The sequence below is a fragment of the Vicia villosa genome, linkage group LG2 (genome assembly GCF_029867415.1).
Source record: "Vicia villosa cultivar HV-30 ecotype Madison, WI linkage group LG2, Vvil1.0, whole genome shotgun sequence".
Classification (NCBI taxonomy): Eukaryota; Viridiplantae; Streptophyta; class Magnoliopsida; order Fabales; family Fabaceae; genus Vicia; species Vicia villosa.
The window spans coordinates 58,642,710-58,714,798 of NC_081181.1; the positions used below are offsets into that span (position 1 = coordinate 58,642,710).

At 35.8% G+C, this 72,089-nt stretch overlaps 1 protein-coding gene across 2 annotated transcripts; it reads left to right on the forward strand.

Moving 5' to 3' along the window:
* The first annotated feature begins 23,202 nt into the window (after window positions 1-23,202).
* Window positions 23,203-26,419, forward strand: LOC131650807 (uncharacterized). 2 transcript variants are annotated; one of them, XM_058920520.1, is made up of 6 exons: window positions 23,203-23,910; window positions 23,998-24,035; window positions 24,307-24,360; window positions 24,523-24,591; window positions 24,817-24,874; window positions 26,135-26,419. In XM_058920520.1, exons 1-6 carry the CDS (start codon window positions 23,457-23,459, stop codon window positions 26,149-26,151), a joined length of 690 nt encoding a protein of 229 aa, XP_058776503.1. In that variant the 5' UTR covers window positions 23,203-23,456; the 3' UTR covers window positions 26,152-26,419. The 2 variants fall into 2 exon arrangements, with proteins under 2 accessions (XP_058776503.1, XP_058776502.1); XM_058920519.1 differs by having other exon boundaries at window positions 23,205-23,910; window positions 26,194-26,419.
* Window positions 26,420-72,089: the final 45,670 nt, after the last annotated feature.

Here is a 72,089-nt window from a genome sequence, read left to right on the forward strand (position 1 = left end):
ATTTTATATGAGTTTAATATGTTTGTTTTTCCGATTGGCTTAATTACCTCTTTTGACATATTACAAAACCCTTCCGAATGGGATGAAAGAATTCATAAAACCCTTGCCCTATTCCCTAAACAAAACATAACAATGCCCTATTCCCTAAACAAAACATACCAAGATTGAAGCATTCCTAAGAGGTTATGCAAAAAATTCCATCGATCAACTACTCTTGTCTCAACTTGGCAAAAATTTTAATCCAAATCCCATTTTTCTTATGAATTTGACTTTAGATAAAATCATAGTTGCGTTCAAAATATTGGTGGTAATTTGATACTAAATCCCTATTTTTTTATGAATTTGATTTTTGATAAAAATGTTGGGGTAATTTGAATGTGAATCACTATTTTCTTATGAATTTGATTTTTGAAAACTGCGATCGAAAATTTGTCAGATGGAAACTTTCAAAACAAATTTTCTGAATTATCACTGACACACATAGATTTTGCAATGGATGCATACACAAGTGGGAAATCTATTTTATGTTAAAACTTATATCAACTTTTTTCCTATTCAATTGATGTTACTTAATGTTAAGTTTTCCAAATTTTTCTATAGATAACATGGTCCAAGGATGGTGGTTTAAGGACTTCTTTGCTACCAAAGTAATAGGAAGAAGCTCTCTCGAGATACTTCCAAAGCCTGATTTTGAAGGAGCTTACAAAGTAATTCATATTACACACTGCAAAATAATATATATACTTATAAAAAAATATCAAATTTTATATGAGTTTAAGATGTTTGTTTTTCCAATTGGCTTAATTACCTCTTTTGGCATATTACAAAACCCTTCTGAATGGGATTAAAGAATTCATAAAACCCTTCCCTATTCCCTAAACAAAACATAACAATTCCATATTCCCTAAACAAAACATAACAAGATGGAAGCATTCCTAAGAGGTTATGCAAAAAAAAAATCGTCGACCGTAATTTGAATCCAAATCCCATTTTTCTTATGAATTTGATTTTAGATAAAGTCATGGTTGCGTTCAAAATGTTGGTGGTAATTTGAAACTAAATCTGTATTTTCTTAGGAATTTGATTTTTGAAAATTGCGATCGAAGATATGTCAGATGGAAACTATCAAAACAAATTTTCTGAATTATCATTGACACACATAGAATTTGCAATGGATGCATACACAGGTGGGAATTCTATTTTGTGTTAAAACTTATATCAACTTTCTTTTCTATTCATTTGATGTTACTTAATGTTAAGTTTTCAAAAATTTTCTATAGATAACATGGTCCAAGGATGGTGGTTTAAGGACTTCTTTGCTACCAAAGTACTAGGAAGAAGCCCTCTCGAGATACTTCCAAAGCCTGATTTTGAAGGAGCTTACAAAGTAGTTCATATTAGTGTAAAGTGATTTTGAAGGATCAATCAGCCCAAAAAACCTAATGTAATAATTAGATTGGCTTTAAAAATATGATTTTAATTGTATTTAGTAAATAGTTAGACTGACTTTAGAAAGGTGACTTAAGTATTTAATGAATTAAACAAATGTGCAGGATCAAGTAAAAATAACTTTGGATAAAATAAATCCAAAATTTGAAATGACTTTTGACAAGGAAAGCACTTTACAATCTTTAGCATTTCAATATCCGAATGATGTTAGCAGATGGGGAGCGATAAATGGCTACTACAATAAGATGTTAGCAGAGGACAACAAAAACATGGAGTTAAAATACCATTGCATCATTTCTAAGCTTGAATGTGATCTTTTGTCTATTTCTCTCATTACACACAGTAAAATAATACAAAATACAAATTTAAATAAATTTTGAACCATGTATGACTGCATACTTGTTTAAGTTCTTTGGTATTCAAACTTATATGCTTAAAGATGTTTACATGAGCATATGTTTATTTTTACCATGTTTATATACTTGATACTTATTGATGTGATCCCTTTGATGAATCATTGTTCATATTTGTTTGTTTGATCATAAATGGTTAGATTACTTGTGTATATACTTTCTTGATCCCCATGTCCTTATATAGACTCTTTTGTCTTGATAACCATGGTTAATGATTAAGATAAAGTTTTTTTAAATAAGTTTTGAATAAAGTCTAACTATTTTTTATTTTTATTTTAAATTTTTTTATCAAAACGACGCTGTTTTGTTCGAGAAAAAAAAACACGCATTAAATCGTCGATTTTTTCTAAACGTTGGTTCATTGATTTTAAACTGTTTTGGCTGGTTTAATGGCAGATTTTATCTAGTAATCGAACCAGATTATGACTCGTCTGATTCTCAGTTCGAGTAGTCCCACCGATCAATTTGGTTCGATTTTTAAAACTCTACTCTATTGTATAATGTTGGTTTTCCGTTTTATAATATATATATATATATATATATATATATATATATATATATATATATATATATAAAACTATCAAATTTATATGAGTTTAATATGTTTGTTTTTTCCATTGGCTTAATTACCTCTTTTAACATATTAAAAAACCCTTCCGAATGGGATTAAAGAATTCATAAAACCCTTGCCCTATTCCATAATTAAAACATAACAATGCTCTATTCCCTAAACAAAACATAACAAGATGGAAGCATTCCTAAGAGGTTATGCAAAAAATTCTGTCGATCAACTATTCTTGTCTCAACTTAGTGGTAGTTTGGATCCAAATCCCATTTTTCTTATGAAATTGATTTTAGATAAATCATAGTTGCGTTCAAAATGTTGGTGGTAATTTGCAACTAAATCCCTATTTTCTTATGAATTTGATTTTTGATCAAAATGTTGGAGGTAATTTGAATGTGAATCACTATTTTCTTATAAATTTGATTTTTGAAAATTGCGATCGAAAATCTGTCTGATGGAAACTTTCAAAACAAATTTTCTGAATTATCATTGACACACATAGAATCATAGATTTTGCAATGGATGCATACACAGGTGGGAATTCTATTTTATGTTAAAACTCATATCAAAGTACTAGGAAGAAGCCCTCTCCAGATACTTCCAAAGCCTGATTTTTAAGGAGCTTACGAAGGAGTCCATATTCAATGGATCAATCAGCCCAAAAAACCTAACGTAATAGTTAGATTGGCTTTAGAAATATCATTTTAATTGTATTTAATAAATAGTTAGACTGGCTTTAGAAAGGTGACTTTAGTATTTATTGAATTAAAAAAATGTGTAGGATCAAGTGAAAATAACTTTGGATAAAATAAATCCAAAATTTGAAATGACTTTTGACAAGGAAAACACTATACAATCTTTAGCATTTCAATATCTGAATGATGTTAGCAGATCGGGAGCGATAAGTGGCTACTACAATAAGATGTTAGCAGAGGACAACAAAAACATGGGGTTAAAATACCATTGCAACATTGCTAAGATTGAATGTGATGCTTTTGTCCACTTCTCTCATGACACACAGTAAAATAATACAAAATACAAATTTAAATAAATTTTGAACCATGTATGATTGCATACTTGTTCAAGTTCTTTGGTATTCAAACTTATATGCTTAAAGATGTTTACATGAGCATATGTTTTACTTTACCATGTTTATATACTTGATACTTATTGATGTGATCCCTTTGTGGAATTATTGTCCATATTAGTCTGTTTGATCATAAATTGTTAGATTATTTGTGGATATACTTTCTTGATCCCCATGTCCTTATATAGACTTTTTTGTCTTGATAACCAAGGTTAATGATTAAGATAAAGTTTTTTTAAATAAGTTTTGAATAAAGTCTAATTATATTATATTTTTATTTTAAAATATGTATCAAAACGGCGATGTTTTGTTCCTGAAAAAAACACGCATTAAACCGTCGATTTTTTTCTAAATCGTTGGTTCATTGATTTTAAACGGTTTTGGCTGGTTCAATGGCATATGCAATCCAATAATCGGACCAGATTATGACTTGTCTGATTCTCGGTTCGAGTAGTCCCTCCGATCAATTTGGTCCAATTTTTAAAACTTTGCTCTATTGTATAATGTTGGTTTTTCGTTTTATAATATATATATTTACTTATAAAAAACAATCAAATTTTTATGAGTTTAATATGTTTGTTTTTCCGATTGGCATAATTACCTCTTTTGACATATTACAAAACCCTTCCGAATGGGATGAAAGAATTCATAAAACCCTAGCCCTATTCCTTAAACAAAACACAACAATGCCCTATTCTCTAAACAAAACGTAACACGATGGAAGCATTCCTAAGAGGTTATGCAAATAATTCCGTCGATCAACTACTCTTGTCTCAACTTGGCGGTAATTTCAATCCAAATCCCATTTTTCTTATGAATTTGATTTTAGATAAAATCATAGTTGCGTTCAAAATATTGGTGGTAATTTGAAACTAAATCCCTATTTTCTATGAGTTTGATTTTTGATCAAAATGTTGAGGTAATTTGAATGTGAATCACTATTTTCTTATGAATTTGATTTTTGAAAATTGCAATCAAAAATTTGTCAGATGGAAACTTTCAAAACAAATTTTCTGAATTATCATTGACACACATAGATTTTGCAATGGATGTATACACAGGTGGGAATTCTATTTTGTGTTAAAACTTATATCAGCTTTTTTTCTATTCATTTAGTGTTACTTAAGGTTAAGTTTTCCAAATTTTTCTATAGATAACATGGTCCAAGGATGGTTGTTTAAGGACTTCTTTGCTACCAAAGTACTAGGAAGAAGCCCTCTACAGATACTTCCAAAGCCTGATTTTGAAGGAGCTTACAAAGGAGTTCATATTCAATGGATAAATCAGCCCAAAACACCTAATGTAATAGTTAAATTGGCTTTAGAAATATGATTTTAATTGTATTTAGTAAATAGTTAGATTGACTTTAGAAATGTGACTTTAGTACTTAATGAATTAAACAAATGTGCAGGATCATGTGAAAATAACTTTGGATAAAGTAAATCCAAAATTTGAAATGACTTTTGACAAGAGAAACACTTTACAATCTTTATCATTTCAATATCCAAATGATGTTAGCAGATGGGGAGCAGTTAGTGGCTACTACAATAAGATGTTAGCAGAGGACAACAAAAACATGGGATTCAAATACCCTTACGACATTTCTAAGCTTGAATGTGATGCTTTTGCCCACTTCACTCATTACACACTATAAAATAATACAAAATACAAATTTAAATAAATTTTGAACCATGTATGATTGCATACTTGTTTAATTTCTTTGGTATTCAAACTTATATGCTTAAAGATGTTTACATGAGCATATGTTTTACTTTACCATGTTTATATACTTCATACTTATTGATGTGATCCCTTTGTGGAATTATTGTCCATATTTGTTTGTTTGATCATAAATTGTTAGATTACTTGTGTATATACTTTCTTGATCCCAATGTCCTTATATAAACTTTTTTGTCTTGATAACCATGGTTAATGATTAAGATAAAGTTTTTTTAAATAAGTTTTGAATAAAGTCTAATTATATTATATTTTTATTTTAAAATAATTTATCAAAACAACAATGTTTTGTTCCAGAAAAAAACACGCATTAAAGCGTCGACTTTTTCAAAATTGTTGGTTCATTAATTTTAAACGGTTTTAGCCGGTTCAATGGCATATGCAATCCAGTAATCGGACCAGATTATGACTCGTCCGATTATCGGTTCGAGCAGTCCCTCCAACCAATTTGGTCCTATTTTTAAAACTCTACTATATTGTATAATGTTGGTTTTCCGTTTTATAATATATATATTTACTTATAAAAACAATCAAATTTATATGAGTTTAGTATGTTTGTTTTTCCGATTGGCTTAATTACCTCTTTTGACATATTACAAAACCCTTCCGAATGGGATGAAAGAATTCATAAAACCCTTGCCCTATTCCCTAAACAAAACACAACAATGCCCTATTCGCTACACAAAACATAACACGATGGAAGCATTCCTAAAAGGTTACGCAAAAAATTTCGTCGATCAACTACTCTTGTCTCAACTTGGCGGTAATTTGAATCCAAATCCCATTTTTCTTATGAATTTGGTTTCAGATAAAATCATAGTTGCGTTCAAAATATTGGTGGTAATTTGAAACTAAATCCCTATTTTCTTATGAATTTGATTTTTGATCAAAATGTTGAGGTGATTTGAATGTGAATCACTATCTTCTCATGAATTTGATTTTTGAAAATTGCAATCGAAAATCTGTCGGATGGAAACTTTCAAAACAAATTTTCTGAATTATCATTGACACACATAGATTTTGCAATGGATGTATACACAGGTGGGAATTCTATTTTGTGTTAAAACTTATATCAACTTTTTTTCTATAGATAACATGGTCTAAGGATGGTGGTTTAAGGACTTCTTTGTTACCAAAGTACTAGGAAGAAGCCCTCTACAGATACTTGCAAAGTCTGATTTTGAAGGAGCTTACAAAGGAGTTCATATTCAATGGATCAATCAGCCCAAAAAACCTAATGTAATAGTTAAATTGGCTTTAGAAATATGATTTTAATTGTATTTAGTAAATAGTTATACTGGCTTTAGAAAAGTGACTTGAGTATTTAATGGATTAAACAAATGTGCAGGATCAAGTGAAAATTACTTTGGATAAAATAAATCCAAAATTTGAAATGACTTTTGACAAGGAAAACACTTTACAATCTTTAACATTTCAATATCCAAATGATGTTAGCAGATGGGGAGCAGTAAGTGGCTACTACAATAAGATGTTAGCAGAGGACAACAAAAACATGGGGTTAAAATACCCTTACGACATTTCTAAGCTTGAATGTGATGCTTTTGCCCACTTCTCTCATTACACACTATAAAATAATACAAAATACAAATTTAAATAAATTTTGAACCATGTATGATTGCATACTTGTTTAATTTCGTTGGTATTCAAACTTATATGCTTAAAGATGTTTACATGAGCATATGTTTTACTTAACCATGTTTACATACTTGATACTTATTGATGTGATCTCTTTGATGAATTATTATCCATATTTGTTTGTTTGATCATAAATTGTTAGATTACTTGTTTATATACTTTCTTGATCCCCATGTCCTTATATAGACTTTTTTGTCTTGATAACCATGGTTAAGGATTTAGATAAAAAAATTAAAATAAGTTTTGAATAAAGTCTAATTATATTATATTTTTATTTTAAAATAATGTATCAAAACGGCAATGTTTTGTTCCAGAAAAAAACATGCATTAAACCATCGATTTTTTCTAAATCGTTGGTTCATTGATTATAAACGGTTTTGGCTAGTTCAATGACATATTCAATCCAGTAATCGGACCAGACTATGACTCGTCTGTTTCTCAGTTCGAGCAGTCCCTCCGATCACTTTGGTCGGATTTTTGAAACTTTGCTCTATTGTTAATGTAGGTTTTCCGTTTTATAATATATATATATATTTACTTATAAAAAACAATCAAATTTATATGAGTTTAATATGTTTGTTTTTCCGATTGGCTTGATTACCTCTTTTGACATATTACAAAACCCTTCCGAATGGGATGAAAGAATTCATAAAACCCTTGCCCTATTCCCTAAACAAAACATAACAATGCCCTATTCCCTAAACAAAACATACCAATATGGAAGCATTCCTAATAAGTTATGCTAAAAATTCCATCCATCAACTACTCTTGTCTCAACTTGGCGAAAATTTTAATCCAAATCCCATTTTTCTTATGAATTTGACTTTCGATAAAATCATAGTTGCATTCAAAATATTGGTGGTAATTTGATACTAAATCCCTATTTTCTTATGAATTTGATTTTTGATAAAAATGTTGGAGGTAATTTGAATGTGAATCACTATTTTCTTATGAATTTGTTTTTTGAAAACTGCGATCGAAAATTTGTCAGATGGAAAATTTCAAAACAAATTTTCTGAATTATCATTGACACACATAGATTTTGTTAGAACAATATTTGTTCTGATCAATATTCTTAGTTTTGATGATAACAAGCATATGAATTTTGTATGAGATAATGTGGTACTCTAATACTATGCAATTTCCATTTCAGGAATTACATAAAGAGTATGCACAAAATCAGCGCAAGAAGCACTGACTCAGAAGGTTCATCATGCAACATCAGAACATGGTCTGGCAAGACATCAGAAGATGGTCAAGCAAAATCAGAACATGGGTCTATGAAAGCATCAGAAGAACTTGAGATCAGAAGCAGAAGCACTGAAGTTCTCATGGTATCACGCTCAGAAGCACTTCAAGGTCAGAAGACAAGAAGATGCTCTGCACCAAGTTGTTTGACTCTGATGACATTCAAACGTTGTTTACACAAACATCAGATCAGAAGCAAGTACTAGACTGGCAGGCTACGCTGACTGACAAAAGGAACGTTAGAAGCTATTAACGGCAACGTCAGTAGACACGGCGAAAACAAGGCTCGAGGTAGTTGACAAAAGAGTGAAACATTAAATGCAATGCTGTACGGATTACGCAAAGCATTAAATGCTCCCAACGGTAATCTTCTCAAGCGCCTATAAATATGAAGTTCTGATGAGAAGCTCGATACAACACTTGCGCATTATACAGAAATGCTGTCAAATTCAAAAGCTCTCAAACTTCATCATCAAACTCACTACATTGTTGTTGTAATTTCTTAGTGAGATTTAAGCTTAAACTTAAGAGAAAATAATAATTGTGATAATAGCTTTATAAGAAGCATTGTAACTCTTAAAATAATTTGTTTACATTAATTTGTAAGAACTAGAGTGATCAGGTTGTTGATCAGTATACTCTAGCAAGTCTTAGAAGGTGTCTAAGCAGTTTGCTCCTAGAGTGATCAAGTTGTGATCAGTATACTCTAGAAGACTTAGCAGTTGTCTAAGTGGAAAACCATTGTAATCTCGTGTGATTAGTGGATTAAATCCTCAGGTGAGGTAAATCACTCCAAGGGGTGGACTGGAGTAGTTTAGTTAACAACAAACCAAGATAAAAATCATTGTGCAAATAGTTTTTATCTTACAAGTTTTAAAACTACACTTATTCAAACCCCCCCCCCTTTCTAAGTGTTTTTTCTATCCTTCAATTGGTATCAGAGCGCCGGTTCTAAGGTGCAAGCACTTAACCGTGTTTAGAAAAGATTCAGGAAGAGAAAAACGCTTCAGTAAAAGATGGCTGGTGAAGATCCAATAAACACATCTACATCTACATCTGGCTCTGCTGAGCAATACAATGGAAATGGTAACAATGGTTATACTAGACCACCAGTATTTGATGATGAAAACTTTGAATACTAGAAAGATAAACTTGAAAGTTACTTCCTTGGTCTAGATGGTGAATTATGGGATCTTCTGATGGATGGTTACAAACATCCAGTAAAAGCTACTGGCGTAAGGCTTACTAGACAAGAAATGGATGATGATCAAAAGAAGCTTTTCAAGAATCATCATAAGTGTAGGACTGTTTTGCTGAATGCTATCTCTCATGCTGAGTATGAGAAGATATCTAACAGGGAAACTACCTATGATATATATGAGTCATTGAAAATGACCCATGAGGGAAATGCTCAAGTCAAGGAGACTAAAGCTCTAGCTCTAATCCAGAAATATGAAGCCTTCAAGATGGAGGACGATGAAAGAATTGAGAAGATGTTCTCAATATTTCAAACGCTAACTGCTAGATTAAGAGTTCTGGACAAAGTCTACACCAAGGCTGATCATGTAAAGAAGATCATCAAAAGCTTGCCCAGAAGATGGGGCCCAATGGTGACTGCATTCAAGATTGCAAAGAATTTGAATGAGGTTTCTTTGGAAGATCTAATCAGTGCCTTGAGAAGCCATGAGATAGAGCTGGATGCAAATGAGCCTCAGAAGAAAGGTAAGTCTATTGCATTAAAATATAATTTTAAAAAATGCACTAACGCTTTTTAGGCTGAAGAAGTAGATTCTGAAGAATCAGAATTAGAAGAAGATGCTGAACTGTCCATGATCTCCAGAAGGGTAAACCAACTCTGGAAGAGCAAGCAAAGGAAGTTCAAGAGCTTCAGAAGTTCAAAGAAGTTTGAACAAGGAGAATCTTCTGGTGGCAGAAGATCTGACAAGAAGAAGGCCGTCTGCTATGAGTGCAATGAGCCTGGACACTTCAAGAGTGAATGTCCAAAACTTAAGAAGGAGAATCCCAAGAAGAAGTTTCATAAGAAGAAAGGTCTTATGGCAACATGGGATGATTCTGAATCAGAATCAGAATCAGACTCTGAAGGTGAGCAAGCTAACTTTGCACTGATGGCCACAATGGATGATGGATCAGAATCTACATCAGAATCAGATTCTGAAGAGGTATTTTCTGAACTATCTAGAGATGAGTTAGTTTCCAGTTTGACTGAACTTCTGGAACTCAAGGCTCATCTTAGTATCAAATACAAAAAGCTGAAAAAGCAATTTGAATTTGAAACTAAGAAGCTGGAATTGGAAAATTCTGAACTGAAGGCAAAAGTTTTAAAATTATCCAAAGATAGTGGATCTCCTTCTGAATCAGAAAAATCCATTCCTAGTCTCAATCATATTCTGAAAGAATATGACTCGAGCTTCAGAAAGTTCCTATCTAGAAGTATTGGCAGAAGTCATCTTGCTTCTATGATATATGGTGTTTTTGGAAACAAAAGGTTTGGTTTTGGCTATGAGGGCGATACCTCACATAAATTTGAACCGGTTGATGATTTGAAAATCACATACAAGCCATTGTATGATCAGTTCAAATATGGCCATGCACATGATATTAGGCTCACCTCACATGCACAGAGTTTTAACACTATACACACCAAGAAGCATGTGACACAACCTAAGAAATATCATGCTGTCAAACCTAAAGAATATCATGTTGTTCCTCCTGTTAACTATTATGCTAAACCCAAGTTCAATCAGAACTTGAGGAAGACTAACAAGAAAGGACCCAAGAAATTGTGGGTACCTAAGGAGAAGATAATTTCTGTTGCAGATATCCTTAGCAGAAAAGAAGTCAAAGCACAAAATGTCATGGTACCTGGACTCTGGGTGCTCGCGACACATGAAGGGAAGAAGGTCTATGTTCCAAGACCTGGTGCTTAAACCTGGTGGAGAAGTCAAGTTTGGAGGAGATCAGAAGGGCAAGATTATTGGCTCTGGAACCATAAGTATTGGTAACTCTCCTTCCATAACTAATGTACTTCTTGTAGAAGGATTAACGCATAACTTATTATCCATAAGTCAATTAAGTGACAATGGTTATGATATAATCTTCAATCAAAAGTATTGCAAGGCTGTAAGTCAGAAGGATGGCACAATCCTATTTACAGGCAAGAGAAATATCAACATTTATAAGATTGATCTTTCTGATCTTGAGAAGCAGAAGGTGACTTGCCTTATGTCTGTTTCTGAAGAGCAATGGGTCTGGCACAGAAGATTAGGACATGCTAGTTTGGGAAAGATTTCTCAGATTAACAAACTAAATCTGGTCAGAGGTCACCCAAATCTGAAATATAAATCAGATGCTCTTTGTGAAGCATGTCAGAAGGGCAAGTTCTCCAAACCTGCATTCAAATCTAAGAATGTTGTCTCTTCCTCAAGGCCGTTAGAACTTCTGCATATTGATCTGTTTGGACCAGTCAAAACAACATCTATCAGAGGGAAGAAATATGGATTAGTCATCGTAGATGATTATAGCCGCTGGACATGGGTAAATTTCTTAAAACACAAGTATGAGTCTCATTCAGTGTTCTTTGAATTCTGCACTCAGATCCAATCTGAGAAGAAGTGCAAAATCATAAAGGTCAGAAGTGATCATGGTGGCGAATTTGAGAACAGATTCTTTGAGGAGTTCTTCAAAGAAAATGGTATTGCCCATGATTTTTCTTGCCCTAGAGCTCCACAGCAAAATGGAGTTGTAGAGCGAAAGAATAGGACTCTGCAAGAAACGGCCAGAACCATGATCAATGAGACCAATATGGCTAAGCACTTCTGGGCAGAAGCAATAAACACTGCATGTTATATTCAGAATATAATCTCTATAAGACCTATTCTAAATAAGACTCCTTTTGAATTCTGGAAGAACAGAAAGCCCAACATTTCATATTTTCATTCTTTCGGATGTGTGTGTTTTATTCTGAATACTAAAGATCATCTTGGTAAGTTTGATTCTAAGGCACAAAAATGTTTTCTTCTTGGATATTCTGAACGCTCTAAAGGCTACAGAGTATATAATACTGAAACATTGGTTGTAGAAGAATCAATCAATATCAGATTTGATGATAAGCTTGGTCTTGAAAAGCCAAAGCAGTTTGAGAATTTTGCAGATATAGATATTGACATATCAGAAGTTGTAGAACCCAGAAGCTGAAAGTCTCAGAAGCAATGGATCAGAAGATCAAGTTGCTGCTTCTTTAGAGAATCTCAAAATTTCTGAAGAGCCAACAGTCAGAAGATCTTCTAGACTCACCTCAGCTCATTCAGAAGATGTGATCCTTGGAAAGAAAGATGATCCTATCAGAACGAGATCATTTCAAAAGAATAACAATCAGAAGCAGTGATCAGAATCAGAAGGTGAAAAGTTCTATTCAGAACAACACAGCTGTCATCAAGTAGTTTCTGATGGTGAACACGTGTCTGTACGGTTAGTAAAAGCGTGAGGAATCTGATGGGACGCCGCCCTAGGTAACTGTGTTAAATCAATTTCATTTACCATGATCTCTCACCTAACGTCACTCATCATTTAATGCAATTGATTTCTTTTGATTCTGTAACTGTTCATTCTCAAAATTTTATTGCATTCTTTTTCAAATCCATCTCTATAAATACATTTCAAATCATAACGTTTATCTTTTTCGGTCCCATTCTCTCCTTCTTCTTGCATGCATTTTTGCAACCTTTTCAGTCTTTTCTCAAACCCTAAGCGAAAACCCATAAACTGTTTTTCAAATCTCTGTACTATTTTAATGGCCGCTTCATCATCTCACAATGTTGGCTCATTTGTCCCTCTCCATCTTCAAGAAGAAGACCAACAAATCACTCCAGTTATCGCCTGTTCCATCCCCAAAAAGGATTTGGAAGTTATCAGTGAACTCATGGTAGATTTTGATAGTGTCGAAGAACATGGATTTCATCTTAAAGAAGATATTCTCTTTCAAGGATGGACCTTGTTATTTGCTGAGTTCTATGGACCAGTTTACCCAGATCTTGTTAAGGAATTTTGGATGCATGCAGTTGTTGCTCCTAAATCCATTCTATCTTTCTTCCATGGGAAATTTGTGGTCGTTACTGAGAACATCCTAAGAATGATGTTCGATTTAAGAACCCCTGAGGGTGCTCACGAAATCGATCAAAGGGCTGATTGGGAAGAAGTGTTGTCTACCCTTTACACAGACGTAAAGGAAACAAAGCGTGTTAAGGACATGAGGGATCTGTATAAAATCTGGACCAAGATTCTTCTGGGGTGTTTCTATCACAGAAAAGGAACACATGCTACAGATTTCATCAACAATGAGCAGAAATACATTCTGTATTGCATTGCCATTAAGAAGAAGGTTGATGTTATCTACATAATCTTCAATCACATGTGGAATGCTGTGAGGGATTCCAGAAATGCCTTCAGAGTGAAGAAGTGTACTATCATTCCTTTTGGAAGGATCATCACAAACCTTCTGGTTCATTCCAAGATTGTTGAGAACCTGGAAGCTGAAGGTACCATCAAAGACCTTGTCGTTAACACTGGAAGTTGCCCGAATGCTCTCACCTTGAGAAAGATGAGTGTCATTGATAATATCATCAAAACCCCTCAACCTCTTGCTGGAGCAAGAAGCAGAAGAGATCCTATTCTCGCTGACTTTGAACCCTTCTTCAAAAGTGAGATGCCAGAAGTCGGGGCTAGATATCTGACAGTTCTCAAGGAAGAAAAAGAAGAAAAAGAGAAAGGAAAAGTTGTTCCTGCTAAAGGAGGTCGCAAGAAATCTTCTACCTCCAAGCCTGCTGCTTCAGAAGATGTTTCAGAAGTTGTTCCTGAAGCTGCTGAAAGAAAGGAAAGAATGACCAAAAGAAAATTTGATCATCCTTCTGATAATCAGGTGAAGGTAGTTCAGAATATAGCTGCTGCTACTACTGTTGAGAAAGCTGTTCCAGAAGAAGTTGTTGCTGAAGAAGTTCAGGTTGTTTCAATTGAAATTGAAAAGAATAAGAAGGAGAACACTGAGAAGAAGAAGAAGAAGAAGAAGAGAAAGCCTTCTAATAACACTGAGAAAACTTTTAAAGTTGTTGAGAAGAAGAATATAAGAAAAAGAAAATTAATAATTGATGCCTCAGATGAAGATGAGGATGTTCAAGAAGCTGTGAATCAGCAAGCAGAAGCTGTGAATCAGCAAGATAAAACCTCTCAAGGACCAACAACTCAAGTAGTTGAAGGTCAGAAGGTTGTTTCTAGTGAGAAGGAAGCTCTGGAATCTGCCAGAAGAAGAGAAATTTCTCTTGGAAAGGCAAAGATCGTGGAAGAGCAGAAGAGTAAGAAGCAGAAGAAGCTTGAGGCTGTGTTTGAAGCTGTTCAGAAGGTATCCAAAGGTATTCATCTCTCTGAACCTGATTCTGTTCTTGCTTTATGTTCAGAAGTTGCACCAATAACTATTGCTCAAACCCCTGAACCAGTAAATCAACCAGAAAAAGCCCCATCAGAATCACCCATACACATTCGTGTTCTCACACCTCCTTCCTCCCTTGTAACCAAAACTCTTACTCCTCCTCCCTCACCCATCCCAGATGTTCCCATTCCTTCTTCTCCACCCGCAACCAACCTTGCTTCTGACCAGGCCCTTGAAAACCCTGTTCTTGATATACCACCCCTACAAACTCTCTTTCCACCTCACAGAAATATATCCACTTCTCAACCACCTCCTCATGCAAACTATGAACCCATTCCTTCCACCTCTCAAAACAACCCATGTGTTTCTGATCTTCCAAATTCTGCATCACATGAGCAATTGCTCCGTGATTGCAATTAAACTTCCAAGCCTCGTCCTGAAGCTGAAATGGTAGTGTTAGATTCTGAGAATGAAGCAGAATCTTCTTATAGGTTGGATAGAGAACCTCAACCCTATTCTGTCCCTAACCCTGATTCTCCAATAACCAAAATAAAATCCCGCCGAGAATACCCTATTGGTGTAATTTTTGAATTGGTAAAGAGGAATCTCAGAAGAATCTTCGATACTCTCAGAATTGTTGAAAGTTCTAGCCTGAATGATGTTGCTATGCGAAAGTTCTCGAGAATCTTCCGAAGAAGAGCAGATGCTTGTTTTGAAGAACTTCAGGAAGTTTATGTAGAAGCTGCTCCACGCCCTTGTGGAATTCTAAGGAGTTATGAAGACTTCTGGTTCAGTCGTCTCGGAGGGAGATATATCTTTGAAGAGAAGAAGTTTGTTGATGAACTTGAGGAAGCAAGAATTGCTGCAGCAATGGAAGCTAACCCTTGAGGGAGATTGTGGTCTGGAGACCTCAGTATCCAGTTCTGACTGGAGACTTCAGATCTCTCTTTGACTTTTTGAGGGAAAATCCTTATAAGGAAGACCCAAGCTTGGTCATTCCAGAAGTTGTTGACCCGCCAGAAGTTGAAGGTCCTTCTGCTCCACGGAATCTAGCTGCCATTCTTCAGGCTCTTGAGAATGGAGATTCTGAGGTGCCTGCTGCATAATATGGAGATGCTTCTATGGAAGAAGCAGATGCTTTTGAGTGCCTTAGAGCATGAATTTGGCTTGGACATTTGAAGATGAAATGTTATTCTATTCAAGATGAACATTTGGAAAAAATAATCGCCCATAAATTGTAAAAAATGAAAGAGTTATGCACTTTAAAGATAGGTATGGCATACTTTAAATTTCACTAAGTCCATAAGATGACCTATAATGTTCTCCATTCCTTGATGACTTTCCCCTCAAAATTGATTTTTGATCTTCAAATATAACTTAGAATAGAATCATTCAAGATAACTATGCAAAAAATAATGGGCTCAAAATGATAAGAAATGAGCAAGTTATGATCCTTTGAAGAGGACACACAATTACTTGAACTTCCAAAGAAGGACCTATAATGTCTTCTCACTTTTGATGACTTTCTCCATCAAATTTCTTCTTGAATTGTAAAGACAAGTTGTTGATGGTGTCAAGGAGAATCATTTGCAAAACTAAGCACTCAAAATGTTGAAAATTGAGGGAGTTATGCCCTTGTGACCATAGAATCAAGGACTTGTCAAATTAGGTCACACTTCTTGAATCAACTTTGAATCTCTTGAACTTTCCTTGCATTTTAAAGCATGAGGAGATACATAAGACCTTTAAATTATGTTTTATTGAAGCACACTTGATTATGAGGCTCCTAGCTTGATGAAACTTTTTGTACAAGGTATGGAAATAAACACATGGACCTATGAAGTTTCTTGATGAATCAAGCCACATTATGTTGAGATGAATTTGATCAAATGAAGTTAATAGATGTTCAAGATATAAAAATTAATAATGAGACATTTATTTTGTAGTCCAATCCATTTAGCTTCCATGAATGATTAATTGATTGGGGGTCGATCCTCAAAACCCTGGCTTTAGGAGAGAGTATGAACACACTTGATTTAACACCTACAATGCACAAAGCTTTGAAAGAAAGAGATATATTTTTGTATTTTGGTTAGTGTAACATAACAAAGAAATATTCATAAGTTTTACAAACATGGGTGCTTGGTGATTCCCCCAAAGGTGAAATGAGCATAAATCTAGAAGTCAAACTCAATATGGTGATCTTAATTAGTGGTAAGAATGCAAATGATTGGGGAATATTAGGTTAAAAAATTTGGGTATCACATATATTTAACCTCTTGAATGAATTTGACATTAAGAAACTTTCCAACCTCTTCAGTAATAGCTTGTTCCTTTTCATCTCCGGTCATCCGCTTTCTCTGTGCTACAGTTTTGTAAGTCGGGTCGATATCTAGTTGATGGCACATGACCTCCGGATCAATTCCTGGCATATCAGAAGGCTTCCATGAAAATAAGCCCACGCTCTGTATTAGCATTTATATGATTCCCAATTCTTCATCGGGAGTGGGATTAGAACTGATTTGCATGGTCTGGAAATCCCCAATACCGATTTGCACCTTTTTAACATCTCCTATTGGCGTGAGACTGTCCGGTGCTGGATCCTCCCTGGGATCAAGGTCGATCCGATCAATATTCAGCATGTGCACTTCTTTGGGTAGATCCTCTCCAGTCTTTTTCCTCGTCTTCAAGCTATCTTTGTAACACTTGCAAGCTAATCATTGATCTCCTTTGACCATACTGACTTCACCACTACTTAACGGGTATTTCATCGTCAAGTATAACATGGACACGGCAGATTCGAGGGCGTTGAAAGTGGGTCTCCCAATGATTATGTTATATGGAGAGGTCGCGTTTACAATGAGGTATCTAACTTTTATCGACTTGACATTGTGCCCACTGCCAAACACATTCATTACGAGCATGTGACTGAGCTCCTATACTTGTTCACCTGCAAAGCCAACGAGGGTCCCTTTGAAGGGTAACATCTCAGAGGTATCTATGCCCTTGAAAGCGTCCCAGTACAAGACTTCAACATAACTCCCAGGGTCGATCAACACCCTTTTGACACTCTAATCCCTGATGTACACCATGATAACCATCGAATAATTTTCATGAGCTAGCAGTTCCTTGGAGTCTCGCTTGAAAAAACTCACCACAGTTGAACTTTTTTCCCTATTTTTGTGGTCTCATCTTGGGATACATGCATTAATGTCTGTTCATAGTGATTTTGCAACGGGATGGTCTCACTGCCCCTAACAAATCCCCCGACAATGGTGATTAAAGTGTGTCAGGACATTCGTGCTTCGTGAGTTTCACCTGAACCCTTGCCTTTCTTAGCTTACAATTTCTCCTCCCCGAGCTCCTTCTAAACCGGGCTTCTTTTCCTAGCTGATGATGAGTCGTCCTCTTTTATGTAGGATGGTAGTTTGTCGTGGTGAATCAGGGTCTCAATCTCTCTTTTAAGTTATAAGAAATCCTCAGTATCATGACCCTTCAGACGATGAAAAGAGCACCAAGGTCCATCACCCATGTTGGCTATTGCTTTGACTGCCATTGCTCGGGGTGGCCTGACTAGCATCCCTAGGTGATCTACCTCCCGTATAATATCGGCTTGCCTCATATTAAGGGGAGTAAAAGATCCCTTGTTGTTATCAAGGAACCTTCGACCTGGTACTAACATGTTACAATGATGTGGTTGAAATCGTTATCTTTCTTTCTACGGGGTAATCTTATCCGGCTCGCTGTGAGGCTTGTCCCGAGCATCTCGATGTCGCTTCTCCATATTGTTCTCTTTGCCCTTGACATAGCAGTTGGCGCGATTCATCACCTCTTCCATGTCGAAAGTCGGTTTCTGTTCTAAGAACCCGTTGAAGTGGCCCACCCTTAGACCATTCTAGAAAGCTTCAACGAACATTTCTTGATTCGGATGTGACACCTTAATGGTTTCCTCATTGAAACGGGCCATGTACTCCCAGGGACTCGGACGACCCCTGGCGTATGTTAAAAATATTGGTGGTGGACATCTTCTGATGTTTACTGGCGGAGAAGTGTTGAACCATCTTTCAAGCCAAGTTGGAATACCCCATGATAGATGCTCTGGGAAAACTCATGTACCAGCGCAGCGCAACATCTTTGAAGGTCCCTGCCATCAGTTTTCATTTTAGAGAGTCGATGGCTCCGACTATAGCCATCTAATTATTGACAATCATGATATGCTCCCGGGGGTCTCTCTTGCCATCAAAAGAAGGAAAGGGCGAGGGTTTGAAGTTCTTCGGTACCATATCCTCTCAGATAATCTCTGCCAAAGGCTGGAGGTCAAGAGGCTCTTTTGCAAATTTGTCCTCTCCTATTGTCTGGGTTTGCAGTGTTTGGACACTATCTTGAAGGCTTTTGTTATTTCCTTAATGCCTCCACCATGGTCAGTAGCTGGGCCATGTCAGGAAGAGGATCATCATTGTTGGGTGAAGGTCTAGACATCTTGAAAGTAAATATGAATATGAGAGTAAATGTGTCCTGGGAAAATTTTACCGAGGCCCCACTGTAATACGGTGAACTGACTTTTATGAAATGTTGCTGATAGCAAGAGTCGCCACCGACTTTTATTTTATCCAATTGGAAAGGTAAAAAGAACAGGAAAGACCTTTGAAAGATTTTGAGTTCGGGGGTAGGTTATACAAAGGGAAGGTGTAAGGCACCCTTTGCATCCATGGTTATCCATGGGCTCTTAATTGCTTAGCTCACTTTGTTTGTTTGTTTGAAATGTTTGAAAGAGTGTCGTGTGTGAATAGTAAAGAGATTTCGTTTAAGGACTTTAGCTTGTAAATAAACGTAGCCTTGTTTTGAAATTGTTTTGAAATAAGAGGTGTGAAAAGTAATTTGATTTTGAATTGATTGTGAGCAAGCAATTACTAGCTACCTACCCTAAGTTTGTCTTTCTTGTTCTTTAAGTCTTTTGTTTGAAAGGGTCCATCCATACCATGGGAGGGCAGGAAGTCTTTCAATTGGATGTGCGGGTCATCAAAAAAATATCGCTCGCCATAAAACTGTCCTCACCATGAAGAGGTAAGTAGTATTTAAGGAAGGATAAAATAGTCATTAAGGCAACATGTAAAGACACCTTAGCATTCGAAGGGACTATCATCATTTATCGAGGCAACATCGAGGGACCATGATCTTTAAATCGGAGGGGCTATGATGATTTAGAATCGAAGGCAGCATTTGCTAAGGTGTCCCTACGCTCGAAGGGACTTGACTATTTGGTCGAAATCGAAGGCAACAGGCAACAAGAGGCGTTACCCTAGAGGTGGGTGTGTGTAGCAATCACGTGATTGTATTCAGGTATTTATCTTGATTTAAGGTGAGCTATCGTTCAATTAATTAGTCTTATCACTCCCTAATTTACTAACCACGCAGTTAATAGATATAGATAACAAAATAGCAGTTCTAGTGTACGGAAGATAAAATGCGGAAAATATAAAATCCTAATTACTATTACATCAAAAATCGAATGAGCAACCTATACACCTTCTAGAATTTAAATGCCAGAAATTAAATAAATAAATAAATGGCATAATAAAAAAAACAAGCATGCGACATTCATAGAGTTTTGGGATGAGAAGAGAAATCGCGAACTAAATTTAAAAATTAATCCAAAATTAAATTGATTTTTAATATAAATTCTTTGTATTTTTAATAGTTGATTTTAATTAAAGAAAAAAAAATTTTAGCCAAATTATTAACAGGAAATAAAAGGATAAAAAGAAAAGAAATAAATAAATAAATTTAAATAAACCTGGGGGTGCAGTCTGGAAAGAGGATGTGAAGAACAAAAATTAGGCCCAGCAAGAAAAGTCCATTCTTTTTGCGTCTGATCCGGTGTGGTAACAGACTGCATGTCCATGGTGTGGAGTACGTCCCTGTGCGTTAGATCAGGCTTAGGAAATAATCTGACGGTGCAGCTTGTTAGTCATATACCAAACACATGGATAAAAATATATTCAAAAAACCAAAAAAATTAATGGGTCAGTCAAACAAACAATCAGCAGGGGCCCACTGGCGTGTGAAAGGGTCAATCAAAAAAAGAGAGAGAGGTTGAAGCGTTTGACCCTCCATTCCTCATGTGACACGCGTGGTGAGTGAATGGGATTTATTGACCATCCACTAATATTGCTCGAAACCGCCACATGTTATGACCAGGAATTCAGAGCTACTGTTTGTCATCTTCATCAAAGGCAGCTGCGATGTTTGCTAGGGATTTTCCTGCGGATTTACCCGCGGAAAATTCCTTCGAAATTTCTGCAAATTGAAAACACTTAAAACAGACGCATCAATACATCAAAATGACCCAGATCCATGTAAAAACATCCCCTGAGTTCAAATATGATGTTAATTTTTGTGGTTTGGGGACCATGGCTATGAATACGAATAGCATAAAGTTTCGGCCTCCATTAATGGCAAGTGCCGATTCAAACATCCATGGGTTCCTGCGAACGTTGAGATCTTCTCTAAATGACTTAACAAACATGTTAGAACGTTCCAATTACATTAATGATCCTTAGCATGTAAAATACGAAGATCACACAATTGTAGGTCATGATATATGCACTCTATGTATGATCAATGCTAAAGAATTACCTGGACTCACCATATACTACCTCGGCAGTGGAATGGAATCGTTATTTGACTCTGAGTTACCTTGAAATTACGGGTGCAAGTGTGCCCTAGTTCTTTGATATTTTGCAAGCTTGAAACCCTAACGTTTTCCACCAAATTTTCGTTCCTTCATGAGGCTGCATCATTAGGTATATATATAAAGTGGATTAGGGTTCGAAAATATTGGAGAGAGGGCATGAGATTTGAGTGAAAAATATTTGGTTTTGATCATGCATATAATCTTTCCAATCTTGGCCAATTCTATTTTCATGACCTCTCATTCACGTGTAATTTGGCTTGGTGAATCAATTTGAATGTCCAAAATTAATCTCACAATATTTGAGGATTAAATCATAATTTTATTTGATTTATTTTTGAACTTAATTAATGGATTAATTCAAAAATAAAAGAATAAAATCACAAAATATTATATGAGATTGATTTATGGGCCCCCAAGATGATTTTAGATTGACTTTGATTTGTAATATTGATCACATAATCCTTTATTATTTATTTTATGATTTCTTTGATTTTAAATTGAATTTAATTGAATAAATTCAAATAAAAATGCAATAAGATCAAGAAATAAATAATATTTGGTTTATGGGCCTCTCATGAGCTTAAAATCACGTGAGAAGACCAAAAGTCAAAGCCCAATACTCAAAGATTGAAAATTTGCCAATTAGGGTTTTGCCATTTCCTTGAAAATTGACCAACTTCTAAGCCTCGTATTTCCTTCACTACTGATCATATGAAAGTGTTCTTGGACTTTTTAGAAAGCTCAAAGAGTCCTCTAAAGGCTCCTTTTGGTTTCATCTTAATTGAGTTTACCATGTCCAAATTATGAGCTTTGAGGAAAAATGGCTTTTTCGCAATTCTTTAGAGGGACCTGTAATGTATTGGCTTATATCTTCCAAATGAAGAAATTTTGGACCTGGCATGTGAGAGACAAAGTTGTAGTAAATTCAATTTCCTTCAAGATGAGCTTTGGATGGGCAATTTTTGATGTTCCATGTGAAAGTTATGGCCGGTCAAAGTTCAGTTGACTTTCTTCTAGAAAACCCTAATTTAGGAACTTTAGGTTTTGTTGATTTCTGAACTTTCCTTGATGAATCATGATCAATACTTGATCAAATGATGAATGACACTTCATAATGAGGATGTTGACCAAAAATCAGAAGTTTTGACTGTGGTTTGACCATAGTTTGACTTTTAGGTCAACTAGTCAATTATTGATCGTTCGGGCCATTGAGTGAGCAATCTTTTGAGTCAGGGCTTGAAACTTCGCATGAGGATACTTTGAATCATATTAGAAGCCATGGGATTATCTTGAGGCATCAGAGGTTGATTTTCCCTAATTAAATCAGAAACCCTAATTTTGAATCTTGTGCTTAGGAGAAGAATGAGCTTGCACTATCTTGAGCAATTACAAGTCAGGTGAGTAAAAAACATCTTGGAATATGACAGGCAAATTTTGGGGTATGACACCCACGATGGGCGTCAAATGTTCATGCATAACACGTTTGGAATACCTCTTGGAAGTTAATCCAATGAGGTCGCAACTGAAATGGTAGAATTTAGCTTTTAGGGTTTTGAGCAGTACAATTGATACAAGCTCAAGATGAAGCGTGTCTTGCTTATCCCACATTCGGGAGGCATATTTATAGCTTGGGAGTAATAATCAGTAGCATTGATGGAGAAACCTTAGATTCCCTCCATAATGAGTTGTAACTCCTACAGCGGAGACAACCTTTCGCATATATATAACCGTCGCGACCGACTTGAGTAAGCGTTTTCGGCCTCGCTGAAGGGAGACGTCTGCCGAGCTGGAGGATATTGCCTGCCGAGTTGGAGGATATTGCCTGCCGAGTTGGAAAGTGTAAGTCGACCGACTAGATGGACGACTTTTAAATTTGAGGGTCTTCGAGATCAATCCTAATTCCATGTCCCTTTTTCCTACCTTTCCCTCCGTCCCTATGATCAACCTAAATATTCTAAATATATAGAAGACCAATTTAAGAAATGTGCAATAGACATTTGAAGATGCTCTAGTGCCGAATCACAATAGTAAGGAATTAAACTAGAGTCTAGAGAGAAGAGTATGCTGTACAGTTAAGTATTTTCAAATCCCTAATAAACCCACCTTAAACACTCGAAAACTGGATATTTGAAATTGAATACGCTCAATCATCTTGTCATACAAACAAGATGCCTGACTCACTCAATCTCGCCGATGCCGCCAATGACGACGAAACATTTGACCCCATCGCTTTTGCTCTTGCTCACGCCGACAACATATCTCACCCGATAGTCCGCTCTCTTTTCAACTACATCGCAACCAAAATCTCCACTCTCCCCGAAGCCAAGATACGTCGCCTCTCCGACGACCAGATAGCTCGTCTCATCCAGGACGAGACGATTCGCCTCCCCGAAGCCGAGTTAAACCGCCTCCTCGATGCTGAATTTGCTCGCTTGATCGCTATCGCCGACAGCTTATTTCGCTTCCTTTCTGGTCCAAATCCTAAAGCAGACAAGGAAAATGGAGCCACCGCAATTGAGAACTTCGCAACTGAGATTGTGAAGGACTTCTTAGATAGTCTATTCGGCCCAGTAATCACGATCCTCGGCCAGTTAGTACTATTTGTAGTACTATTTGTAGTAGGTACTTCTCTATCTCTATATTTTTTCACACACTTACCTTTTTTTTTTTTTTTATATTATTGCTCATCTCATTCATTCTGTTGTTTAGGTGGTACGGGTTTCATTATCATATCACTCATTGGCCAGGTAAATACACAATTGGTATAGGATAGTCATAATTTGCAGGTTTTCACAACTTTCTTTTTACTCATATTGATAGAAAATATATTTATGTTTTTAGTGGTAAATTACATGAATCTTAACCACATGAATATACACTAGACAAATAGAAATGAAAAAGATTATTTTGGTGGGGACGGGTCTTATGATAGGGACTTAGAGAGTATTATTCTGGTGTTGATTTTTTTTTCCTGAACTAATGATGTTATTTTCTTAATTATCCTTGCTTTGATCCTAGGTGTTGTACCCAGAATCGCCAGCTTCAAGATATGTCACTACCAATGAAGCTCAGGTAACAAACAGGTTGTGGATTTCTCAATGTTGACTAAATTACTATGGTGGGTCGGGCCTTCTCGTTGTTAGCTCATTACGCATGTGTTAGCTTGTTGTTGATGTTATATTTTGTATTTCCCTTTTTTAGATAATGATCTGATGTTAATTAATAAATATTCAGAAGGAGCGACTCAGATCTTTAAAGAGGTCCAATTTTTTGTCTAAATATTCAAGAATGCCAGATCTGAAGGTGTTGTTCTATCATGTACTCAGTTATCTTTTATTTATTTATTTATTTTAACAGTAACACGTTTTGATGTCATCATATGCTAATGGGGTTTAAAACTGTATTTATCGCTGTATGCTATGGTTTCCTGCTTCCTTATTTTTTTTTGACTCACTACTTCCTTAATTAGTACTAATATGAAATTTAACAAATATCGTATGCTAAATGATATACTGTTTTCAATTTCAGGGTCTTAAAGGCATTGGAGAAATCTACAGTCGAGAAATCTACAAGGACTCTAGACAAGGTTAGCTTCAAATTCTATCATGTGTTTTGTATAGTGGGCTTAAAGCACCTAAGCGTGATTGTGCGACTGTGCGACCCATGCCATGTAATGTATGTTGCAACTTGAAATGCTCAATTTAAGTAGTAGTTGTTGTTCTGTATCACTCACCATCTTCTCTGTACAACTCATTAGATCCATTTTTTACTTCCTAATCAACTTTAAAATTAAAAGCATAATGCAATTCAAGGTTAAGAAAATAGCCTACATCATACAAAGGTGTATGAAGCGGGTTGTCCCACCTTTCATAATGATGTTCTATATAGTCAAATAACTAAGGTATAGAATAAATTGAACATCATCAACCAAGTAGGGTCACAAACTTCTATTCATCGGGAACACTGTCGTCTTGTCACCATTGTAATTGTAGTAGTTGTGATGTAGCCCATTGGCCCTGTCACCCAGTTCTAACTGCCACATAGCCGCATTGTTCCGTTGTCTTATTCTCTCAGTGGCCATTGCTGGATCCTCCCTTAGACACCTCTGTTTCTGATGAGCCTTTCCTTGGATTCATTTGCCAGCACTTAGCTTTCATAGTTAATAATAAATCCAACACATTTTTCATTAGATTTGGGTAATGGCACAAACGATACGAAATGTTGGCTTGCCAGTACAGGTGTACCGGTGGTCGCGACAACAACTGGCATGAAAGTAGTTTCTCTCTCCTCTACTTCTATTTCGAGGTTGCAGGTTGGGTTGTTGTAGTTTAAATGAGAGCAGCAATTGGTTTTGCAAGTGGAAGGGTGCAGTTGCTGGTGACAAGATAAGTGCGGAGAGAAGTGATGTTCTCGTTGATTCCAACGTGGCTTAAGCAAGAAGGTTGTGACAAGCGCAGACTTGTATGATTTTTGGATCTTCATCGTTTCCAAATTTTTCCTTAATGCTTAGCACAATTTAAGGGCATAAATACTTAAGGGGGAAGCATAATCTATCTGGCATGAACATTGCAAGAGAAGATGAGGATTGACACTAAAATATAGAATATAATTATTGTTGCTACGCCCAACACATAAATTTTTTTAAATCACTAAATGTTTGGTCATACTCCAGTGTCAATAGCTTCCTCCTCTGCAACAATTCGAGGATAACATGTTAGAATTGGTTTTAGCTATAGCTGAAATCAGTAATATCCTTATCTGAAGCACAAACTTAAGTAAAATTCTTGCATCTTGCTTTGTTCAATGGATCTGCCAATTATACAAATTAACCTTCCTTTTATAACAGATTGGTGTATCGAGTGACCCTTTGAATTTTGTTTTGTCCAATGGATCTGCCAATTGCAGGAAGTAGAGCAGTATCAGGAAGCAATAGATCTACTGGTATTTACATTAATTGATTTTCTTATGGAGTTGAGGTGCAGATTTGGATTCCTTTACATAAGTAAATTTGCAAAAGTGAAGTGTTTCAGTTACTTGTTTTTCAACTCCAGAAATGATAGAAAATGGAAATATAAACATGTACCCTTTTGCTGTTTATACCTAAACTAATGGTGTTGACGTTTTCTATGTTGCTGTTGGTGTTAATTTTGTTGTTGCTGTTATTTGGCTCAGCAGCCTTCACTATACACCTTCACTATACAATATACATAAAGATGAAAATAAATAAGTTTGATGCTATGAATTTTTTCCGGATTCTTGTTATTTTGTACTTAACTATATCTGTTGTGCTGTGTGAAGGAGAGACTGAGTGTATCAAAGACAAATGAATAGAAAAAAAATCTATTAATTCATTAATAATCCATTAAATGCCGAGAATTTCTTAATACACACCATAATTTTTTAGCGCACTGCATGAATTTTCGAAAATGTCTCCGGATTCCAGAAATGTATTTCCAAAAGCACCCCATACAAATATATTTCATTCATTTTTTGAGTTACGTCCCAATTTCACTACTTAATTTATTTAAAAAATTAGAAATGCATTTTCTGAATGTCTCTGGTAATACATCCCGGAGCCTACTGAAAAACATGACATGATCCATAAGCAAGAGCTTCACACATTTTCTACAAGTATATCATAATCCTTCCCAGAAAACAAAGATTGAGAAAAGTTTCAAAGAATCAAATGATGAAAAAGACTTGACAAACCATCTCTCTTTCTCCCTTCAAAATATCCTTCAATTTCTTTTGAGAAAAATAGATTCACTTTAGGACTTATTTTTCCAATTTTCAAAAGAAATAGATTGTTCCATTCGGAGAGATAGAACAAAAAGTAGATAGTGGGCTGTATCACCAAGTGGGTCCCACCATCATTACTGTGCTTTTCTTTGGGGGTGATGACCGTGAATGGTTCATGTCATGTTTATGTAAGTTTTGAAAATTTATTTTTGAAGAAATTCAAATGTATTTTTGAAATCTAAAGGATATTATTAGAATTTTATAGCGTATTTTTCAACCTCATAGAGTGCTTTAAGAAATGCTCTAAACTCTTTAAAATTATTCGAAGCTCACAATATAAGCACAACGAATCTACTTCACGAATTCACAAGTGATTCACATTCAAGTATCGATCCCTAAGTCGAGCTTAAAGCAAGCAACATGCTAAGGTATCAAACACTAGCTCAAGAGAGCTCACAACATCATACATGTCATCATGGTATTCACCATATACAAGTGTTAACAAATCAACATCAAGCTTTAAGTATTAAAGCAAAAGCACAAACATGTTCATGTTACACCACCAAACTTTTAGAGCAGCCAAACACACATGTCTGTAGCAGTGAAAAATTGAGACTAAAGCCATTGAATTAATTCAGCTTAATATTTTAGTGAAAGTCGCCACTGCGCTTTATTGTTTCCAAAGTAAATAGAAAAAAGAGCGAAATAAAATCTAAAGAAGTTTTTAAAACAAAAATAATAAAAAGACAAAGATCTTAGGTTCGGGGGTTGATTATGCAAGGGGAAGGTATTAACACCCCTCGCATCTGTAGTACTCTACAGGAACCTCTTTGAAAAATATATATTATTATTGTTGTTATTATAAATTATTTATGTGTTTTTGTTTAAATAGAGTGGGAGGGTGAGAAAAGAAATTTTTAAAAGTGTGATAGACAAGACATCACATCTTGTGCCTACATACCTCTTAAGTGCAATAGGGAAATCAGAGCATTTGTAGTTCCTCTTAAAGAAAAATAAAGAGTCAAGTGGCAAAATCTTTTAGGGTGTTGAGCTTTACCAATACTCAACGGGTTTTTAAAATGTTAAGCTTTAACAATACTTAACGAGTTTTAAAAGGTGTCAAGTTTTAATAATACAAGGCAAAGAGTGATTTAAATAAGTGGTGGTTGAGCTTTAACAATACAAAACGAATCTTGATTTAAAAGAGGTTGACCTTTAACAATACAAAACCGTGTTTAAAACAAGGAGAAAGAGCTAAGCTTTAACAATACTAAGCACAAAGTAAAAGAGGAGGAAAAGAGAGTGAGTACCTTGACAATTTTAGTCAGTACCATTTTGATTCCTTTGAATTTTAGCAACAATGAAGAATCATACATCTCAAGCAAGCATTAAGGGTGAGTATCTCAAGTGGTGTGTGAGACATAGCATGTGTATCATGGATACAATCAAGGTGAGTATAAACAACGATATCAATGTATAAGCTCAAGTATAAAAGGTGTTATGAATGAAAGGGATGACATACCTCAAAATCATTTCATGTATGTATGAATATGATATGATGATGGATGAGTAAATGTCTCATGGATGTGGGGTTAGTTCAACAATGTGTGTGTGTGTGTGTGTATATACATATATATATATATATATATATAACCAAAGTGTAAATGTACAAAGATGTAAATCAACAAGCATAAGTGGATAAACAAGGAGAGATCATGGCAATCAAGTTGATATTAACATGGCATTGCACGGGGTCAAGATATCAAATGGATCTTGGATTAGGGTTTTGATTATATTTACACTAATCTAAACCTAATCATTTTAAAAGTTGAAATAAAACCTAGGTGAATCAACTAAGGGGTCATGTTAACATCTTCAAGGTTGACTTATTCTAATCCTAATTGGTTGACACAAATATATACAAATCAATTGTTGAAGATCATTTGAAAATAAATAATTTAAAAGGCATAAAAACATTAGTATTTGTTTTAATTTAAAATTGATTAAATAAATAATTTTTTGGATTTTTAAAATATATTTACAAAATATTCAAGGTAAATAAGGAGTGTGTAAAAAATAAACTAAAAATAAATGGATTTTCTATTTTAAATAAAATATTAAATTTGTGAATAAAAACAAATAAAACAGTTGCTAAAAATAAGGCTTTGGCCTTAGGAGGATTTGAACCCACACCCTCTTATTCAGAGCTTAAAACCTTAGCCACTGGACCAGGTGCCATGGTTAATCCTTAGGCCCATTCAGAAGAAGAAATATCAAAACAAGTGAAAAATATTTACAAAATAAAAGAAGTAAAAAGGTCTGGGACCAGGGGGATTCGAACCCCAGACCCTAGGCATGACAAAGACTTAAAGGCGCGCGCACTACCACTGGGTGGTGATACATCCACTGGTAGAAATGCATTCAATTAATTATATTTCAAAACAAGCCCAAAATTCAAATTTTGAACCTCAACCAACTTCATCTTTTTCGTGAAGTAACAACAACACCCATGGTTAGTTTTTCAAACTTACACAATTCTCAACCATTTGTGGTGATACAAAAATTAAAGTTTCTCAGTTTTCAACCACGATTCCAACCATATAACTCGCATTCATTTATTTTAACTTTAACTCATTAATTTTCCAGAAATGTTAAGAACCCTAAATTTCCAAATTCAACTTAAATGGTTCACAGTAGCAATTAACAAAAAATAATTGAGGGTTTTCAATCCTCACATGATTGCAAACAGAATGGTATCGAGTTTTATTAAAAATAACAACATGATGAGAGAGCCTTGTGAAAATTTCAAGATTGAACATCACAACTCTTTTCCTTACAGACCAAAGATGAATGAGGTTGTTGAAGCGACAAATAAGATTATTAAGAAGATTGTTCAGAAGATGGTTGTCACATACAAGAACTGGCATGAGATGCTCTCATTTGATTTACACGGGTATCGTACATTCGTTCGGACTTCAACAGGGTAACCCCCTTTTCTCTTGGTTATGGTATGAAAGCAGTGCTCCCCGTCGAGGTTGAGATTCCATCGTTGAGAATTTTAATGGAAACCAAGTTATCTGAGGCTGAATGGTGTCACAGCTAGTTTGATCAATTGAATTTGATAGAAGAAAAAAGAATGATGGTTTTGTGTCATGGTCAGGTGTCCAAGAAAAGAATGAAGAAAGCTTTTGACAAAAAGGTTCGACCTCGTGCATTTAGAGAAGGCGACCTCGTGCTCAAAAGGATCTTGTCTTTCAATTCTAATTCAAGGGGCGAGTGGACTCCTAATTTCGAAGGACCATACATTGTTAAGAAAGCCTTCTCTAGCGGTGCATTAATTCTTACAACTATTGATGGAGAGGAGCTCCCATGTCTTGTGAATGCTGATGTAGTCAAGAAATACTTCGCCTAGAAGAATAAAACAACATCTCACTAAGTTGAAAACCCGAAAGGGCAACTTAGGCAAAAATGAGCGTCTCGGTGGACTGAAAACCTAAAAACGCAGTCCAGGCAAAAGTTAGACACATAAACAGAATAAATCATCCCGGTGGACTGAAAACCTGAAAAGGAGGTCCAGGAAAAAATTAGGGATTCATGGCAAGTAACTACATCAGACAAGACTTGATCATCACCAATTATCTCTTCGTCAGGAGAAGCTCAACATGTTTCGACGGAAGCCTTAGCTTAGAGATTCAAAGTTGTTAGGGAGGATAGAATCATTATATAGGGTCTTGCCATTCGCAGACTACCATGCTATTAATAAATTTTGAGCCTTTATCCAATTATTTGCAATTTTATTTCTTTCTGTTTCTTAAATGATATTTATTGTTGATAGTAATTTTTCAAACAAAGAAGAAATTAAAATTTTCAACAGATTTCTTTTTTTGAAAATTATAAAGATGACTTATTTTGATTCATGATTATACCAAAAGGAATGGAAATGGTGACTTTGATGAATTTTTAAAACATCAAGTTTGGTATCTCTCCTATAGGTTTGAAACGCCATAAGTGCCTATGTTAGTGATTGCCTCCCAACTTGCATTGTTTCGAAGAGGGAAAAGAAATTTATTATGTGCAATCAAGAAGTTTGTTGTGTTACTGCTAGCAACTCTCTGTTCACGAACCTCTTTTTCAATATGAACGTTTGTTCTCCTGGGTGTTTTCTTGAGACATGCTTAACTGTACACATGTGTATTCGATCTGTAACAAGTTGATCTTTGTGTTGGTTTTGGCAGCATATGCATTATAACATAAATAAAAATTAGTTATACATTCATTATGCATAGGTGGATTTATGTGTCGACAGAAAGTTTACTCTCACCAAAGTCCTCTTTCATTTAGAGAACCTCTAGGAAGAGAAACGTCCATTTTCTTTAATTCCCCACTGAATTTGTTCCTCGTGGATGATTTGTGTTTCAGTACTTTTGTTCAACTTATTTGTGAATACAAAAATCTAGTGAGATATTCCTTAATTTGATCCAGTCTTGATTGACAGTTTCTTTCCATTTGTTCTTGGATTGAACTTTTGATTACCAGATAATCCATGATGAGATCGTGCACTTATGCTTGCACCCTTGATTTCAAATGACAAGGTTTGTTGCTATATTCTTGTTTGTTCATTCTTCTTAAGTAAAAGTTAGTGTATCATTTGTATATACATCTTTCAGTAAAAAGTCGATGTTTAGATCTTTTCCTACCTTTAGTAAAATTCGGTAGCTCACCTTTAGTAAAAGTCGGTGTACCTTTTATATCTTCATCTTCTAGTAAAAAATGTTTAGATCTTTTCCTACCTTCAGTAAAAGTTAGTAGCTCACCTTGAGTAAAAGTCGGTGTACCTTTTGTATCTACATCTTCCAGTAAGAAGTTGATGTTTAGATGAAAATTCATGTACCTTCAGTAAAAGTCGGTATTCAGGTAATACTATTCCTGCACCTTCAGTAAAAGCTGGTGTTCAGAGAAGCCTTTTGTTGATACATCTTCCAGTAAAACGTTGATGTTTAGACAAAGACATTTCACTTTCAGTAAACATAAGTGTGTTCTTTTGTCTTCCTACCTTCAGTAAAACTTGGTAGTTCACCTTCAGTAAGTCAGTGTATTCTTTGTGGCTTCACCTTTAGTAAAGGTTGGTAGCTCTTGTCGTCGATTATGACTCGATGGTGTTTATCCTTGGCCTTTTTGTAAGGTGGTTTCCCCGTGGCAATTTTCTTTCCCAGTGAAATTTTTTGCTTTCCCCAGTGGAATCCTTTCTTCTCTCCCCAATGGTGTTGTGTTTCCCTCTGCTCCATAATCATGCTTGATGCATTCATTAGCATTGCATAGCATCTTAGGTTAAAAAATTGCATCTTTTATATTTAAGTCTCTTCGATCGTGTCGAAACGAAGATTTCAATCCTCGTATCTCCGGATAGAAGGAAATTAAATAGGGGCATCTGTCATACCTAAATTTTTGACCCTAAGATTCTCCTAATCATTTGCACTTTTGCAATCATTGATCAAGAACACAATCTTGAGGATCCATCTTTGGTGTTGTGCTCACCTCATCTTTAGGGGATCACCAAGCACCCATATTTGTTTAGCTTGTGAATATTTCTTTGTTATGTTATACTAACCAAAATAAAATAAATATATCTTTTATCTTTCAAAACTTTGTGCAAAATAGGTGATTGAATAAAGTGCTTCCACACCTCTCCTAAAGCTAGGTTTTTTAAGATCATGACTTGAGCTTCAAAGGAGACTTCCTCATCATCAAGTGTCATGTCTAGGCACAACTCCCTCAATTTTCAACATTTTTGAGTGCTACTTTTTGCAAAATACTCTCCTTGACATCATCAACAACTTCTTTTCACAAGTCAAGAGGAAATTTTATGAAGAAAGTCATCAAGAGTGAGAAGACATTACAAGTCTCCTTTAAAAGTGTAAGGAATTGTGTACCAACTTCAAAAGATCATAACTTGCTCAATTTTATCATCTTGAGCCCATTATTTTTGCATAGTGATCTTGAGTGAGTCTACTTTGATCCATCTTTGAAGATTAAGAGCAAAATATCAGTGTAAGATCATGTATGAAGAAGAAACATTATAGGTCATGTTGGTGTGCCTAGGGTTTCATGTTGGGACTTTTGGCAAATTCAAGCTCTAAAACACACTTTTGGCATATGCACCAAGGTGTGTGATGAAATGACTCTGGGCAAATGCCTTATTTTTGTCCAAGTTGCCAAGTCCATATCTCTTGATTCATGGAACCTATGAAGTTGATTCTTTATGCATCATGTTCGTCATAATGAGAATATTATTTGGCTCAAAGAAATTCAAGAAACGCACGAGCCAATTGATAGAGGCCTAAGGTTGAAGTGTGCTGACCAAGATTTCCAAAATTGCTAAATTTGTCTAAGTGTTTTGTGCATCTTTTTCCTATACTTTGAAGACCTATAAATCTTGATTCAAGAATCCAAATGGAGAGTTTCCAAGCACGTTGTGAAGCTTGATCCCTCAACTTTCCCAAGAGCCCAAGATTATGCCATAAAGCCTCCTAGATTGAATGCCCCGTTGATTTGAAGTTGGTACCTTAAAGCTGAAGAAAGATCATGATCAGTTTTGCCAATCTCCAAATTACTCAAAATTAATCCAATGCGGCACGCGTTTTTGTTCTTAAACATGTTCAGCAACCTTATAGAAGGAGTTTACTGCTTTGAACCTCAAGTTTTGGTTGCGTTTTGAGTGAATTACAAGTCACACATTTCATGTTTCGACCTTCACACGAATTCATTAAATCCTTGATCGTTTCACACGCTTCTTGATTCCATGAGCTCAACTATAAATAGAGGATCGTATTCCACTCATTTCCCAAGCTTGGAGAGCCAAAAAACCTCTGCTGCAACTCACACTACCCTCCACTAAAATTGAGAATCGAATTCAATCTTTCTTTGGAATTCTCTCAAAATTCTTTGCTGAGTTAGATTCCTTGTTACCTCCTAAAGATAACCGAGCAAGAATTTAGCCTTAACTCTCCCGGAATCAAGCACACGAACTCCATTTTCAATGCTTTGAAAGTGAACTTTTACAGGTAAATTCCTTCACCCATTCATCTAAAATTTGTGGCTGCAATGTAGCTCACATCACTCTGATGCTCGTGGTATGGTTTGTTTTCAGCTGGAAGTGGTTTATGCTCATGTATTTTCAAATCCCTTTTCATTGATCTTCTGGTTTTTTCCAAAACGAGTAAGCTATGGTTTAAATAAATTTTTCGCGAAGGTATGGTTGTCTTCGTCTTGATGAGACGAAGAGATTGGCATAAGTCTAAGCTCCTGATTTTACCATTTAGGGAGGACAAGTTCAAGGTGGCTTGAGGTTGAAGACGATGACGTGTTCGTCTTCAACCAATGACAAAATGCCACATTTATTTTCAAAAAATGTTTTAAATGAGATTCAGTGTGTTATCCACTAATGACCATGATATGCACAGCGCGCCAGATCCATTGGATTTGATTACTAACGCGTTTTGACATTGATCAGATGGTCTACATTTTTTTGGCTTTTATTTTATTTTCTAAAATTGTTTTATCTTAAAAAATTAATATCTCTTTCATTTTAATTCCAAAAAACACCACTGTGTTTGCTAAAACTTTCTTTTCTTTTTCTCTTTCTGACTTATATTTTTCCATATTTTTTATTTTTATTTTACTTTTTTTCTTGATTTTTGATTTTTGATTTTAATTTTAATTGGTTTAAAATTGTTTTCTGATCTTTAAAAAATATGAAAAAATTTATCAACACTTGTTGACCTGTGTTTGACCTATGATAAATTTTTAGGATTTTTGTTTGATGTTATGATACCTTTTAAGTATTTCATCACAAAATTTCAATTAACTAATCATTTTTTGTCATTTTAAAATAGTTTTGAGTTTGTAAAAATTAGGAAACCTTTTTTCTAAGACTCATATATGGTTTTCCTAATTTTATTATGGTCTTATGAGAAATTTATTTGGTGTTGTCATATTCCTTAAGCATTTCATCAATAATTTCTTATTTTTGACCATTTTAAAATTCTTTTTATCTGTTTTAATTAAAGTTTTTGTTTCTTTGTGATTAATTCTGACCTGGGGAATATTTTGTGATATCTTGACTTAACTTCATTAATATCATTGGATCTAGGATGTTGATAGGTTTGAAAGAACCAAATCCATAATATTAGATGAATGATATTAATGATAGATTGGGTTTTCTTTCATCTCTCTTTCTTTGATTAGTGGGTGTAAGTCTTGATTGACTTCATTGTGTAGAGGCCTTAATTCTATCAATCCTCTGATGAATCATCAAGATGAAATCCCATAAAAATCAAAAGGAACTCATCTGGACATTGTGGTTCTAATTCTAATTCACCTCTCCCCTTCTTCTTTTTCTTCTTTGTCTCGTATCAGAGAATGATCATTCGTGGCCTATACCTATGTTTACATGCCCAATGATGGTTGACTATTTGACAATTGGTTCAAAAACTTTGAAAGCTTGTTGTGTAGAGGCTTTGATTCTATCAATCCTCTGATAAGTTTTCATTAACCTTGGCCTAAGTTCATTGGTTAATCATTGTTGATCATTCATGCTAACCACTAACTACTAATTTCTAACTATTAACATCTGACTTGTATTTTATATTTCTTCTATTATCTTACTTTATTTTTATGCTTTATGCTTTACATTACCATCTATCATTCATTATCATGTTTAAGTTTATGTACTTTTCCTTTTGTCCATTTGGACCTATGTTTATGTTTATGCACTTTTCTTCCTTTGTCCATTTGGACCTTTTATTTTGTGCTTAAAACATTAATAATCAACTTGAACCATAAAAAACTTAATGTGGACTTGGACTTTGTTTACATTACCCTGAGCTTGGAGGATGGACTATTGGACTGAGACCTTGATACCTTGATTATATTCTGTTGAGTTTGTCTGGAAGTCCTTGGAGTTTACTCTAAGGCATTGGGTTATTTCTTTTTGTGTATGCAGGTGGTTATGTAAAAGTCCTTGAGGTTTAATTCCAAGGCATTGTGATTGAGAATTCATTTGTACACAACTATTACTCTGCCCTATTTTAGTCTCAAGTTCTATGGTGCTTTTCCAAATCATGGTGCAAGTTACACATGGAGATGTTATGTTCATCTCGATCTTATGCTTGGTATTGTGCTTGCTTGGTTATGGTTTGAGTCCAAAGGATGGGAAATCTACATTGACTCTTTAATGACAAGTGTTGGCTTCTTGTTTAGTTAGATTGTTCTTGTCCTTAGCTTTTATTTTATGCTTTAGGATAGTCCCTTCATCTCCTCTCGTTTTCTTTGATTTTCAAAATTTCTCCCTCTATTTCAAAATCTTCTTATGTTTGCAAACTTCTTTTAAAAAAACCTTTCTTAAAAATATCTTTTGCCCTTGGTGGCTCTTCTTTCAAAATTTTAAGCATGAGTAATCGTTATGGTGGAGATGTAACTCCCCAAAGTCTTGATATTGATTGATATAATGGATTCTTTTCCACTTGAAAGAGTTAGTGACATACTTGTTGATTTATCCAAGTTGGAGCCCTTGTTTCATTTGTGATGCAAAGAGTCTATTTATTCTCATGTTCAAGATAGTTAGCTGAGTATTCTCTTCTATAATGACAAAGTATTTATTCAGTTTTAAAACCTTTTGTTTCCATTTTAAGTGGAACTACATTTGCTACGACTTCTCTATTGCACTGAGGAGGTATGTAGGCATTAGATGATTATGTCTTGCCGAACATAATTTTAAAATTGACAAATAAACTATGTCTCTTTTGCACACAATTTCTTTTAACATACAAATTTACAAAAAGTTTCATGTGGAGTACCACAGATATAGGGGTGCTAACACCTTCCCCTTTCATAATCAACACCTATACCTAAGATCTCTGATTTTTTGTTGTTTTTGATTTAAAAACTTCTTTGGGTTTATTTCGTTTTTTTTCCTTTTCTTTTGGAAACAATAAAGCGCGGTGGTGGCTTTCACTAAAATAATGAGTCAAGTCAATCCATGGCTTTGATCTTAATTTTTCCCGCTACAGTATGCAAATGAATATGATTCAACTCTCTTCTAGTTTAAAAAAAAGAGGGAAAATTTTGGAGTGCAACACCTTCATACGAGAGTTAAAACCTGCAAGGAAAAAGCTGCACACTAGAAAGAAAATTGTTAGTATATATAATTGTTCCTTAAGATAACATGTAAAGTAATCATCAAAACCTAAGGCCAAATGCATAACCATTCTTGTTCTTACATTGTTAACCTTGTGTTTTGAGATGCAAAAAGATTATATTTGGTGCAACCCGATTCAAACCCCCCTTTCTTGTGTTTCTCGCACCTTCAAAAAGAGCAGCAGTTGTCTTAAGCCAACTGGTGTTCATAAAGTCACTGAGACTACTACCCTTGATGCTCTGGTGGCTCATATTCACCAAATGGTGAAAAAAATGATGACGGGTCCTGACGTGCCAACAGTTAAACCTGTTAAGGTTGTGATTAACACATTAGAGGTTGCCTGTGTCTATTATGGGGGTGCTCATTTATTTGAAGATTTTTTAGCAAATCTTATTTCTATTAATTATGTGGGAAATAAAAAATACAAAAACCCTGACATTCTTGGTTGGCGTAATCATCCTAAATTTTCATGGAGCAAAAATCTTAACCAACTTAAACCTCAAGCACCACAAGTTCCACCTGATTTTTCTACACCAAACTATGTTCTAGCTAATTAAAGGAATAATCAGTTGGAAAATATTTTGAAGTCCTTCACTCAAGAGACCAAGAACCAGTTTCAAGCTCAATGATTGATTATAAAGAACTTGGAGAATCAAGTCGAACAATTTGCTTTTGCACTTAGTTCAAGGACTATGGACTCACTTCCTAGCTCCATTGAAACTCCGACATCTATCTCTAGAGTTAAGAGTATTGAAACATGTAAGGTTATCAAGCTAAGAAGTGGAAAAGAATATGAAGGATCAACATCAACAAGAGAATAATCACCTAAAGAGAACCAGATTACTCCTGACACTTTCGAAAAGTAAGTGTTTGAACCCATCGAAGTTACACCTATATCGAAGCCTAATGAGGGAACATAACACAATATAAAGGAACTCTAAAGACTCTTGATATGACTTCTAATCCAAATAAATAGCTAATTGACATGCCAGAGGTTGACATGGCGCCCAGATTTTTTCAAGAGAGACCCCCACTTCCTTTTCCTCAAAGGATTAGAAAGGAAAAATAAGAACATCAGTTTGGAAAATTCATGGAAATTATGAAGCAACTTCACATCAATATACCATTGATTGAGGCAATTCAACAAATGCTAAACTACTCAAAATTCATTAAGGATGCTCTTATAAATAGGAAGAGAGTGGAAGCGTTTACCACTGTAGCACTAACTCAAGAGTGCAGTCAACTTGTTCAAGGAAAACTCCCTTCTAAGTTGAAGGATCATAGAAGTTTTACTATACCATGTAACATAGGAGAGTCATTCTATGGAAGGGGTTTGTGTAACATTGGAGTAAGCATCAACCTTATGTTCTTGTCTATCTTTAGGAAGTTAGGAATTTGAGCTGCTAAACCAACAACCATTATCCTTCATGGAAAGGAAATGAGTTCAACATTTTTAGAGATAAAAACACTTAGAGGAAAACCAGAGAAGGAAGTGGGCTAAGCAGAATGAAGATTTTTCTTCTCATCCCCTCAAGTGCACGCTACCAATATCTGGTGTGATAGAAGACACCTCTTGGTGACTAACCATTGCAAGAAGATGAAGAAGTAAATCTTAGGTTGTTATTTCTTTCTCACCATGAATTTAAGAGTGTTTAACTTAGGAACCAATATTGTTGGATGTATTAAGCTCACAATGAGCTGACACCTTCTATGTTGAGTAATTTGAAGTTAATATAATATAGTTTTTTATGTTTAATGATATATTGATAGTGCTTTGTTTTGTCATGTGTTAAACTATTATAAATTTGCTTCTCTAAGTGATCAAATTAGAAACAAATACAAGCTTGTTGCTGTGAGAGATCCAACAACGAGTGGATTTCATGATAAAAGTGATTGAAAATAGTAGAATAGAGGTATTCACTAGAATACCTACTTTAGAGATAAAGAGATACAACCATAAAAGACATTCAAAATAAAACCATACTTGTATTAATGTTACAAGCGAGGCTTATAGATTTTTCCCTTTGCTTTGATGCATATGTTTATGATGCTGTAGAGATACACCAGGAGGTCACTTTTTGACCTTTATTGGCACGACGCAACACATCATGGACATATAAATGACAAGCTATATTAACGGATCATTACCCAACATGCTCTCTATTATTAAACTCACTTATTTTCTTAAAACTGTTTTTAACATTGTTTACTACTAAACTGAACCTCTAACAACCATAAACTATTTTTTTATCTTGTTCATGCTTATATACAAAAGATAGTTTTTTAAAAGATCATTTTAAGTTACTTTCCACTCTCCGTGGCTTCGGCATCCTTACTATTCTATCACTTGCTACTTAACACATACATGTATACTTGCATGTGACATGACACATTTTCAACCAACAGTGATCTTGGAGTTTTTCTTTATGGCGTCTTTGCTCTAATTGAGATCAACTCTAGAATGGTGGTTTGATTTCTTTGGAAAATGGGTTTGTGCACAATGTTACTGTTCATATAAACATGGCGTAAGCTTTATTCAATTCTAAATAACCTTTCAACTAGAAGTTATGAATTTTGTTGCTGTACCAGGTTGTAGACATTATTCAGCAGATCAAATGCTTCATGTACTCCGAGGCTATGTTGTAATAATTAAAGGTCGGAAAGTTCTTCTTGTCTAGGAATTGCAAGTAGAGTTGGAGGTTTGTACGAAGGTTTGTCTTGGTGAAATTTTTAAGCTGATCTGAGGAACGAAAAAGGTTGGAATATTTCATGGCCTGCTCTAGGTTGAATGTGATCTTGTTGTAAAGCATTAGATGACGATGCTTCCAGGAGTGGATCATCCACTATAGGAGGAATAGAAAGTGTATCTTTGACAACTTCATTAGTAGCGGCAATAGCTTGGCGTTGAACAGAAGAACGAGCGACTTTGGATGCCATCCATAGTTGATGGATTTGAGAAAGGACCTGACATAGAGGAAGTTGAGATTCAAGAAAAGTGATCAAGAAACAGAGGTAAGAACCCTCTAACGTAGAAGATTGGAACATATATCAAAGGAGATATGAAATTACAATTGAGGAGATCTGAACATGTGTAAGCACTCTATTTTTTAGGTTTGGCTTAATTTTTGTAAAACAAATAATATCAGCAATAAAGTAATATAGAATATGATGTAGAAACTTGCTAAGAAGAACATGAATAACAAGAAGTCCTATCAGAATGTTAGAACATGCTATGTTGAACTATTTCAACATCTCAAAAAACATGCCATATGAGATGTCACGACATCGCACCTTAGCTAAAGTGAATCAGTTAAATCTGTTAGGATTTAACGGTTGCGGAATAATCAAAAATATGATGCAAGATATTAAAGGGAATATTATGCAATATTAGTGGCGTAGATTTAAATGTTTAATAGGTCAGAAGAATCAATCAGAAAGATTGAAGAATATACAGTTTCAAAATAAAGAGATTATTTAGGAAACAAATGATTGAAGACCCTTCATGTGGCAGAAGTAACTGTTGATTTGTAACAGCAAATTAGCTATTTTTATAGGCCCAAATCCAGTTGGGTATAGGATATAAATATAAGGGTTTGTAACCTAGTTTGGTACGAATTAAAGATGTAGAAGTCTAGGGTTTGTCAAGGTGAACCTCCCGGGTTGTGGGAAGGTCACCATGTTCTTCTCGAAGTTTTGAAGCAAGAGAAGTAGTGTCCACCTTGAAGCCTGTAGGCAGGAGGTGTATTGTCCTTGGAGGAAGATTTGAAGTAAATTTAAGTTATTGTTCTTAGTCAAAAGTCTTGGCTAGGTATTGTCATGGAAATGTGTCTTCTAGCTGTTGTTTAAATAGCCGTTGCAAGGTTGTAACAGTTAGGTATCACTAGAGAGTGAGCGGAGTTTCTCTTGTCTTAGATGGAGTTCTAAGATAAAGGTTGCATTGGGTAGTGACTAGGTAAACCAGAGGTTGTTTATTTGTAAACTAGAGGTTGTTTACATAAAATAGTACTAATGATAGTGAAATCTTCTTCCTGGCTTGGTAGCCCCCAGAGTAGGTGTATTTGTCACCAAACTGAGTTAACAATCACTTGTGTTATTTACTTTTCAGTACTGCGTGAAATTGATTTTACCTTGCCTGTATATTTCATGACAGACCGGATGTCTCGACATCCGATAGGACATCTGGGTCTGCTGCACCAGAATTTCAATTGGTATCAGAGCAAGCATCCTGTTCTATCTTTGGATGAGATCCTGGGAGGATAATTTCCGGTTTGGAAAGAAAGGCATGTACTGAAAAGATTGTTTGAACTTAGTAAGTTCATATTGTAGTCGAATGGTCCCTAGAAGTGGAGGATGGATTGTTCATGACAGATGAAGGTTGATCCCATCTGTTGTTATAAGGGTTGGAACTTGGGAAAGTTCTTACATGTAGGCTTCTAAGATGAGGTGTTTATGTTGTGTTTAAAAACAATTGAGAAGTTGTTGATATATTTCATTCTTCTCGAGTCCTCTCATAAAGGCACTTTAGTATGGTTGAGGGTTACCTCTTCATGGAATATGTCACATATGTTACGGATTATTAAATAAAGATTGAAGACATTTATTTTGGCCTCTAATAGAGTCTTCATAATTTGTGATTCCTTTAAGGAAGTAACTCTGAGGTTGGTTGTTGTTGGTAAAGCAGGGTTGTCTGTTTTTGAAGTTGATCAAGGGATGTGTTTGAAGCAGCAATAGCTTTAGCACCAAGTTCAGCTATTTGCTCCAGAAGAAGGAATCAATATCTTATCAAATGCTGGGACATCATGTCGACTGGAATAAATCTCCCTATTGAATAGATGCTTTGGGTGCTAAACAAATGTGTAATGATCACATATGTTTGGAACCTACTCTTGCCTTGGAAGAGGAGGCATCTGAGTTGTATTTAAGATAGTATCAATCTGAGAATGTGACTTAGATTGGTTAACAGGTTGTATGTTAATTAAGCACTTTTGTTACTCCTTGGTTCAATCTAATTCTGATCCGATATGATCAACGGTTGAGCTCTAGTGTCTAGTGGAGTAGTGACTCCTTGGGTTAAATATGTTTTTCCTTTCTATAAATAACCCTAATTTCAATTTTAATCTCCCAAAAATTATTTTTATAAAATTTTCCATCCACAATTTTAATCCTTACCATTTATTTCATTTAACGGAAGCTGACATGGCACGTTATGTTTTATGCCAAGTCACTTAAATCATCAATATGTTCGGAAAAAAAATGCTTTAAATTGTAGGGGATTTATACATGACACTTCAACATTGTCATCCCTCGTAAAAGGAAGTTGTGCAAACGTACCAGACAATTTGATATATGTAGCTTGATTCCAGTTCCTAGTTGTTTCAAATTGTAGGTTTAAAACCAATCTCAATGGAAGAAAATACAAAGGAATAAAATGGAAACTCCAACCCATACTGAAGGAAATTAAAAGCAAAAGAGAAGCCAAATAAGAAGAATGATAACTTTTGAATAGAAAAGAGATAATTACTGCAGGTTAGAATTACGTGAGTATAAACAACGGAAAATGCACAAACACAAAAAGAGAGCCAGTATACTCACTTTCTTTCCTCATATGTCAATATTTTTTCTAGATTAGAAAAATATTCATACTTTCATATTTATATGCATACCCCATACAAAGACAGGTATGACTTACGAGTTATGAGTTATGAACTTATTATGACATTGTAATGATTATTGATAAAATAAAAATGTTGCTTATAGGGGACACTTGAATACAATAATTTTAAAAGTATACTGGTGTCATACCACAAAATTTGCCCATACTATTTCTCCTATTCAAATTCAAAGTCAAGGCACATAGCTCTAAGACACCCCTCCTAAACAAGGTTCAAGGAACTAGGGTTTTGCTGTTATGAGAAAAAATCAATGGATCAAAAGCTCCAAGTCATCTCATATGGTCTATGATATTCTAAACTACTTCCATGACAAAGTTCAGGACTCAATTCAAAAGATTGATCACTCAATTGCTCAGAGAGTCAACAGTCGACTAGTTTGACCTAAAAGTCAACGGTGGTCAAAATACAGTCAAAACTCCTGATTTCTTGTCAACATCCTCATATTGAAGTATCATTCACCATTTGATCAAGGATTGATCATGGTTCATCAAGGAAAGATCAGAAATCAACAATTTCAAAAGTTTCTAAATTGGGGTTTTCATAGGAGAAAGTCAACTGAACTTTGACCAGCAATAACTCCTACATGGAACATCAGAAATTTTCCATCTAAAGCTCATTTCGAAGGAATTGAATTCTCTACAATTTTGTCTCTCACATAGCAAGTCTAAAAATGCTTCATTTGAGAGATATGGATCGAAACATTATAGGTCCTTTTCAAAAGTCCACCAAAAGTCATCTTTTTCAAAAGAGCACACAAGGAGCATGGAAACTTATTTTGATATGGGACCAAAAACAATGGTTAGAGGACTCTTCAAGGTTTCTTAAAAGTTCTATAACTCCTCCATACCTCAAAAATTGAGGGAGATATGCCTTGTTAAAGTTGGACAAATTTGAGAAGGAAAATGTGAAGCAAAAGGCTTTAAAATGGATTTCTTTGCAAATAGGCCCAAGCTCTTTTGATCCTATCTTGCTATACAAGTCATCTAGAATATTCAATCTTAAATCCACGAAAATATTATGAATATTTGATTTTATTTTAATTTTTTATTCATTTAAATCATATATTTAGTCAATATTTGAAGAAAAATTGAAAAGATTGGATTTCTTTTGAATTTCAATCATAATCAATCATCAATAATATCCCATAATCATATTAAATTCGTGCAAGCAAGAATAGATTGGAAAAGAATTGAAATTGGCCAAATTTGGAAATCTTACAAATTAAATTTCTCAAGATCTACAATCAAAGATTCAAAAGGGATGCTATGCAAATTTGTTACCCTAAAGTCTTCCCTTATAAATACACAAGTCGTACAAGTTACTAGGAGAGGAATAAGAGAGAATTCTGCAGGCAAAGAACCCTAACAAAAGCTTCAAAATTCAAGTAATTCTCAAATACGTTTTCCAATTTGTAGGCTGAATCAAGGATTCTTGTTGGTCAATTCATATTCCTAAGGCATTAAGGAAGCTTCCTAGATCGATTTTGAGTCTTGAAAAATCGCGAATCTTCACCTGCATCCCACGGTTTGAATTGTTTTTTTTAAGTTTCGATTATCTTGATTCATGCATCTTTTTCATAATTTGAATACACATACATGCTTATCGTGATGCCATTAATGTTTCTGGAGGTTTAATTGTATTTCTTAGCACGTTTGTAGCTAACCACCATTGCTAGGGTTTACAGTTCTCAGATTGGGGCTATGCGAAACAACCAAATTAGACAAAATTAAGGCCATGTCCATGCTCGGGCAATGATTTCGGTTCGGTCCATGGCTCTATCTTTGATTTATATTGTGTATGATGTGTTTTTGAAGATGGCAGGTCTACGGAAACGCAAAAAAAAACCGTTGCCATATCTCTGTGAATCGCGAAGGAAGAAGACGACCTTTGAGCGCACAGCTTTTTGATTCAATTTTTCTTAACTTATTTTATATTATATTGTTATTGTTTCATAATAATGTCAACTAGCGAGGCTGGCACAGATGGCAAACGCGTGCGTGGGTGATCGAAGGGTCCAGGGTTCGATCCCTGGCCCTTGCAAAGTTTATATTCAATTTGTTTTCTTCTATGGATCCCATGTGTCTCATGCGTGAAGGCCTACCATGCGCCTTCATATACCAACCAGTAGATCCACAGAGATTAGAATCCGAAGGCCCAGAAGGCGCCTCCCCACCATGGACTCCCAAGGGCCTATTACATACAAGCAGAGCTAAGTTTCTTCAAATTTCTTTTTATTTTTCTTTATATTTTATATAATCTTTTCATTTATTTATTTGTTTTGTTTATTAATATCAATTCTAAAAATCTTTTAAAATGTCCTTTTTCACAATATCATTATTTTAATAATGTTTACTTAATTAATTTATTTCTAATGATAATAATTTGTTTTTTTTTTAAATTGTTTAATTAACTTAATTAATTATAGATATTTTTATTCATCGATTAAAAATAAACATTGGGGTTAGGATATTTAATCGAAACGTGGTTTTCACCGATTTAATTAATTGAGTTAAAAACCAACAATTAATTTGTTTTTTTATTTATTCTATTAACCATGGCTAACTTGTGCCCTGATCAGGGTTTACGAAAGATCGTGCCTAATTACAAGATAACTTATTATGAATTTAATCAGGGAGTGATAATCTTGAACTGAATTAGAATCACCTAATTACAAGATAACTTATTCTGAATTTAATCACGTGATTGTTGCACCCACACACCTTTTATGGTACCCCTCTTGTTGCCTGTTGCCTGTTGCCTGTTGCCTGTTGCCTTGTGTTTAATGCAGAATAGCCAAAGACCCTCGAATACGAGGATACCTCAGCAATTTTGCCCTCGGTTCATTCAAAGGTCATAAGTCCCTAATGATGCTGCCTCCGATTCGCTAAATATGACCTCGTCCCTCGAAGTTGCCTACGAAGTGCTGAGGTATCCTCTGGTTGCCTAACGAAGATGGCTATTCTGATATGTCCCTTAGACTACCTGCCCCTCTATGGCATTGGACAGTCTTATGGAGAACGATACTCTCGATGACCCGCATATTGAAAGACTTCCTGCCCTCTCATGGTATGGATAGACCCTTTCGCCCTGTAAAGCTAAAAGAACGTTTTTTTCAAACTTAGGGTAATTATTTTTAATTGCTTGCTCCATTCAAATTCAAAGTTAAAAATCTTCTCCCACTTCTTTTCAAAGAATCTTTTCAAAAGACTACGCTTATTTACAAGCTAAAGTTATTCTTCGAAATCTTTTCTTATTCAAAATCTTTTCAAACAATTCAAACAAACAAGTGAGCTAAGCAATTAAGAGCCCATGAATAACCATGGATGCAAAGGGTGCCTTACACCTTCCCTTTGCATAAATTACCCCCCGAACTCAGTTTTTATTAAAAAGGTTTTTCCTGTTCTTTTAGCCTTTCCTAAATTTGGATAAAATAAAAGTCGGTGGCGACTCTTGCTATCCGCGACATTTTCAATAAAGTCAGTTCACCGTATTATAGAACTGGCGACTCTGCTGGGGATTTCTTTCGAATAAAAGAGGGGTTACCTTAAAAGTTTAGGATTCACTTTAAAAATGTTTTCTATTGTTTGCTTTGCTTGCTTTATTTTTCAGGGTTGTTTTGGGAAAAGTGAAGGACGAATCCTACTCCCGGATTCAAGAACACTTAAGATAGGAGCGGCATAGTCATGGAGACCTCCCTTGTGCATGCTTGGGATTGGTCAAAATGAAGTTCGCGCTTGAGTTAGGCCTCCACTGGTTATTGTGTACCTCTTTTGCATGAGAGAGGTTTATGCATGTATCTTTGGGTGCGTCGGAGCTCAGGGACCTTTAGTCACCTTTAACCCATCTTAAATTTTAGGAACATAGTGGGAGGGTTATTCTTGGTTCATGCCAAGTTATGGTCGCGACCCAATACTACAGCTCAGATAGGTTTCTTCCTAGAGTATCATTGCGTGGTATGCATGTATCACGTTCGAGGGTGCTTTAGAGGGGGCTGACAATTCTGGGTCACTGGCAGAACCCGTTGCTGAAATCTCTATCCATATAAGTACCTTTGGGGAAGGGTATCTCACATGGTCAAAACTCCATGCAAGCCAAGCCTAAGGAAATTGTGTGACTTGTGTGACTTGTGTGGCTTGTGTGACTTGTTTGTGTTTGCTACTAACTTTTGTTTCCCTGCAGGTTTTGTTAAAAGACTTGTTTACCCTTACTATCTCACGTTGTGTATAATGAGCTGCATTCACATAACATCATGACATCATAAGCATAACATGTTGACTAACCCTTTCAAGGATCTTAGGAATTTAGGGCGCACAATTTCAGGTGCCCTTATCAAAGACCGAATCCCTAATCAAGGGGCAAGAGGATTTATCTTCCTCTGGCCGTGTGCCTTCCAGTTCAGAAACACAGTACCTATCAAGGGGCAAGAGGATTTATTTTCCTCGAGCCATATACTTTCAAATTCAGAGATATCCCGAATCGGAGGCGATGACCCACTCGATATGGTGAGCTTGATTCTCAAAGAAGGACGTGCCAAGACGACAGTCAAAGTTCTTTAGACGAGGATGGGATTGATTCAATGTCTAAATATGGAAAACTAAATTTCCTAAAGATCCTTGAAAACATTGCATCTGCATTCATAACATCGCATAACAGGTTTCTTACAATAGGTCTCTCATCCTTCCTCGCTGTTTATTTCAGCATCATGAATCTCGAGCAATCTGTCAAAAATCTTCAGGCTCAGAATAACCAGTTCCAAAAAATAATCTTTCACTTGGCCAAGGGGCAAGAAGAATTAAAGGCACTTCTGATCGAGAAGGAGAAGGATCAACATAGGCAGCAAGGTGGTCAAGATAATCAGAGATCCAAGCCTAAGCGGTCATTTACTCCATTACACATACCGCTGTCTCAAGTTCTACAACAACTGCTCAATCAGAACTTGATAACTCTATTGCCCCCATATTCATTTCCTACCAATCGCACTCCTGGGTATAAGTACCATGCGAGATGTGCTTATAATTCGAATAGTCTTGGTCATGATACAGAGGATTGTTGGCAATTAAAGCACAAGATTCAAGACCTCATCGATGACAAGATCATTGACTTCAACTCGCCTGAGGGACCTCATATGGCTAATGCCGTGTACAATCGGAAAGGTCGTAATAAACACAACCAATCTGTGGGGACAATTCTGATCTCTGAACCAGTTCCACAACAAAGACGCAAGTCAGATACACCTAGGCATCAGTTCACAAAGATCAACATGTCACTGGCTCAGGCATTACAACATTTGTTGGAAGCAAACTTGATTACTGTGAGGGATCCTCCTGTGAAGCCCAACACTTCCGCTCCTAGCTATAAGCCCAATGCGAGGTGCGCATATCACTCCAATAGCCCTGGACACGATACGAATGATTGTTGGCCGTTAAAGAACAAGATCCAAGATATGATCGATGTTAGTGAAACTGAATTCCCTCATCCCAAGACTCCTGTAGTGATCACTACTCCTAGGCATAATCACGACAAGACTGATTAATGTCTAAGTGAATGAACTTTTAATCATTAGCTTTACTTTCATTTGCAATTTTTATTATGTTTGTTTAAACATTCGACTTATGATAGACATTATCTGTTTTAATAATCATCATCAGTGCATTGCATATGTTTTTCTTGAATAAATTATTTCGTTATCACTCATTTTAAATTATGTCTTTACTCTGCATATGTTTTGTGATACTCAACTCCTGCTAAGTTGTAAGCCTTTTAAGGGAGGATGACGAAAACGATACCGCAACCTCATACAATATGCTTTCAAACAGACTATGCTGACGATGTACAGGCATTGTTTCAATTTCTAAACAGTGGAGATATAAGGATGTTAATCCCTTGCCAACCCCTTTGAGCCTAAGGTGTAGGAGTTTTTCTTTCTTGAACAATTTGAAACCTTTGATCATAACCTGGGGCAGGGTAGTTACTCAGTTAACTCAGTCGTGCCAATACACAAATAATGATGGTTTCACGTGATCATTAAGTCAGGCAGTCAAGATTTACAAAAAAGAAGAAAAAAAAAGACTGTTAATTTAAAACCTATGAAGGGGACTCATCAAAAATCGAAACATCCCGCTGACTATAATCTCAAAATAAACAGTTCAGGCAAAAGTTAGGGATAACATAGTCAAAAAGGAGGTTGCTAAAAAATCCTCAACAAAAGAAAACATTTCAAAAGAGGTCACTACAAATCCTCGACAAAAAGAAAGAATTATAACAAAGGATGACTGCCTGTCCAAAATTAAACCTATGATACTTCAATCACCATCAAATATCAATGTTGATACTTCAAGCTTCGCTAAAGCTGAAACGCCAAGTTAACTGAGCATAGGATCGAAGAACATCACGAGAAGGGGATGGGTATAAATAAATTTTTGAGCCATTATCCTTTGTTTCTTAAACCGTGAACCAAGCCACGCTACAACCCTTGAAAGTCCTAACTGAAGCATGGTTAATTCGAAAGCATACTGTCACAACAAAGGTATCCTGACTCCTTAAGATTCACCACAAATGCTGAGTTGGTATTTCATTTTTTACAAACACCACGTTTTTACAAATATCACGCTTTTACATCTCATGTTTTAATGTTTTTCAAAAAATCAAGACAGACGTATGCATTGCATCTCATGAATTCATTATTAAACATATTCTGCTACATAATTTCAAATGTTAGCAACAGAAAGAATTTGCATAGGGTACAACTAATGACTGAAAGTTATCTCGATAGACAAGATTACTCCGAGAAGCAATGTCTCTTACGTATACAAGGGGCAGGGCACGCTTTGCCCAATCAATCTGGGGCAATCAAGTCAAGATTCGAAGAATCTCTCAAATGCCAAACACTCAAAGGCATACATCCCAAGTGGATTTCAAACTATTTCCCGATCAATCTGGGGCAATCAAGTCAAGATTCTGAGAATCTCTCAAGGGTGCCAAAACAATCAGGGGCATGCATCCAAGTAGATTTGAAGCTACTTCCCAATCAACATGGGACATTGTCCTGGTCCTATGATTACTAAGGGCATGTCGCCCATAGTGCACATCTCATAAAGTCCTCGCGAGGCGAATCTTTCCAAAGTTCCTACTAGCAGGGGAAAATCTATGCAAGTCCAGTTTGACATCTTGATCAATACTCAGTAGTGTGTCCTAATCAAATCCAGGAATGGTAGTTAATAGAATACTGGGGGAAACTTTCAAGACACCTATGTCTCCCCACAGAGCCGGGTTCACAAGATCATATCCCCACAGAGTAATCATTAAGAAATTATCTTCAAATGCTCTCGTCCTGACGAAGACATGGCTCCCCAACAGAGTTTACATCTTCAACACTACTGGTTCTCCAACACTTTGCTCTTCTCCAACAGGGTTTACTAGTATCTTCTATCCCCAGTCAAGGTACATCAAATTACTATTCATCCCCAAGCAGAAATCATAAATCCCCGACTGAGCATCTCCAAGATGAGATCAAAACATCAAAATCACAACAACAGAAAGATCTATCTTCTCAATCAAGATGTTTCAAATAGCATAAATCATAGTCATACATCATAAATCATAAACATATTCATACATCGCATACATCACCTCATATGTATGTTCCTCATTTATTTTGAGGAACTCGTCACATAACACATGCACCATAACACTATATAAAAAACTGACAATATCTGACAGGTACATTACGAAGATTCGAATCTTATTCAAAGCAAAGCCTAACGCACGATTTCCAGACATCTACGGATGAAAATTGGATTCAGTCTAACGCACGACTCATCCTTCAGCCTAATGCAAGGCCTTCCAGAGATCTACGGATGCAAATTGGATTTAGTCTAACGCACGACTCATCCTTCAACCTAACGCACGGTTTTCCATACATCTACGGATGCAATTTGGATTCAGTCTAACACACGACTCATCCTTCAGCCTAACCCACGGCCTTCCAGACATCTACGGATGCAAATTGGATTCAGTCTACCATACGATTCATCCTTTAGCCTAACGCACGGCCTTCCAGACATCTACGGATGCAAATTGGATTCAGTCTAACGCACGACCCATCCTCTAGTCTAACGTACAACTCATCCAAAGTATATCCTTCATATACGGTTAGGGATGTCAATGGGGTGGGGCGGGGGCGGGGGATTCATTCCCATCACAATCCCCGCCCTCAAATCTATTCCCCATCCCCACTTCGGGTCCCCGCTACGGGGAGATTTTGTCCCCCATCCTCATCCCCGCGGATCCCCATGGGTCCCCACGGATCCCCATGGTTCATGCGGAGATTCATAAACATGATTTTTTATTTACTATTTTAAATCAAATTAATAGTAAAAGCTTAAAAAACTAACCACAAGAAATTTAGAAATTATTCTTTTACGATAAATATATTGTTTTAACAATATTTAATCTATAATATTGAGTGTCATGACCACCAAAATTTCAAACTAAAAAAATTGAAATAATAATTTATATCTCACTCTTTTACTAACAATACATATATATTTTAAATTTGTGTATAAGATTAATTATATGAAATGACAAATAAACTTCCATAATAATTTAAAATTATATAAAACTTAAGGACATTATGTTATTTTAGGCGGGGCGGGGACTCCACGGGGCGGGGGATATTTACGCCACCCCCGTCCCCGAAGTGCCTTTGGGGAGACTTTGTTCCCCATCCCCGTCCCCGCGGGGAAAAAAATCCCCACCTTTGGGGCCCCAACCGGAGAATCCCCACGGGGATCCCTGCTAACGGAGGCAAGTTGACATCCCTATATACGGTCTAACATACTACGTATCCTGACTCTCAAGCAGGATGGCATCTTTAAGCCCACCCCAATAAAATTTCTCTCGAGGCCTGGATGGCATCTTTAAGCCCATCTCCGACAAAAGTCCCTACATCAGCTAGGGCAAATTCTTGGGTATTCTAGTGTTCAATCCTCTTCTACCTTCAGATTCCGACAGACACACATGCCAGTCTACATCTTCATATATAAGAAAATTAAAGAGGGGCAGCTGTCATACCTTAAAATTTGCCCATATTATTTCTCCTATTCAAATTTAAAGTCAAGGCACATAGCTCTAAGACACCCCTCCTAAACAAGGTTCAAGGAACTAGGGTTTTGCTGTTCTGAGAAAAAATCAATGGATCAAAAGCTCCAAGGCATCTCATATGGTCTATGATATTCTAAACTACTTCCATGACAAAGTTCAGGGCTCAATTCAAAAGATTGATCACTCAATTGCTCAGAAAATCAACAATCGACCGGTTTGACATAAAAGTCAATTGTGGTCAAAATACAGTCAAAACTCTTGATTTCTTGTCAACATCCTCATATTGAAGTATCATTCACCATTTGATCAAGGATTGATCATGGTTCATCAAGGAAAGATCAGAAATCAACAATTTCAAAAGTTTCTAAATTGGGGTTTTCATAGGAGAAAGTCAACTGAACTTTGACTAACCATAGCTCCTACATGGAACATCAGAAATTTTCCATTTAAATCTCATTTTGATGGAAATTGAATTCTCTACAATTTTGTCTCTCACATGCCAAGTCTAAAAATGCTTCATTTGAGAGATATGGATCAAAACATTATAGGTCCTTTTCAAAAGTCCACCAAAAGTCATCTTTTTCTAAAGATCACACAAGGAGCATGGAAAATTATTTTGATATGGGACCAAAAACACTGGTTATATGACTCTTCAAGGTTTCTAAAAAGTCCTATAACTCCTCCATACCTCAAAAATTGAGGGAGATATGCCTTGTTAAAGTTGGACAAATCTGAGAAGGAAAATGTGAAGCAAAAGGCCTCAAAATGGATTTCTTTGCAAATAGGCCCAAGCTCTTTTGATACGATCTTTCTATACAAGTCATCTAGAAGCTTCAATCTTAAAGCCACGAAAATATTATGAATATTTGATTTTATTTGAATTTTTTATTCATTTAAATCATATATTTAGTCAATATTTGAAGAAAAATTGAAAAGACTGGAGTTCTTTTGAATTTCAATCATAATCAATCATCAATAATATCCCATTATCATATTAAATTCGTGCAAGCAAGAATAGATTGGAAAAGAATTGAAATTAGCAAAATTTGGAAATCTTACAAATCAAATTTCTCAAGATCTACAATTAAAGATTCAAAAGGGATGCTGTGCAAATTTGTTACCCTAAAGTCTTCCCTTATAAATACGCAAGTCGTACAAGTTACTAGGAGAGGAATTAGAGAGAATTATGCAGGCAAAGAACCCTAACAAAAGCTTCAAAATTCAAGTAATTCTCAAATACGTTTTCCAATTTGCAGGCTGATTCAAGGATTCTTGTTGATCAATTCATGTTCCTAAGGCATTAAAGAAGCTTCCTAGATCGATTTTGAGTCTTGAAGCATCGCAAATCTTCACCTGCATCCCACGGTTTGAACTGTTTTTTTAAGTTTCGATTGTCTTGATTCATGCATCTTTTTCATAATTTGAATACACATACATGCTTATCGTGATGCCATTAATGTTTCTGGAGGTTTAATTGTATTTCTGAGCACGTTTGTAGCTGACCACCATTGCTAGGGTTTACAGTTCTCAGATTGGGGTTATGCGAAACAACCAAAATTAGACAAAATTAAGGCCATGTCCATGCTCGGGCAATGATTTCGGTTCGGTCCATGGCTCTATCTTTGATTTATATTGTGTATGATGTGTTTTTGAAGATGGCAGGTCTACGGAAACGCAAAAAAAAACCGTTGCCATATCTCTGTGAATCGCGAAGGAAGAAGACGACCTTTGGGCGCGCAGCTTTTTGATTCAATTTTTCTTAACTTATTTTATATTATTTTGTTGTTGTTTCATAATAATGTCAACTAGCGAGGCTGGCACTGATGGAAAATGCGCCCGTGGGTGATCAAAGGGTCCAGGGTTCGATCCCTGGCCCTTGCAAAGTTTATTTTCAATTTGTTTTCTTCTATGGATCCCATGTGTCTCATGCGTGAAGGCCTACCATGCGTCTTCATATACCAACCAGTAGATCCACAGAGACTAGAATCCGAAGGCCCAGAAGGCGCCTCCCCACCATGGACTCCCAAGGACCTATTACATACAAGCAGAGCTAAGTTTCTTCAAATTTCTTTTTATTTTTCTTTTTATTTTATATAATCTTTTCATTTATTTATTTGATTTGTTTATTAATATCAATTCTAAAAATCTTTAAAAATGTCTTTTTTCACAACATCATTATTTTAATAATATTTATTTAATTTATTTATTTCTAATGATAATAATTTGTTTTTTTTAAATTGTTTAATTAACTTAATTAATTATAAATATTTTTATTCATCGATTAAAAATAAACATTGGGGTTAGGATATTTAATCGAAACGTGGTTTTCACCGATTTAATTAATTGGGTTAAAAACCAACACTTAATTTGTTTTTTTATTTATTCTATTAACCATGGCTAACTTGTGCCCTGATCAGGGTTTACGAAAGATCATGGCTACACTAAATTTTGCCCTTTTTCTTTGTGCAGTTTCAGGGTTAATCAATCAAAGTTCCTCCGAATACGAGCCATATCAGATCAGAAGCTAAGTTCTATTCCATATTAATTTTATTTTTATTTTACTTTATTTTTATCAGGTTACAGTTAGCCTCGACTGTTAGTGAACCGATAATGCACTCACCCTTGGTTTTCTATTTTTCTTTTTCCCAATTTTCAGGGTTAGCCAGCCGGTCAAAGCTCGATTAGTCGGTAACCCTAAAACCTATTTTATTTTAAGTTCTTTTATGTTTAATATTACTTATGCCAAACCCTATTGGGGTTTAAATTTATTGTTTTTCCTCCCCCATCCCCATGGTTTATTCTGTATCTGCTTCGAGGTTGTATTGTTTGGCCTTGAAGGCACTTAAACTGTGATATATTATTATTGCGTGGTTAGTAATCTAGGGAGTGTAACCCTGAATTGAATTAGAGTCATTTAATTATAAGATAATATAACTGAACCTGATCACGTGATTGATGCACCCACTCATCTTTTGGGGTAACTTCTTTTGTTGCCTTGTTGCCTGTTTCCGGTTGCCTTGTGTTTTAATGTAGAATAGCCAAAGTCCCTCGAATACGAGGATACCTCAGCCATGTTGCCTCGGTTCATTCAAAGGTCATAAGTCCCTAATGATGCTGCCTTCGATTAGCCAAATATGACCTCGCCCCTCGAAGTTGCCTACGAAGTGCTGAGGTATCCTCTGGTTGCCTAACGAAGATGGTTATTCTGATCCTTCCCTTAGACTGCCTGCCCTCTTTATGGCATGGGACAGTCTTATGGAGAACGATACTCTCGATGACCCGTATATCCAATTGAAAGACTTCCTGCCCTCTCATGGTATGGATAGACCCTTTCGCCCTGAAAAGCTAAAAGAACGTTTTTTTCAAACTTAGGGTCATTGTTTTTAATTGCTTGCTCCATTCAAATTCAAAGTTAAAAATCTTTTCCCACTTCTTTTCAAAGAATCTTTTCAAAAGACTACGCTTATTTACAAGCTAAAGTTATTCTTCGAAATCTTTTCTTATTCAAAATCTTTTCAAACAATTCAAACAAACAAGTGAGCTAAGCAATTAAGAGCCCATGGATAACCATGGATGCAAAGGGTGCCTTACACCTTCCCTTTGCATAAATTACCCCCCGAACTTAGTTTTTATTTAAAAGGTTTTTCCTGTTCTTTTAGCCTTTCCTAAATTTGGATAAAATAAAAATCGGTGGCGACTCTTGCTATCCGCGACATTTTCAATAAAGTCAGTTCACCGTATTAAAACTGGTAATCAAGTATCTACAAAAATAGTATTAGGGGCTTCGGAATATACTTTGTTGATGAGATGGATTGGTTTGAAATGGAATCCTAAACAACATATTGTCTGACAGTGAGAGGAAAGAAATTGAAATAATGTTTTACAAACAATAACAATAACAATGTTGTGTATATTTTTAGATTTAGAACCATTTTGAACTTTGAATGCATATAAATTGAATTTATATTTTAGTTATTTACAGGAGGTTACAAACCTCCACAATCTAAGCATTTTATTTTTGCGGCCAAGCATAGTGTAGAATTTAATTGACGTGGTATGAGATGTGGCGTGCCACATCAGCTTTCATTAGAGAAAACAGACGACAGATATAACAAATGTAGACGAATTTTTTTAAAAATATCATTATTTAAAGAAAAAAAATTTAGGGACTAAAACTAAAAGATGAGTTATTAGAAATAGAAATACTTTGCCTTGTAATTCCAATTTATGGCATCATAGATTAGGCCATCCTTCATTTGATGTTATACAATCTATGTGTAAGCAATTTCCTATTATCAAAAGTTCAAAGATTTTTTATTGTCATACTTGTCATTTAGCCAAACAAAATAAGCTTCCTTTTCCTACAAGTAATTCCTTCACCACTAAATGCTTTGAACTTGTTCACATGGATATATGGGGGCCTATCTCCCACCCTTCTATGGATGGTTATCATTATTTCTTAACTGTGGTTGATGACTTTTCCAGATATACATGGACCCTTTTAATGCATAACAAAGCTGAAACTAGGTTGCACATTAGGAACTTTATCACTTACTGTCAAAATCAATTTTTATGCACCATTAAGACTATTAGAAGTGATAATGGTATTGAATTTATCATGTCATCCTACCATGCTTCCCTAGGTATCATTCATCAAAGAAGCTGTGTGGAAACACCACAGCAAAATTCAAAAGTAGAAAGGAAATATAGACACCTTCTCAATGTAACCAGATCTCTTCTATTCCATGCTAATCTCCCTAAATGTTTTTGGTCATATGCTCTATGTCATGCTACCTTTTTAATTAACAGACTCTGCAACCCTTTACTTAAGCATAACACACCTTTCCAATTGTTATTCAAAACTGAACCCTCCTATGCTAATTTAAGAACCTTTGGTTCTCTAGTTTATGCTTCATCTCTTACTAGAAATAGAGACAAACTGGACCCTAGAGCCATTAAAGGCCTGTTATTAGGTTTTCCCATAGGAGTAAAAGGATACCTTCTCTTTAACTTAGACAACAGATCCACATTCATCTCTAGAAATTGTTCCTTCCATGAAAACATTTTTCCTTATACACCACACACTTCCCAACCTATTGTCACCACCCCCCTTAATACACATACCTCTACCATTCCCTTCCTATTTGATCATACAACTTCCCAAACACAACCTTCTATCATTCAGGATACTATTGAAACACCTTCCCCTCTACATACATCACCTGCCATTCAATCCTCACCTGTTCTGACTCCTGAATCTCCCAATAATAATGAAAATACTAACACACCGGATCAACACTTAATCCCTGTCATTCCTGCCCAAACTAACCAACCTCAACCTAGAACTTCTACAAGAATTAGGTCTGCTCCTGCACACTTAAAAGATTTTGACTGCAATACTGTTTTTTCTTCACCATTATATGACATTTCCATGTACATATCATATGCACACATATCTCATGCATTCTTTTCTTACATATATGCCATAACTACAAATGTCACTCCTAATAATTACAAACAAGCTAGCCAAAATCCTGAATGGATCAAGGCAATGAATGATGAAATCACAGCTCTCACAGCCAATAACACTTGGAAAATCACCACACTCCCAAAAGGTAAGAAGCCCATTGGCTGCAAATGGGTGTACAAAATAAAGTTCAACTCCAATGGTACTATAGAGATACACAAGGCCAGGTTAGTAGCTCAAAGGTTCAACCAAATTCAAGGTATAGATTACTTTGAAACTTTTTCCCCTGTTGCTAAGCTAACCACTGTAAGCATGATTATGTCCCTTGCTTCTTCCTTAAATCTCCATTTATTTCAACTTAATGTACATAATGCTTTTCTTCATGGAAATTTGGATGAGGAAGTTTACATGACTCTCCCCAAAGGCATTAACTCTTCTCAGCCAAATGCAGTATGTAAACTTCTCACATCAATTTATGGTCTCAAACAATCTAGTAGGCAATGGTTTGAAAAGCTTTGTACTGTTTTAACTGCTAACAATTACACACAATGTACATCAGACCATTCCTTATTTATACACAACTCCAAAAATTTCTACACTTACATTCTAATTTATGTTGATGATATTTTAATTGCAGGTAACAATTTGGACATCATCAACTCCACAAAATAGACATTAAAGAATCACTTCCACATAAAAGACCTTGGACACATGAAGTACTTCTTAAGACTTGAGCTTGCACGCAACAACACAGGAATCAATATTTGTCAAAGAAAATACACACTAGACTTGCTGGACACTGCTGGATTACTTGGCTGCAAACCATCTTCCACTCCTATGACTCGGGATACAAGGCTAACTTCCACTGATGGTACTGCTCTTGAAGATCCAAAGCCATATCGACGATTAATTGGGCAAATCATATATCTTCTGAACACACGACCAGACATCTCCTATGCTGTACAATAATTGAGTCAACATATGCATTCTCCCACTGATCTCCACTACTCAGCAGCTCTCCGTGTTCTACGCTATCTGAAATCTTCTCCAGCCCAAGGCATTTCATTTCCAAGACAATCCACACTTCAGCTAAAAGCCTTCTCAAACTCAGACTAGGCAACTTGCCCAGAAATCCAAAGATCCGTGACAGGTTATTGTATCTATCTTGGCAATTCCCCCATCTCCTGGAAATCAAAGAAATAACCTACAATCTCCAGAAGTTCAACTGAGGCAGAGTATTGTTCAATGGCATCAACCGTCTGCGAGATACAATGGCTCACCAATGTCCTTACTAAATTACGTGTCCCTTTCATACAACCAGCAACCTTATACTGTGATAATGCATCTGCCATACACATTGCCAATAACTCTTCATTCCATGAACGAACAAAACACCTCGACCTGGACTTCCACTTTGTACGAGAAAAACTACAACAACAACTGTTTTGTTTACTTCCTGTTACTTCAAATCAACAAGTGGCTGATGTTTTTACAAAGCCTTTAGATTTAAACCTTTTAGTGAGAACTTGACTAAGTTTGGTCTACACTCCATATACCCCAAGCTTAAGGAGGGGTATTTAGGATATTGGGCCTTTATAGTTATATTTGTATTGGGCCTTAGGTTTATATGGGCTTAGGATAGACCCATATATACTTTATATACTTGTTGTATCAGTTTCGTGATCAATGCATATTCACTATTCATTTTCTTTTTGAATTCGTTTCCCGCCTCCATGGCTTCTTCTCCATCTTCAACCAAGCATAGCTTGTAATGTTATTTATGAAGACTTCAGACATATTTAACCCTATTAATTTTTAGAAGTTGAGTATCCTCTACAAACAACTGCAAAAATCAATCTCTCAAGTCTGGGAAGACCACAATAAAAAGAAAATTCTATTGAGTCGAAAAATATCATAACAAATAGAAAAACTCTTCTTCCAAAATATTTAACACTATTGCGGATTTCAAACTGAGTTCAAGCTAAGGACCCTAGTTGAGCCGAAAGATATCCATTATCATTTTATTTAGCTATGGATTATATTTATGAATGTATGTCTACATTATTGTAGAATTTTAAATTTATACCATGTTTATTTTATTAATTTAGTTTTACCGCGTGTGAATACTGATAGGTCATTGAAACGTATTAAATGTCTCTCAAGTCTCGGAATATTAAATAAAAAGAAAAAGCTCTTGAGTTGGAAAATATCATAATAGACAGAAAAAATCTCCGTCCAAAATATTTAACATCATCACCACCGGTTTAGTTCGGTTCGAGAGTCAGTTCTGGTATAAGTGCTTCCAGCTCCCTTCTAACTATAGTTGTGGAGATCGAATCATGGTTCTCCCTACCAAATTCAACGTCAATCACCACTGGACTAACTAACAATCGGTGATTTTTGTATATATATTTAGTTCATCTAAATTTATTTATGAATGTATGTCTATATTATTGTAGGATTTTATATTTTTACGAAAGATGTTTAGTGATTAAAGTTTGAGTCTTGAGAATATGATCTTCTCAAAGTTTCAAGTTCGAATCGTGCTGGATGCAAACAATTCATCAATCTCGCTGGATGCAAACAAATGAATCCTGCAAGATACAAACAATTCATGTTGATCAGTCCATACAAAATCTCACGCTGGCTTTAAATAGTTTTACCGCATGTGAATCTAATAGGTCATTGAAATGGATTAAATGTCACTAAAATAAACAAAGATTAGTTCATATATTTTTATACAATTATATTAATTATAGTTGGTGTGTGGGTTGAGTCAAACAACAATTTGTGAGTGAGTTTTACAACATAATTTGTGATTGAGTTTTAACAAATATTTTAACAATTATGTAGATTTTTATGACAAAAGTAAATTTATTTCTCATTTTTATCAACTATGCAGTTTAGTAAAAAAAAAAAGCTAAATAGAACTATAGTAAAAGTTTTGTTGAACTGAATCAAATCTAAACTAAATTATTTTAAATTTTTTCAAAATTAAACTGAACTAAATTATTAGTTTGATATAATGATTTTGAGAAAACTACTTATGAATTCGAATTATTTATGAATTGGAGCTATATCAAACCATTATTAAATAGTAAATAGTTTTCTCAAAATCAAACTACTTGTTATGGACTTATGGTTAAGTGAACCATTATATTTTTTTGAATTTTTTAATAAAATCTTATTTTCAACTTTTATTATTAAATTTGCATAAAAAATATAATTTGGCTTTTGGAATACTTAAATGAGGGGTGCTCAGCGGCAATTACAATTTGGCGAAATATCAAGAATATCTCAATTCACCTATTGAAACTCTTAGTCACCTGATGAAATTCTATTTATGCCTCCTGCTTCCGGAGATATACATCAGGAAGCATTTTTTTTGTGTCAAAGTTTGTTTATTCGGAGCTACATCTATGGAAGTAGTTTAAAATAGTGAACGTTAGAGAAATTTAAATTAATTCAGTTCAGAGAATCTTCCGTAGATATACCTCCGAAAAGTCTTAAAAACAGAAAGATTCGTAAATGTACCTATGAAACATTCTGTTATATTTTAAATCAGCTATGGTTCACTCCAAAACTCCAATGTTTACGTTCAACAATGGAATAATACAACAAAAAAAGGTACAACAACTAGTGTAATGTTAACTTAATGGTATATAGTACATCAAGTAATACATAATATACATCATCAAAAGAAGAATATCTCATATACATAATCAAAATAAAGCATCAATGTAATAAAAATACAGACATCAAAATAATCAGCACGATCACTACTATGTGTGCCAGACAACATCCTCGTCATCTCTCTACCTCTTGCGCCTCCTTTGCGTCCACCACCTCGTCTGTCGGCTCTGCCGCTACCGCCAACTACCCCACCTGTCCTAGCACGATGTCTACGGTACTGCACTGCCCCCTGTGCCACCCTCATGATATCATCTAGTACACGCCTATGAACAGACCCCTCAGGGAAGTAACCACCGTCAATGCCTATCCACGCCATCTCAAGTATCTCACGACAGCGAGGAAGCACTACAACACGGAAGGGCTTTAAAAGCGCTTTTTCTGGGCTTTAAAAGCGCTGTGAAAGGCAGCGCTGGCAAAGGTAACAAAAGCGCTTAAGAAAGCGCTCTGGTAGGCCCCCCCTATAAGAGCGCTTTTCTGGAAAAAGCGCTCTTGTAGGCCCCCCTTTAAGAGCGCTTTTCTGGAAAAAGCGCTCTTGTAGGCCCCCCTTTAAGTGCACTTTTTCCAGAAAAGCGCTGTGATAGGCCCCCCTGTGAGAGTAAAAAATAAAAAAAACGCAACATACTAAAGCGCTTTTGGAAAAGCGCTCTTATAGGGTGGGCTTTAAGAGCGCTTTTTCTGGAAAAAGCGCTCTGATAGCCCCCCCTATAAGAGCGCTTTTCCAAAAGCGCTTTAGTATGTTGCTTTTTTTTTTTATTTTTTTTGCTTTTTTATTAATCTTTGGCAGCGCTTTTACAAAGAAGCGCTTTAGTAGGTGGGCCTTTAAGAGCGCTTTTCAAAAGCGTTTTCGTTGCTAAATGAGGTATTTTAATGTGCAGCCTGTAATTTAATCCTCCCAGTCGACCTGTAATATTTTCGACCTGTAATATGTTTTCAACCTGTAATATTTTCGACCTGTAATTTATTTTCGACGATATTATTTCAGCCATCAGTAAGACAATATATATATATACTAATATAATACCATTATAATATCCAAAATTATATATATACATCATTACAACATCAATAATATTATAGTTCAAATCGACACAAATCCTACATGAAAAAGCGCTTAATATAAAATTGACACAAATCTTCTTTGATTTCTTCCAACTTAAGCTTCGGGTACGCAGCAACACGGAATTCGTCAAGGTACTACAAAACAAAAACATAATATGAATGATATATTTAGTTAAATGTAATAAATTATATGAAATTATCTTAAGTTATAAATTCATACCGTGAGCGGAATCTCTAATTGATTCGCCTGAAGGATTTCTTTCATATACCTCAAAACAAAGTATCCGCAATCGTAACTGTTTCGCTGTTGCGGACACTACATAGAAAAACAAATAAGATTCTATAGTTGTCTTGTTTTATCAAGTAGCATAAATATATTATAAGCAACATTGTGAAAAATAATGTACCTGCACTTGGATCCAAGTAATGTTGTTAGATTTAGTTCGGGATACCTGTGCGTCCCGTTGACTTCGGAACACTTGTATTGATCTAATTAACAAATATATATAAAAGCATATGTTTAGATCAATCCCACAAATAAGTAAATATATAAATATACACGAATATATATTTAGAACGATCCCACTTACAAATCAACGATGTCCTTCATGGCCGGATAATTGGTCCATTCACCATTTACCGAATTCAGATAATACACGACTTCCCTTATAGGGTTGATAGCAAGCAGCAACCAGTGTGCTCTATAAATTAAAACAATAGGTTATATGAAAATTTTGCTATACACAAAAGAAACAGAGATTAGATGAACAAAGAATGAGAAACTAACCCTACTGGTCGGGTATTATACGCCAAAAGATGCAGACTTTCTGTATTGCCGGTGGACATGAATCTATCGACTAAGTGCTGTCTAACTGATTCCGGTTCCGAAGCAATTGCCATTCCGCTGCAATGGGCGGAAGACACGAAACGGAATCTGTTAGACAATGGATTCCCGCGCAACACTCTGTCATACAACAACCTTAAATAAAAACATAATAAACATTAGATTATTTTCATTGAAATGTGTAAATAAATTATATTGTGGGACTAATTAAATAATATATCGGATGAGTGAATATTACCGGATGTATGAGTGCATGTTAGTGACGCCTAGTTGATCATGCCTAAAAATCTCCTCCAAGTCATCAATTGTAATAAGTGACTTGAATTCAATACCGAAGACACTTTCATCCATAACGATTTCACGTAAAGCACCATCCTTCAAATCGGACATATCAAACATTGTTGCGAGCGTCGACCGGTATCGAGGCACAAAAGCACCGCCTTTTTTTCCCGCTGGCTTCGGAGGACCAGTGGGTGGTACGGTACGAACTTGTTGCGTCACTTGTTGTGACTCCCGAGCGGATGCCTAAAAATCATATAAGTATTAGGTAAAATATAAAATCATGCAGATTTAGATTCAGATTAATTATGAACACTTTAAATGTACCTCTTTTAGTGATGCAACGGACTCCTCCTCCTGTAAAATCCCTTTACCCTTAACTGTGGGTTTTATAGGAGCAATCTAAAATTAAAATGTAAAAAATAATTAATAAACGGTTTAGAATTGACATTCGAAAACTAAATGATTCATAATCGTTTTCAATATACCTCATCACTAATGGTAATGAGCTCCGAGGGCCATGCAACAAATGATCCTATTGCATCTCGCAGCAATGTCGTCTCTGAGACCATGTCAGGTACCGGTAGCATCGCATCATGATCTACTACAACATCCACCGATACTTTCAGGTGTCCATCCGGGAGCGGTCTATGGTGAAGTAAATCTCCCAAAGTGTTGTGCACTTTTCCCTTGCCAACTAGTCGATAATTCGGTTCCGATAAGTATAGTAGGCAAGATGAAATGCCCTAAACCAATAGTAAATATAAAGTCATTATCATTAATAAAATAGAACAATTTCAAAGGAAAAAAAATTATAATTACCTCGGGAAATTTCCTTTGATAGTTGATACTAGCCTTATCACTAGTTTCTTTCACCGATGAAGTGTTGCACTTTTCTCTCATATACACTTCTTTATCTCTTTGCAATTCAGAGACTTGTGCTTGCAATTCCGCCAACTTTTGCAACACTTCTTCATTTGAAGGATTTCTTCTCCTAGGACTCTTGTAAAAAGAGGTTGGAGTCACACCATGACCCTTACCCCTCACCCGACCGGGATACTCAGGAGCATCTAGTGCTCTACTAAGTACGCTCCCCTCACCGGTGGATGCCGATTGCGACAAGGTCTCCTGTAATTCATTTACATTAAAAAATCATTTATATATTAAAAAACATTTGATTTAATTAAAGACACAGTATTATACTTACACATTCAGTAAAAACTCTCTGAACTTCGGGATCGACAGCTTGACTCTTGCCCACACGAGCTTCCCTCCACAACACATGTACAGGAAGTGAGGTTTCCTCACTTTTAGACTCCTTTAACTATGCATTGACACAAATGATAAAATCGTCAAATAAAACACATTTAGACAATTAATTAAAATGCATTTCTATTTACTTACAAGTTTATCCTCTAAGCGTGCATATCCCATACGCCCTTTTTTGTATGGATACGCGGGTTTGGATGCTCTCGCACTATTCGTGGCACTCCTTTTCCGAAAATCTTCATCTCTTTGATTTACAAACTCAGCCCAATCTTTTTCACCAATGAAGATCTCATACTTTTTTGGCCGTTCCGGTGCCTCTTCAAGAAAGTTTCCATCTTTACCCTTAAGATAGGTGTTTGTCAAGAAGGCTTTCCACCCTCTATATCTTTTGCCGGCCAAACTAAGTATGTAGCATTTACGATCATCTGGTATCTCAAAAGTCCTCTGCAAAAAAACATACGCATAGTGTGTTAGTATAAGTAATTTAAACAATTTATCGTCAAGATAATAACAACAATTAACCATATATGATATATACCTGAAGCTCGTCCCAAATCGCTTTTTTTTTTCGCATCCAACTCTTCGCTTTTCAGATTCCATTTAGCTGTGGAGACCGGAATATGCATACGAACAAGTGTACCAATATAGCTTGTCAACTTTGCAGAATTAGGACCAATTGCTTGTTTATCAGAATTCCAATCCAAACGGTATACTAATCCTTGGTCTCTATGTCGAACGATTCCCTTCATAATAGTGATGCCTCGTGCAACTTCTTTTGCTTCAGTATCAGGTGGAGCATTTGTATCCGTGGCATCTCTTTCTTGAGCATCTCTTTCTTGTGAGTTTTCAGGTGGAGCATCTCTATCCGGAGCCATTTAACCTGTATCAAACAAACTAAAGCACATTAGTACACTATTAATAAGCTAACAATCTATACAAGTCAAATGGAAGTCAAACCATGCATGTACAAGTGTATCGGAAACGAAATCGGTACAAATCAAAATAAGCGTCAAAAAAGAAAGTTGTAGGAATTGAACAAAATTTACATGGCTATGGTAAAACGTCCCCACGGACTCAAAAATAAAGTCGGTTTTCCGAAATTCAGACCCTAAGCCCGACTTTTGATTACGGGCAGAAGCAAAACCGATAAAAAAACAGTCCCGAAATGTAAAGATAAGTGCATGAGCAGCTCCAGAATCGTCAAAATAGTATAGTTACATGTAAAGAAGTCGACAAACGGATACATGGTTCAAAAGTATGTACAAAACGAGAATATGCACCAAAATTGAATAAGTACTATACTATTGATTAAAACAATCGGTACAAATTGAATAAAACAAATTAGTCGGAATATGTATACTATTACCTTTATCACTAACGTCTCTTTCTTTTCTTGGTAGGATTGTGTTCTACGCGTCTCTTAACAACGCGGACGGTTGGATTGATCCAAATACCCTCATTATGATCATTTCTAGTACAAGATTCATTCTCATTTTGATCGTTTCTTGTACAAGATTCAATGCCAACACCAATATCACCTTGATCTTCAATGTTTTCATCAACTATTTTTTTAGATAAAAGCACTATAGACCATTTCGTACTTGTCGGATCATTGACATAGAACACTTGTTTAGCTTGAGAGGCTAAAATGAAAGGCTCATCTTTGTACCCTACCCTATTGAGATCCACTTACAAAAATCCTGACTTATCCATTCGTATGCCACTATTATTTTCAACCCACTTGCAACCAAATACAGGAATCTGAAACTTCGCGTAATCAAACACCAAAATGCGCTCGATAACCCCAAAATATGACAAATTTGCAAATTTCGGATTTAAGTCATTCGCACTTGATATGTGCATTGCTTCAGCTACCAAGGTAACACCACTATTTTGCATAGTACTTTTATCATCCTGTTCTTTGGTATAAAATGTGTATCCATTAATAGCGTATGCGCTATAAGAAAGCACAATTACAGTTGGACCATAGGCTAAACATCTCAACCTTTCTGTTACTGAAGCAGGATCTGAACGATACTTTGAATAAATATGATCCCTAAACCACGGTATGAAACTTCGATTGTGCTCTCGTACTATCCAGTTCTCATTTCTATTTGGATTAAAATCTCGGAGAACAACCTTGTGCATTTCAACATACGGCTCAACCTCAATCTCATTGTGCAGAACATACAAGTGCGCTTGATCCCGTTCGACCATTGATACTGTCACAACTTTATTTCCAATTAGCCTTTTTCCTTCTTTTTTTTCGACAATATGAGATTTGGGGAGTCCAATTGATTGAACATTTGACAGATATTCAGTACAAAACTCAACCGCTTCTTCAACAACGTATCGTTCGGCAATACAACCCTCCGGTCAACTTCTGTTTTTCACGTACCCTTTTAATATTTTCATATAACGTTCAGCAGGGTACATCCATCTCATATAAGCTGGTCCGCACAATTGTGTCTCTTTCACAAGATGAACGACTAGATGAACCATTATGTCAAAAAACGAGGGAGGAAAATACATTTCAAGATCACATAAAGTAACAACTATCTCTTTTTGCAATGTTGGTAAGATCGCGGGATCGACCACCTAACTGCAAATTGACCTGAAGAAGAAACACAGCTTAGTTATTGCGCTTCTTACTTTTTCTGGCAGAATAGAACGTATACCTATTGGTAAAAAATGTTCCATTATAACATGACAATCATGCGTCTTCAAACTCTTTAACTTGAGGTCTTTCATGGACACAAGTCTTCTAATATCTGAAGAGTAGCCTTCTGGAACTTTAACTTCACTGAGGAACTTACACAATGTTTTCTTCTCCTTTCTAGATAGAGTGTAAATAGCAGGTGGCAGATATGTTCGTCTTCCTTTCGTCACGGGTCCCAATTCAGTTCTCATCCCCATGTTTACCATGTCCTTCCTTATGTTAAGGCCATCGTTAGACTTTCCTTGTATATTGAGTAACGTACCTATGACGCTGTCAAATACATTTTTTTCAATATGCATAACATCCAGGAAATGTCTTACGTACAACGACTTCCAATATGGAAGTTCAAAAAAAATGGACTTCTTCTTCCACCCACCCTTGACAAGTGAATGTGCAAAAGGCTTGCCAAACTGAGTGCTCACATCTTTCACCTTTTCAAAAATTTGATCACCTGACAAAAAAGGCGGGGCTGTACCATGTTCGGCCTTTCCGTTGAATGCTTTTCTCCACCCACGGTAGTGATGATTATAATTTAAGAATCTACGATGGCCGAGAAAGACATTCTTCTGACAAAGCTCCAATCGTGTCGTATCGGTTTCATCTTCACAAACGGGACACGCCTTTTGACCTTTATTGCTGTACCCGGATAGATTTCCGTATGCTGGAAAATCATTAATTGTTCCAAACAACATCGCCCTCAAGTTGAAACTTTCCTTCCTATACCCATCGTAAACCTCCACACCGTTCTCCCACAAAAACTTTAAATCTTCGATTAAGGGTGCCAAGTATACGTCTATGTCATTCCCTGGTTGTTTAGGCCCAGAAATTAACATAGATAACATCATGTACTTATGCTTCATACATAGCCACGGAGGTAGGTTATAGATCATAAGAATCACAGGCCATGTGCTATGCGAGATACTTTGAATACCATGCGGGTTCATTCCATCAGTAGACAATGACAACCGAAGGTTTCTTGCTTCTTTTCCAAATTCAGGATAATCAGTATCAACTTTCGACCATTGTGGTGAGTCTGCCGGATGTCGCAACTTTCCATCAATAATTCTTTCATCTGCATGCCAAGTCAAGTGTCTTGAATCGGTCTCACTACGATACATGCGTCTAAATCTCGGAATTATAGGAAAATACCATAAAACTTTAGCAGGAGACAACTTTTTCTTATATCGAGGGGCACCACATTTAGGACACTCATTCAACGCTGCATACTCGTTTCAAAACAAAACGCAATCGTTTGGACATGCATGTATCTTATCATAGCTCATGCCAATAGAGGACAACATCTTTTTGGCTTCATACGTTCGATTGGGAAGAACATTATCCTTTGGTAGCATATCTTTCATAAGGGCTAATAACTCTGTGAAACTTTTATCCGACCATCCATTGTCCGCCTTTAAGTTGTACAACTTTAACACCGCAGACAATCTTGTGAATTTTGAACAACCATCATACAACGGTTTCTCTGCATCGCTTACCAACCTCTCAAACATTTTGGGACAATCCGCAAGATCTTCTTCAAGCGCTTCTGCAATCTCTTCGACTCGATCGCAATCGTATGTGTCTGTGCAATCGTCGTTTGAAGCATACTTCCTATTACATCTCGACTCAGCATTCCCGTTACTTTTCTCACCATGCATTGTCCAACATGTATAACTTCTATCAATTCCAAACCGTAGTAAATGGGATGCCAACTTATTCCCGTCAACCTTACCCCCATAACAGCAACCCAGGCAAGGACACGGCATTCGAAGCGGGTCTTCGGAGTGCGCAACCGCAAACTCAACGAATTCCCATACCCCTTTCTCGTACTCTTTCGACAATCGGTTTGAATTCATCCATGTCTTATCCATGTCTTAATTAAGCTAAACAAATGCTTCTTGGTTTCTCTATCAGGTACTAAGGAATTCTGTCAAGATAATAAATATAGCTATCATCATAATAGAATACCTAATCAGAATACCTAATCAGTATTTTGTAAAATTAAACACACACACACGATGCATGTTAGAGATATTAACCAACAAGGAGTTCCACTGAACAATTTAATTTCAGCATTTAATTGAATTTCTTATTGACAATGCATAGCACTGTCATTGTATAAGAGCTTGACAAGAGGTAATAAGTTCAAATTGTTCCACCCAAAAGCTTCTACTTAAATTATATTTGATAAACTACAAAACAATGTGATAAAAATAAGGTCACTCTCACGTATACTGTATATCATCAAAGAGAGAATAAAGTCAACCTCATAGTTCAAGATGGTCACTCTCATGCAAAGGCGACAATTTTCATGTAATCAAAATAACAGTAGAACTTCAAAACTTATACTTTTATATAAAACCTCACGAAACATAGTTCCAATAAGTCAACAAAACCTGAAGCATAACAACCTAACTTAAGTATACTTCCTAACTTAAGTATACTTAAGTATAGTTAAGAGCACAAACCTGAACTAAGGAGAAAGAAGAGTGGTGATATATTGGGAACAAGGTTAAGCAATTTTCTTTTAGAGATTCAGATTCTGCAGATACAAAGAGACAATCATAAGTCATCGTATAATAGAATACATAAAACAGATTCCACAAATCCGAAGACAAAGGGATCTCCAAATTAAACATAGAAGAATCAAATACATAAAAATGATAAAATATATAAATCCTCTTTAAAACTAAAATAGTAACAATAACTCAGTAAAGCATAGGAATATAAACAAATCATAAACATGCTATCTAGTCAGGGAGAGATCTCTCTTGAAAAAATTGTGTTAATTACGGCATCCACGGTGATTTCAATCGACTAGTAGTATCCTCCACAGTGCATCTTCTATAAAATAAAGAGGCAGTATATATTGCAAATCAAACTTAAAATCAAAACAGAACCAATGAAAAGGAAATAGAAATCATGAAATTCATTACACTATTTCTTAAGTTATCAACTTAACAGTTTATCAAACTTGTGTAAGGAAAGAAATACAAAGTTAGGAAATCTTGGAACAAACCAGACAACAAACATAACCATTATAAACTAAAATCTTCAACCCACTTTGTGGGAATATTAATTATATAAAGTGAAATTTGTTTCTCTACCTAATTACTTGCAAAAGTTGAATATATACATAAACCATTTATAGAAGGAACATGGTTGACAAAAACATAGCTAGCATATACTGTGTTCCACCGAAAAATTTAAACATATGCCGATAGCCATTTTTCCCAGAACTATAAAAAGAGTTAATTCTGCCAAAACATATTAAGGTCTTATTTGAATAAACAACTTAAAAAAGCGCTAATAGTATAACTCTTCATATAAGCTATAGGCTGTTTACACAAGATACTCAGAAGAATTTATGGAAATAAACTGAAAAGTGAAAACAACTTATGGAGAACAGATTAAACTTATGAATCTATGATTAAACTTATCACTGCCTCTTCACCTTAAAACTGGGATACTACAGAACAGATTACAACAAAGGATGTAATTTACACATTTTTAATCAAATAATAAAGTGTTGAAATAGGGCTAGGTTTCTTCTAAGCTTTAGTAAAATGCAATATGAACAAACAGCAAGAGATGCATAGCACAAGCAGCATAATGGTGGTCAGCAAGAGATGCATAGAGAGATGGTTTTAGAGACTTACAATCGTGGTCAGCAATTCTCGAAACGATTTGAGAGCGTCTCCTTTGACTGAGACGAAGATTCAGCCGGAGGCGGAAGGCGGAAGAGTTTGCGAAGAGTTTGAGAGCGTCTCCTTTTATCCCTATTACTCAGCCACGAAGTGAATGAGGAGACGAAGAGTTTGCGAAGGCGGAAGGAGAAGACGAAATTCAGAGATTCAGTATCGAAATTCAAGGATGGAATGGTGATTCAAGGATGGAAGGCAGAGATTTTCATGGTAGGTTTACGTTTGGGGAAGAAGCTCTAGAATGGTATCCTGATTTCTGAAAAACGTAATAACCTGGGAATTAATGTTTTGTTTTAAAAAATTTAATTGTAAATACCCTACGAGAGCGCTTTTGAAAAGCGCTTTGGTACCCAAGCCCTATACCAGCGCTTTTTGATAGAAAGCGCTTTGGTAACCTACCCCTTTACCAGCGCTTCTAAAAGCGCTTTGGTAAAAAGCCCTATACCAGCGCTTCTTTAAAGCGCTTTAGTACCCCAGCCCTATACCAGCGCTTCTTTAAAGCGCTTTGGTAACAAGCCTTATAGCAGCGCTTTTCAAAAGCGCTTTCGTAGGTACCCCCTACAGGAGCGCTTTTTTCCCTTGATTTTTATTTTTGTTTTTAGCGAAGGCCTATAGCAGCGCTTTTGCCAAAAGCGCTTTTGTAGCTGCGTTGCTAAAACTTAAATTTGGCGTAGTGAAGCACATCCTCAGTGTGGTCCAACTGAGACTGTTGAGTCTGTAATATCTCCTAATGAGCTGATTTGGGCAATGATCCCACTGCAGTGGGGATCATGTAGGGGTGTGACACAATAAAGTACCAATTGATGTACCCATCGGCGCAGCTCTAGTTTGAATCTGCTCTGGTTGCCCGAGTCTCGTCCGGAACCATGTGATGCTCATAGTCTGCAAAGGCCTCATCTATCTGCCGACGGGTCATCCCGATAGGAGTGGAGATAGAAGGGTAGCAAGGTATCATCTGACAGTAGCTGAACTGTCCCATGACGCGCTCCGGAAGATAGCGAATAGTGATGGTCGAACTGCATGCCAGTCATTTAGAATATAGTGCGATGTCATCCCACAGGC

Coding starts and splice junctions, on each gene's coding strand:
- LOC131650807 (XM_058920519.1), top strand. CDS start 23,457: ATGCCTGACTCACTCAATCTCGCCGATGCCGCCAATGACGACGAAACA. Junction 24,361..24,522: donor TCACTACCAATGAAGCTCAG/GTAACAAACAGG, acceptor ATAAATATTCAG/AAGGAGCGACTCAGATCTTT. Junction 24,875..26,193: donor CTACAAGGACTCTAGACAAG/GTTAGCTTCAAA, acceptor TGCCAATTGCAG/GAAGTAGAGCAGTATCAGGA.